Raw genomic sequence first — 72,089 nt, forward strand, 5'->3', positions numbered from 1 at the left:
TTGCCTTTTTAGAGTTAAAAAAATAAAAATAGAGTTTAAATTATTGCCTTCATAACTTTTTAGAAAAAGTTGATTAAATACCATTGAGAAAAGGAATGATTTTTTTTTTTAAAATGACTTTTCCATTTACCTTTTGGGAGAAATTAGAAAAGTAATTTTTAAATTGAAAATTGTGATTGGATGAGAAAACTTTTCAACCTAAAAGTTTAGGTTAGAAATATTTTTCTCCATATATGCCTAAGAGCTCACGGGAATGAAGAAGAGGAGAAATTTTGGAGGCGAGATTGAAAACCAGAACTGGAGCTTGGAGATTTGATTCAAGTTAAATTCAGAGTGTTCTTCTAGGATTGCTATCATAGGTTGGGTGTTTTCCTCTCTCTATTTGGATTTGAAAATTTTAAATTTAGCTTTGGAAATACCTCTCTTTGTGTTGATTTTTTTTGAAAGATCTATGTTTGGGGAGTTTTAAAATTAGTTTAAATTTGGGAAATTGATTAAATTTTGGTTGTTTAAACTCTTCCCTGAATTAGTTTGTCAAAATTTGAAGGAGATGGATTTTTAATTTAGAAATTTGATTCTTCCTGTGTTTAATTTCAAGTTTTAAAATTGGAGTTTAAATTCCTTGTTTCTTGGTTTGGGAAAGGAATTTGTTTGCTTATTGTGTGAATTTGCAATTTATGGTGAAAGGAAAGTTTTGCTGTTAAATTTTTTGGGAATTTCTTCTTCCTGAGTGTTTTTGTGTTCTTCTTGTGTGTGGAGAAAATTAGAAAATTTGGGTTTGAAATTCTCCCTTATGACTTGTTTATCCTCATAATTTTGCCTAAAATCTACTATTTGGGAGTCTTCCATTTATTTTGTATGCCCAGAAATTTTGTTTGAAAGAAATTAGTTTTAAAAAAATCATTTAATGAGATTTTATTATACTCTATTTTCTCAGAGTGCTAAGCAGAGGAAATGATGTTTTTTTTTAATCTAAAAAAAAAAAATTAATTAAAAAAAAGGAATTTGGGGGGGGGGGAGGACGGTAGCAGTGCTACCTTACGATAGAAAGCAAAGCTACCAAAGAAAACAAATCTGTCTTTTTCCTTGTTGCGTGCTCGTTGTTTTCACAACACTGCAGAGAGTTATGAAATTCGTAAATTTTATTTTATGTTTATAAAATACACACATATATATATGTATATATATATAGATATACATATATATATATATGTATATATATATATATATGTATATATATATATATATATGTATATATATATATGTATATATATATATATGTATATATATACATATATATATATGTATATGTATATATATAGATATATGTATATGTATGTATATGTATATGTATATGTATATGTATATGTAGATGTATATATATATATATGATATATATATATATGATATATATATATATATGATATATATATATATGATATATATATATATGATATATATATATATATATGATATATATATATATATGATATATATATATGATAACACAATGATGAACGAGTAGTACCCAATCGGTACTGAGAGGGGGGGGGGTAAATCAGTACAGACAAAAACACACTCTTGAACCGGTTTGTCTGCAGACACTGTGCATTGATAGACAAACAGTGACACCAGTCCTCAAAAAGAGTACAACTAGAAAAACCCAAAATAAATGAGACAAGCATAAACCGATTGACACTTATCTTCTCATACAATCTAACACTTCATTTCCTTTTCACCCTAATGCATGAACAGGTAATCTACCATCAAAGATATACATATGAGCAACTAGATCAACAAGATTCACCGCTTGACATAAAACAACAAAGCATCACATGAAGAAGACATCACACATAACACACATATTTTTCATGTGGAAACCCAACAAGGAAAAACCACGATAGGGATGAATACCCACAAACTTGTTTTTAAACTCTTTAGAAGTCCTCTCTGTTAGGAGCCTTGCCGATTAAAGACTGATACAATAGGTTCTGTTAGGAACCGATCCTGTTAGGGATCACCCGGTTAAGGGATGGATAGAATACCCGGTTAAGGGTTAAACCCTGTTAAAGGTTACCTTGTTAGAGGATTTCAAGAACTCAATGGTTTTGAGTCACCCTGTTAAAGGATTTACAACAAGCCTGTTAAAGCTACCCTATTAAGGGATTTCTCAACTGTTGAAGTGGTTAGAGATCAACAGGTATTACAATGATCTGGTAACAACACTCAATGCCAATATAGATCCGCTTAAGCTCCTCTTCACCTTCTGCACTTACACTCTACAGGTATCACTTCTCTCCTTTTGGTTTGGCAAGAATCACATATCCCTTCTCTTGGATACACACACACAACTTTTGCCAACAACCTCAAAAAAATCACAACATCGACCTTATAGGAAAACAGATAGGTCGGTAGAATAAACCCTAAACCCTAAGACCAGTTACGTTAAAGAAGTCAAACGGTTCAATCCTGACTGTTGAGCACACCGCATTAAATGCAACAGTTCTTGATCCAATCTCAAGATATTCTCCATCATCCATTTCCACCGATTTCATGGCGGCTGATAACCCATCACACATTATCACCATTTTACAGACTTCGCACATTCCTAAGGTAGATAGGAACAATCTCCTTCAGGCAAGATCCTTCACGCACACAAGGCTTACATGGCAACATAATCTGTTCTTTGTTACCATGCTAACTCATCACACAAAGTCACTGGTTGAGTCATCACACAAAGTCACCGGTTGAGCCACACAGGCTTGAAGCACTTCAACCGGAAACCCTGAAATTGAGACTACCAACTGGTAGTCATACAACACTTCCATGTGTTGGTTCCCATAACCATATGCCGGTTCACCTTGAACAAACACATCGCTTCACTTTGACACAAATGTCGGTTCACAGTGTTACACCGGTTCTCACATATGCCAGTTCTCACCTCTTCAACATATTGACATCAATGACAACATACAATGTCATTATGTTCTTATACCGGTTCACATAATGCTAACAATATATACATATATATGTATGTATGTATGTATGTATATGTATGTATGTATGTATATATAGTTTTCAAAAGTATTAATATAGTGGTTTTTTTTTCGCTCACTATGGGCGACAAGGGAGGTGTTGGTGCGTGGGCAGATGTGGGTTGGGAAGATCCACCACATGTTCCGCAATGGGTTTTCAAGAAGGGAAATTGGGTGGATATGGCAGTAAAGGTTGGATGGAGGGAGAATGTAAATTTTTTTAGGCCATCCTCTAGGTACTTTCGGGGTTTTTGGAAGAAACCAGAGGGTTTTGGCTTTGGTCAGTTGAGATTGTTAGATTCCACAAACCAGGGTGGTCATCATGGTTTTTGTAGTCATTTTCGGCAAGGGTTTCATGGTCATTTTCATAGATACGATGAAAAGGTTCTTAATCATAGATTTTTTCGGAACCATTTTTTGGGTCATCTAGGAACAAGGTCTGCTGAGATGGGTGGTAAAGATTCATTTGCTAAGATTGTCAAGTCCTCGAAGGTGGGCGAGAAGGTGGGGGTTGGGGTTTTAGCTCCTTCAAAAAATACAGAGGAAATATTGTCGAAACAAGCAGTTAAGGTTTTTATCAGCAGATTCTCCTCAGTTATGTCTGTAGGGGGATAAGGTAAGTGAAAATGTCACTGGCCCTAATCGGGCTGTTAGTTCATCACCTCGGGTTTGGGCTCCTATTCCTTGTTTGGATCTTGTTGGGTTGTACATTGCTAATAAAGCAAGTAGTTTGCATTCGATTGCTATCTCTGGGGTTATCTGGGGTTATCAAACATGTATGTCTAAATTGCATCAAAAATTGAAAAAACGTTGGTTGGGAATGTGTTATTTTCAATTATTGTCTGCCAATTCGCTCATCATTGTTTTTGATTCTCCTTCGGTTAGGGATGAGGTTCTTGAATATGAATATAATTGGTTTGGGAATAATGTGATCTCTGTTTTGGCTTGGAAGCCTTTTTTTGTGTCGGATCGGTCTAAACCTAAAATCTGTCTGGTATGGTTCGGTTTGCCTAATTTTCCATTTGAATTCATGGATCCGGAGGTTTTGAAAATGATTGGTGATAAGATTGGAACTTTTTTAACTTCTAAATCAGATATGGTGGATGGGGTGGTTCTGGTAAAATTTTGTGTTCTGGTTAGCCCTGATTGTGTTTACCCTAGGACTTGTAATCTCAAATCTAATGATGGAATTTGGTGGCAACTGATTGATAAGCTGACTAATGATCTCCCTTTGTGTCCTTTGATTGTGGATGCACCTCTGTTTATGGATATTAAAATAGGTAAGTCTAATAATCTAGAAATAGTTGCAAATCATTCTGCTATGGGCAAGGATGTTGATCTTCAAGCTTGTGAAAATATATTGAATTCTACAAATTTGTCTCGTGCTCTCCCAGAGCTTGATGTTAATATGTTAGAACATCCTAGGTCTTCTCTGAATTTTAATGGTGTGGAATCTTTTGTTAAGCATAGTAAGGTTAACTTGGCAAAGTTTCTGGATAACATCCCAAATATGAAAAATGATAATTTAACTTCGGGATTTAGGTCTGAAAATGAATCTTTTAACAAGGGAACTTCCTCGAACATTTTCATGGGCTCTCCAAATGAGGAACATCTATTCCAACAGATTCAAGATTTAGTGAAGGATAAAGATAGGAGGGGTAATATTTTGACTTCAGATGAATCGGTTATCCTCCCGGATGTTAATACAGTTCTTCACGTTAATGAGCTTTTGAATGCTCATGATCACCAATTGGATGAGTATGTAACTGAGTGGGTTGTTAACTCTATTGAGTGTGACTTGGAAAATATTAATAAGTCTCTTCCTTTATCTGCTTCTGAGAATCTATTTGAGGTGTTAGCTTCTAAATATTTTGAAGAGATTTTAGGAGAGACGGTGTCGCCTAATTTGAGTAAGAAATTACCAATTGTCCAATCAAGTATGATTTTATCATCTCCGGTGGTTTCTCCTAGTAGAGGGAGACCTTCGAAAAATTGCAAAACTCAAATAGAGATTGATGTGGGTATTCAAAAAACCCCGTCTGTATCTCCTGGTAATAGGGTAGGGAAACATTCATTTTCTTTGGGTATACCTAAAAAGTTAGGTCTTATTTCTGAAACATTGGCAATAAGGACTAAGAATTCAGCTTCTAGCCCCCCGGTTACTAGGTCGGTGGTTGTTAAGAGGAATTTGCATAATTCTTTTGGAGATGGTAAAATTTCTCCAACTTTTGGGAAGAGGGGAGCTTTTGCCTCCCCTTGAGGACAATGAGGATCATTTCATGGAATGTTAGGGGCTTAAATGCCCCTAACAAGAGACGCTTAATTAAGTCTCAGATCGACTTAATTAAGTGTGATGTTTTTTTGCTTTAGGAAACTAAGTTGACTTTTGAATCTGCTGATGTGATTTTTTCTTCTTGGAAAAGGTGGAAGTATGTTTATGTTTCTCCTTCAGGGGCCTCAGGTGGTTTGGCTCTTTTATGAAATAGTTATAATTTTGACCTACAAGTTATTGCTTTTGATACTAATTGGATGTTGACTTTTGTCAAGAGTAAGGTCTCTAGTGTTAAATTTTGGCTTTTTAATATATATGCTCCTTTTGGTATTCAAGACAAATGTAAGTTGTGGAGAGAGCTTGGAAGGATCTCCTCCCCTTTGAGACAAGGTTATTTTGTTGTTTTAGGGGGAGATTTTAATGCTATTGCTGATTTAGGGGAGAAGAGTGGTGGTATTCTTCCTAACAAAAGGATTATGGATGATTTTGAGACCTTCATGTCTGATTTGGGTCTTTTTATGTAAAACTTAGAATGGTGTTTTTACATGGACTAATATGAGAAGGGTTTTTTCTCAAATAGCTGGAAGATTAGATAGGTTCTTATTATCTGAAAATTGGATTGATTCGGATGTTGATTTCTCTTCTTCTATTCTTCCTAATCTGGGTTCAGATCACTTTCCAATCTCCTTCTCCATTCTAGAGGACAGACTTCTTCACAAGTCACCCTTTAAGTTTGAGCCTATGTGTATTAGAGATCCCTCTTTTCTTCCTTTACTTAAAAAATGGTGGGAGCCTGCTCCTTTTGTCTCGGGTTCTAGAATGTTTCAAATTGTCAGAAAGCTCAGTTTTTTAAAGTTGAATATTCGAGAGTGGAACTTAGTTCATTTTAAGAATATCTTTAAAGCAAAGTAGAGAATTTAGGATATGATAGAATGTTTCAATAATCATGTGATTTAGAATGGGATGCTTCCTAGGGTTTTTGATGAACTAAAGTCTCTCAAGTCTCAGCTTGATGAGATTTTGGCTAGGCAAGAAATTTATTGGAGACAAAAGTCTAGGGAATTATGGATTTTAGATGGGGATAGGAATACAAAAAAAATTCATTCCTCTACCAAGTTGAAGAGGAGTAGGAATAGGATTGCTTGTATTTAGGATCAGCAAGGTCAATTATTGACTGAGCAGGATGATATTGCAAAGGAGGTTGTTAGATTTTTTAAAACCCTTTTGTCATTAGAAGTAAGAGATGTCAGTAACTTCGATTCTCATGTCCCTTCTCTGGTAACCATGGAAGATAATAAGATGTTAATGGCACCTTTTTCTCTAGATGAAGTTAAACGAGCAGTTTTTGCTATGAATCCTAATAAAGCTCCTGGTCCTGATGGGTATACACCTTTGTTTTTTTAGAAATGTTGGGATTTTGTTGGAAATGATGTTTTATTGGCTCTTGAGGAGCATAGGCAGAATAGGTCTATTTTGAAAGAACTGAATACAACTTTGATTTCTATTATACCTAAGAAAGAGGATGTTGATGAACACTAAGAGGGGGGGGTGAATTAGTATGCCAAAAATCTTTGCACTAAAACACTTACACAGTCTAGAGATAAACCAATAAAGTAGTCTGACAATCAAACCGGTTATCACACATACAAACCAAAATGTGAATAAACCATTCACCCACAAAAGCAATACAACCATAACACAAGATATTTGACATGGAAACCCAATTGGGAAAAACCACAGTGAGATGGAACTCACAAGTCACTATCTGCAGAATAGAAACCAAACCGGTTAAGGTTTTACAATGTTCTTCACCAGAACAGATCCTGTTAAGAATCTCAATCTCTATTAGGAGATAAGTCTGATTAAAGACTACCTTGTTAGAGGATTTTAGATTCACATGTGTGAACCACCTTGTTAGAGGATTTTACAAAGGCTTTGAGGCCTACCCGGTTAAGGGCTACAAACTTGTCAAAGATGTGAGTAATCAACAAGTGTTTGATCTATCTACTAGCACAAACCGCTTGGTTAGATCCAGTATGCTCATAGCTAATGCATTCCAGCATTACTTCAGTCTTCTCTATCTCACTCTGAGTTACAACTCTATCTCCTCTCATAAGATCACTCTACTCTTTCACCTTAAACTCTAGCTCAACATAAACCCTATTCGCAGCTCTTTCAACAACTTTTAAAACCCTAGACATGATGTCCTTTTAAACGAATCTAATTTCATGTTGGTCCAATAGGATTACATTACAATTTCCTAGGTTCGGTGGATCTAGACATACTCAGTAACACGACACAAGAATCATCGTCAATGTGTTGGCATCGTCAAACAATCGGTGGATTGGTAACTCATCACAAAATGCCGGTTGGTAACTCATCACAAAATGTTACCGGTTCATACAAAATGCCGGTTGCTAGTTTGACAAAAATGCCGGTTGCCGGTTTGACAAAAATGAAGACTGGTAAGAATGTGTTGTGCCGCTTTGCTTCCTTGTACCGCTTGGGTTCGACATGTTGCTTCAAACCGAGAAAACACATTCTACAAAATCACTACTAATCTAAAGACTAGAGTACAACATACCGGTTGGAACAAATACCGGTTGAGCATGAGCTCATACATATAAAGGGGATCTCAATACAAGTGTGTGTCCATCAATGACAATCACAACATAAACATAAAAAATGCCAATAGATGTAAAGTCTTTATTGACTTCCGACCTATTGCTCTATGTAATACCTTATATAAAATATTCACTAAGACAATTTCTATAAGTTTAGCAAAGATTTTACCTAAGATTATTTCCTTGGAACAAGGGGGTTTTGTTCCAGGGAGGGAAACTACAGAAGGAGCAATTGTGGCACATGAGGTGTTTCATTCTATCTCCTCCTAGAAGTCTGTGGCCATGATTCTTAAGCTTGATATGATGAAGGCCTATGACAGCGTAGAATGGAAACCTTTGTGTAAGATTCTCTTGAGGTTGGGTTTCTCCTATGCTTGGGTAAAATGGATTCGCTCATGTATATCGTTTGCAAAATTTTCAGTAATTCTCAATGGTTCTCCTTGTGGTTTCTTCTCTTCTTCCAGAGGTTTGAGAAAAGGAGATCCCCTTTCTCCTTTTTTGTTTATTCTTCTTGTAGAATCCTTTAGCTGGGCCATCAGGGCTGCTAGATCGAGGGTGTTACTACTTACTAAGATTGCCATTAGTCTTATGTTCAAATTTATTCTATATATTCTAGTCGGTTACTTCTACCGAATCATTCAGTCAGTAAGCATAGTGCAGTCAGTTATAGAAGCAAGTAGTCTCAGAGCATAGTATACACCAAACACTCTACCGAGTAACACTCTATGTCTACCGAGCAGCAAGAATGATATACCAAGTGAACACACACCGAGTGAAACGTGTTACCAGATTCACTGAACCTGGACATATATGGGAAACGTGTTACAAAGATCGAGGAACAAGTAACCGTTATCACATTGGAAATTGCACTTAAAGATTGTGTGTGATTTTGAGGTCATCTAACCAATGAAATATTTTGCATGGTTATTCATTCGATAAATCATGTTTGTAAGATTGAAGCAATGAATCAGATAACTGACATAAGAGATCTATTTATACAGCATGGATTGAGATCAGATATATACATGTAGAGATAGAGTGAGAGACACAGAGGTTTATGAAGTAAGACATGTGTGATACATAAGAAAGCACGAAGTGTTATGACTGTTACAGAGACACAAAGGTCGCTGAGAAGGATTTCAGAGAACAGTCAAGAAACAGAGTAAATAGAAGGGTTTACTGAGTTAATATATGGATTACTGAGGTATGCTATAAGCAAGGTAATATTATTTTGAGCACATAGAATCTGATATAACATTCCAGATGTAAAGTTGTAGATATTCGTAATGATTTATTGTAATATTTTGAAGTTGTAAGAGAAACCTTTAACAGGGTAAAAGACTCTAACAAAGTCTATAAATTGTAAAGCCTCTAACCAGGTACAACATTTAGAATAAGTGTTGCAAAATCCTTTAGCAAGGTAGATCTAACAGATCTTGATACTCCTAACAGGGTAAGCTATCAGAATTAGCTAAACATGTAGCTCTAACCGAGCAACCTTTATTATTGCAGTAGTGAAGTTGTGGGTGCCATCCCCACCGCGTTTTTTCTCTCTAACCAAGAGTTTTTGTGTAACCAAAATATATGTGTTATGGAGTGAATCATGTATGATTGTTGTTTATTTGTTTTAGCATTATATTATGTTACTTCACTATTCAGTTTATGCTTAACAACAAATTTATTGTTGAAGAAAAGTTTTGAAGTACTGATTCACCCCTCCCCTCTCAATACATTAGCTTTCCATATTGGGCCTAACAATTGGTATCAAAGCTTCAATCTTGGAAAAGGGTATAACTGCCTAAAGAGAAAGATCTTATCAATGGAAGGCTATAAACAATCTCAAAGAATTGTATATCTGCAAGAAGAGTTGGATCATGCAAATCAAGTGATTGTAGACATGCAAAGACAAATGCAAAAGTCTCTGAAAGTTAGAAGAAGGTTATCTGATGATTTTTAGGACTCTCAAGAGTTAGTAGAACAAATTGAGACATCATCTGAGAACAGTATGTCTGAAGAGACTGAAGAAATGATTGAAGTGTTGAAAGAAAAGAACAAAGCACTAACTGATCAGCTAAAAGCAATGAAAAGAGAAAATGAGCATTTCAACACATAGATGACTGAAAATCTTGATGCATTAAGGGCAACCGAGGATAAAGTAAGAGATCTAGAAAGAGAGAAACAACAACTTGAAGCATTGGTATCTGAAAAGAATGATGAAATCATAAGATTGACTGGGATTCAACAAAATCTGTCAGATTAGCTAGGTTATGCACATCATGAAGCAAATCTGAAAGATGATGAGAATCAAGCATTGAAACTTGAAGTATCAAGGTTGACCGATAAACTTGAAATAGAAAAGAAATCCAAAGTGTAGCGTAAGAATTAGGAATCATCACAAGATAAGTATATCAATCAAAACGTTAAACATGATAGCTCAATCAAAGAAATACTCATTGCAATGAACCTAATCCTCAAGCTCATTCAATAGAGGTATGAAAATGAAGCATTCAAAAGAAAACATTATGCAAAACCAGATTCAAGATTGAATACTCCTTCCATGCGGCTCCATTGTTGTTCTTTCCTCTTCAATAGTTTTGTGGATCTCACCTACAAGTGCTCACACAATTGAAAGCAAAAAGGCTCAAGAGTACTAGAAACGAAAGTTCGGTAAAAATTCGAGATTCATGAAGTGATTGATTGAAGAAAATCATCCAATTTATAGAGAAATTGGATAAATGACAAGATTGGCATGATGCAATTCAAATGGAAATTGCAAATCAATATGACAAATTATGACAAATTATGCACTTTCCATGCACAATTTGATTGATTGACAATTTGATGACAAATTATGACACATTCTATGTCAAAATTGATTGATTATCAATTATGACAATTTATGACAAATTGAAATGTCATTCCCATAGAATTAGGAGATGAAATAGGAGGAATTTGAAATTAGGAAATTAAGAAAATTAGAAAATTGAAATTGATGACAATTAGGAATTAGAAATTGATGGAAATTAGAAAATTGGAATTAGTGAATTAATTAATAATTTTTCATTTATTAATCAATTCACAAAGAGGAATAATTAGCCAATTTAATAAAGATTTAATTGTAATGAGAAGACTTAGGATAAATAAGTAATTTATTTAATCCTAAAGGAAGAAATGACAAATTAGGTTAAATGACTAAATCATAAAACCCTAGAAGATGAATTAGAAATGCAAAAATGACAGTTAGGTCTTGATTGAAGATAATTAATGTCATGATTTTGAATTGATAAATGACCAATGCGATAAATGATTTGATTGATTAAATGCGCCAATTGACGAGGAACAATGACAAATTGATCCAAATTGACATAATTGAGACAGACAATGATCGATAGCGAAATAATCGCAAAATGACAAAATTGACAAGAGGACAAGGATCGATGATAAAATAGGTTGCAAGACGACAAGATTGAAAATGACCACGATTAATGACAAATAGATCGCAAGATTGACAGGATTGATAAAGAGGACAAAACCCTAATTAGGATTGATAATGTCCAAAATGATAATATTGATGATAAAATTGATAAGATTGTCAGAAGGACAAAACCCTAATTAGGATTGACGATGTCCAAAATGATGAAAAATTAGCACGCACATTGATGCAACAAGATAAGATTGATCAAAATCATGACTGGATAATGTTGTCGACAAGACCAAATTCGAGGACGAGATGATTGAAGAATGTAGAAGAATGACTCGATGTTCGCAAAATGATAAAAACCAAGTGCGTGACATAGGAGAAATGTTAATGCGATGCAAAAACCTAAAATGAGGCAATGCGCAACTGTTAAAGTATGACCTCGCAAGCGTTGACCATTTTTGGGTGTCTACATTTTGCCCCTCTTTGAGACAATGCGATTCTGAGCGTTGTTTCAAAGAACAATAACGAAATGCCCCAGACAATAACAATGACATATGCATGCCCCCTCGAGGAATTGGCCGGAAACCGTTTGATGCGTTGGAAAGGTATTCAAATAATCTAGAACCAAATTTCGGAAACATCAATGATGTCTCATCATGTTTACGGGCACCATATTTGTCCAAAAATGCACCGAAAACCCTCAAAATTGCAATTTACTAAAACATATAAAATTTTTCAAGTAAAAACTGCATTTTTCACCTCTGATCTGGACTTTACACAGGCACAGAAGATAGGACACAAGCGCAGGTTGTTAAACACAAGCGCAGAATGTATTGACACAAGCGCAAGACTCTTCAACACAAGTGCAAGATTCTTCACACAGGCGCAAGATGTGTCCAGAATGCACTGCACGACCCTGTTTTTGAGTTTTGACCTGCAAATCAGCTTAGAAGGACTCCAAAACATAGTAAGATGGTTAGAAGGTTAGTATTCACGTCGGGTTCACCATTTAATGTAGCGTAGAAATTAGGAATCATTACAAGAATAAGTATATCAATCAAAACGTTAAACATGATAGCTCAATCAAAGAAATACTCATTGCAATGAACCTAATCCTCAAGCTCATTCAATAGAGGTATGAAAATGAAGCATTCAAAAGAAAACATTATGCAAAACCAGATTCAAGATTGAATACTCCTTCCATGCGGCTCCATTGTTGTTCTTTCCTCTTCAATAGTTTTGTGGATCTCACCTACAAGTGCTCACACAATTGAAAGCAAAAAGGCTCAAGAGTACTAGAAACGAAAGTTCGGTAAAAATTCGAGATTCATGAAGTGATTGATTGAAGAAAATCATCCAATTTATAGAGAAATTGGATAAATGACAAGATTGGCATGATGCAATTCAAATGGAAATTGCAAATCAATATGACAAATTATGACAAATTATGCACTTTCCATGCACAATTTGATTGATTGACAATTTGATGACAAATTATGACACATTCTATGTCAAAATTGATTGATTATCAATTATGACAATTTATGACAAATTGAAATGTCATTCCCATAGAATTAGGAGATGAAATAGGAGGAATTTGAAATTAGGAAATTAAGAAAATTAGAAAATTGAAATTGATGACAATTAGGAATTAGAAATTGATGGAAATTAGAAAATTGGAATTAGTGAATTAATTAATAATTTTTCATTTATTAATCAATTCACAAAGAGGAATAATTAGCCAATTTAATAAAGATTTAATTGTAATGAGAAGACTTAGGATAAATAAGTAATTTATTTAATCCTAAAGGAAGAAATGACAAATTAGGTTAAATGACTAAATCATAAAACCCTAGAAGACGAATTAGAAATGCAAAAATGACAGTTGGGTCTTGATTGAAGATAATTAATGTCATGATTTTGAATTGATAAATGACCAATGCGATAAATGATTTGATTGATTAAATGCGCCAATTGACGAGGAACAATGACAAATTGATCCAAATTGACATAATTGAGACAGACAATGATCGATAGCGAAATAATCGCAAAATGACAAAATTGACAAGAGGACGAGGATCGATGATAAAATAGGTTGCAAGACGACAAGATTGAAAATGACCACGATTAATGACAAATAGATCGCAAGATTGACAGGATTGATAAAGAGGACAAAACCCTAATTAGGATTGATAATGTCCAAAATGATAAGATTGATGATAAAATTGATAAGATTGTCAGAAGGACAAAACCCTAATTAGGATTGACGATGTCCAAAATGATGACAAATTAGCACGCACATTGATGCAACAAGATAAGATCGATCAAAATCATGACTGGATAATGTTGTCGACAAGACCAAATTCGAGGACGAGATGATTGAAGAATGTAGAAGAATGACTCGATGTTCGCAAAATGATAAAAACCAAGTGCGTGACATAGGAGAAATGTTAATGCGACGCAAAAACCTAAAATGAGGCAATGCGCAAATGTTAAAGTATGACCTCGCAAGCGTTGACCATTTTTGGGTGTCTACACAAAGAAACACTGAAGAAGAGTTATGAAGCATCAAAGATGTTGGATGAGCAATTGAATACAAGAAGACCCAACATAGATGCAAGACTCAGTTACAAAGGAAAAGACTCTACCGAAAAGGGAATTCATACTACCAAGAGAGGAGAATCATCAAAGCAAGCTGGAAATAAGAAGAACATCAAAAGAAAGAAGCCTATTTGCAACTACTGTGGAAATCAAGGTCATACTGTCAACATGTGCCAAATCAGAAAAGTTAAGCAACTGAATGTCACTAAGTCTAACAATTATTGTTACAATTGCAATAAATATGGTCATACATTTAACCAATGTAGGACAAAGTCTGCTAGCAATTATAAGAAGGCAAAATTCAAAGGGTTTTGTAAAAACTGCAATAGATATGGACATAGTACCGAGAAGTGTTAGTTTAAGAAAAAGAACTATATGTGGTCTGCACACTGAGAAAACACTGGAAGCTACTGAACTCACAGAGAACTTAACCGACCATATGTTGCAGTACCATGGGATTACAATACAAGGATATGGTGTGAATGTTGTGGAAGATATGGACATATAAGTGCCAACTGCTTTATAAGGTTTGGAATGAACAACCAAAGATCATGGAGAAATCCTGGTATGGCATGTTTTAATTGTCACAAAGTTGGACACTTGGCTGGAGATTGCAGAGATCAACCTAGAGGAGACACTGAAGAAATAAAAGGCAAATTACAGATGATTTGGAAAAAGAAGGAAATTGTGTCAAATGAAGAAAGCACCTTACCTACCGAGTTAGCTGCACCTATTCCAAATTAATCGGTAAAGGTACGAAGGGACTGCATTCTCTCAAAAGATTAAATCTTAACAGTTCCTACTTTATTATGTACTTAAGTCAAAATCTGCATAGCTAAGATGTATTAGTAAGTTTGAAGTTCTATCGAAGTCTTTTGAAGCACTATACAGGAAACCTGTCAAGTCGGTAACTACAGGAAGCCTGTCTAGTCGGTAAATGAAGGAAATCTGGCTACTTGGTTAAAGCGAAAAAAGGAGAGCAAATTGGTTTAGTGAAATTGAGTGCATTTAATGTTTTAACCTAACCTGCACGGAGCCTGATAAGGTATATTGTGTACTTAAAGCATTTACGCAGTCATTTTCACTCACCAATTTTTTAAGAGAGCAGAGCAAAGCGAATCAAAGGTGATCACACCTCCTCCCGAGTGAATTCAAGGTATTTACATCAATCTCAATGCATTGTTAAGCTGGTTTACCAATCATATCTGTTGAAGATTTATGTTTCATATTTGTTAAGAGGAAAAGCATCTGTCGTTTGAAAGTTTTCAAACCCTAAGGATCTTTTGATAATTTCTATGTGAAATATACAATGGCACCGAAGATCCAAGAACCTGTTGTTGTTAAGAATGTTGAAAAGCCCTCACTAAAATACTCTCTAACTCCCAAAGTAGCATCAGAACCGGATGACAAAACTGCATTTTCACTCATCCCGGATAGAGTTTTACTAGTTGAGAATGTCAGATTCTTCACCAATTGTCGAGTTGAAGAACTAGGTCATGTTGAAATCAAAGACACCTATGATGAATTGTGTATCGATGGGAAATTGGATAGCAAGTATGAGCACATTAAGATCAAGGGATTGACTGAAGCCCTAACCTATCCCCATGTCTTCAAACCCCAGTGGGTCAAGTTTGTTCTGAGTAGAGTTCACGATGATTTCATGTGGTTAGAGGAGCAACCATTAAAAATCACCAAGGAAATCATTCATATGATCACCAGTTACCCTATTTATGATCATGCCTGAGATCAAAAGATGACATCACAAAAGGAATTGATCACCTTAACCGGAGTGGAATCAGATTGCAGAGGACTGAAATTGAACAATGTCACTTATGCAGAACTAAAGTTTTCTATTAGAGTGATAGGTTATTGTTTCTTCCAATCAGCAAGGGAAAATAGTGTACCCTGTGCAACAGTCGACTTAGCATACAAAATTATGAAAAAGGGAATGAAAATTGATCTTTGTGAAGTATTGCTGAAAAACCTTTTTGAGAATCTGAACACCATCAGGAAGCCGAAGAAAAACAACTCGGCTAATACACTAAAGTTGGATCACTGTTATAATGCATGTTTTTCTATTTTGAAAAATTCTTTCCATCAGTCGGTAAAGTAGTTTGGGAGATACACAGACTAGTCACCCATCAAATCAATGACTTTATCAAACGTCTAGGTGACAACTTCAATGATATTATGGATGATTATTTTAGCAAGTTTCAAGGGAAGATGCATAATAGGTATAGAATTCCACCCCAGCTAGTGGAAAAATACAAAGATGACATATGTTTTGAAGTAGACACTTATTACTGTTATGTGAATGCTGTGGAACCAAGAACTCAATCTTTGCCACCTATGGGTTATGAGGTTGACTTTGTCATCACACAATAGCAAATAGATGTCTTTCTTACACTACCAAGGCATGCTACTGAGCTGAGGTATGGAACATATGAACAAGTGAAAGAGAAAGTAAAGATGAGCATTGTAGTACCAAAAGCTACAAGAAAAGAAACAAAGATGATCAAGGCACTATCAGAGAAATTTGGAGAAGGTTCTTCCTCCACACCTATCAAGGGCACACTATTGATCACCGAGGAGGAATCAGAAGCCCAAGAGGCTGCTATTACACTAAGCACCGAGTTGCCTAAAGGGAAAGTTTTGAAGAGGAAGAAACAGGACACATCAAAGGCATCACCGACTCCCTCAGTAAAGCACCCAAACACAAGAGCATCTGCAGTGTCCCCGAGTAAGAAACCTAAGACTATTGTTTTTCCTAAAGTAACAAAGACCTATAAGAAATATACTCGAAGACTCATTTTGGCAAAAGAGTCTAGTGACACCAAATCTGAAGATGCAAGTAAATTTCAGATTGTCAAGAGCAAGAAGGTAAATGTACATAGCGTTGAAAATTTATGTGCTAATCTGAAAGAATATGGTGGATTTGGATCATTCAAATATGTAAAATATGAATCCAAATCTGATGATGAAAAGAAACAAATAGAAGAAGCTGTCATCTGCGCACTATTGAAATTCTGATTGGCTCCATTGGAATTATCTAAGTCACTTCCAAATGAATTATATTTACATATTGATAATAGGTGGAAATATGCAATGGACTCGGAAAAATAGATTAGAGAAAGAAGTCTGGTACATCTCTTTCCAGACATGTCGGTAGTTGAAATAAAAGAACATCTGACAACCTACAACACAAAGTTCCTCGTCAAACAAAGAGCCTTAAAACTGATGAATGGTCTATATATTGAAGTGGAAAATGGGACAAAAGAAAAGTGGCAGGAAATCTTTAGAATCAAGGATGCTGGTGAGCAAGCTACAGTTGAAATTGTTGATGTCACCGAGCAAGATCCTGATGTCACTGAGCAAGACCCTGCTGACACCATACAAATTGATGAAGACATCATGGACACCGAGGCACCTGAACAGGAAATGATAGAAGGCAATGCCTATGCAAAACTGGTATCCAGTGAGTCAGTTTTGGAACAAGTTCAGCCTTATCCTCCGATCACTCATTTTGCTACAACCGAGGCCCCTAAGGATACTGAACAAGGTGCAGAGGTTCACAAGTCTGCAGAAGGAGAAGCTACTCCTCAGGCCACCGGGGAACAAACCTCTCAGGATCCTCCTAACGCTGAAAATGTTGCAACTGAGACCCCGAGCACTGAACCACCGAAGGACTCAGCAAAGGCTAAAGAAATTGACAAAAGTGTTGCCTCCATCGAGCAACCTACCGAGGATCCACAAGCCTCCCAAGCTATTGTATTGGTTCAACCGGCCAAATCTAAAGAAAAGAAGATGAAAAAGCATAGTTTCAAGGTGGATATATCGAAACCAATAGTGTTGCCCAATGTAGACATATCAAAATTAAAAGGGCAAACACTCATTGAATTCGGTGAACTATGCAAAGCAAAGGCCGAACAGGAAAAACAAATGACCATACAAAAGGAAAATAAAGTACTTCAAAAGGTAAAGACACTATTATCAGATATGCTACCCGCAGCTACAGTGTCAACAGATGCAGCCATCCATATTCAATTGGATGAACTCCTCAATCAGATAGAGACATCTTGAGTAGATGCATCTGAATATTTGAGCAAGTTAAAGGATAAAGAGCTCACTACAAAAGTGATTGAAGAGGTACAGAAAGCTATTGCTCTTGGCAAAGTTAAACCTGTCAAATTTATTGCTGAGTTGTCCCCTCAACTCAAGCACATTCTTTATTTATTTCAGAAACTCTATACATTCTCTTTATTCATTAAAGATATCAAAAATAAAATAGAAGTAATTGAGAAAGAGATCACTGATCTCTCAAATAAGTTGACCACCGAGCCCAATTCTGTTCATAATTTTTATACAAAGTTACAACAGCTCATGGCTCAACAATTGGAACTCAGGAATGAAGAGCACAAAATAAGGATGGACATTATGACTCTTCAAACCTTATTCATTCCACACTTGTCCTCCATTCAAGAACAGATCAACCGAGCCACTTACCTATCTACTACACAAGAGGGAAGCACATTAGATGGCTTAATCTCTCTATTGGCTGACATTCAAGCACATAATTCTTTAATGGACAATGTCAAGGATGCACTCTTTGTTGCCCTCATCGAAGCAAGGACAAAGTATAAATCCATTTTTGACCAGTTGCCCCCACCAAATGGTAACTAAGTCTTGATGTTTGTCAAAAAGGAGGAGTGAGTATCATATCAAAGTATACAGGGGAATGTAGTATACAGGGGGAGTATACCAAGTAGTGAACAAAGTAGTAAGAAAAGAACAAGAGCAGCACACGGAACATTGATCACCGAGCATGCAAAATCAAGTTATGAACAATATATTGATAAGGGGAGTATATCTGAATATACTATTTCATTGACAAATGTATATATTGACAGTTTAGTCAAATTTTGCAAGTATATAGATTTTTGAGTTATAACTTTGAAAGTAGTTTTTGTCAAACATCTCAACTAATTTCAAAAGGGGAGATTGTTACTACTTACTAAGATTGCCATTAGTCTTATATTCAAAGTTATTCTATATATTCTAGTCAGTTACTTCTACCTCATCATTCAGTCGGTAAGCATAGTTCAGTCGGTTATAGAAGCAAGTAGTCTCAGAGCGTAGTATACACCAAACACTCTACCGAGTAACACTCTATATCTAATGAGCAACAAGAATAATATACTGAGTGGACACACACCGAGTGAAACGTGTTACCAAATTCACTGAACCTAGACATATATGGGAAACATGTTACAAAGATCGAGGAACAAGTAACCGTTATCACATTGGAAATTGCACTTAAAGATTGTGTATGATTTTGAGGTCATCTAACCAATGAAATATTTTGCATGGTTATTCATTCAATAAATCTTGTTTGTAAGATCGAAGCAATGAATCAGATCACCGACATAAGAGATCTATTTATACAGCATGGATTGAGATTAGAAATATACATGTAGAGACAGAGTGAGAGACACAGAGGTTTATGAAGTAAGACATGTGTGATACATAAGAAAGCACGAAGTGTTATGACTGTTACAAAGACACAAAGGTCACCGAGAAGGATTTCAGAGAACAGTCAAGGAACAGAGTAAATAGAAGGGTTTACCGAGTTAATATATGGATTACCGAGGTATGCTATAAGCAAGGTAATATTATTTTGAGTACATAGGATCTGCTATAACATTCCAGATGTAAATTTGTAGATATTTGTAATGATTTATTGTAATATTTTGAAGTTGTAAGAGAAACCTTTAACAGGGTAAAAGACTCTAACAAAGTCTATAAATTGTAAAGCCTCTAACCAGGTACATCATTTAGAATAAGTGTTGTAAAATCCTTTAGCAAGGTAGATCTAACAGATCTTGATACTCCTAATAGGGTAAGCTATCAGAAATAGCTAAACATGTAGCTCTAACCGAGCAACCTTTATTATTGCAGTAGTGAAGTTGTGGGTGCCATCCCCACCGCAATTTTTCTCTCTAACCAAGAGTTTCTGCATAACCAAAATATATGTGTTATGGAGTGAATCATGTATGATTGTTGTTTATTTGTTTTAGCATTATATTATGTTACTGCACTATTCATTTTATGCTTAACTTAAAAAGTTATTGTTGAAGAAAATTTTTGAAGTACTGATTCACCCCTCCCCTCTCAGTACATTAGCTTTCCATATTGGGCCTAATAGAGGGGTCTTTGACGAGGTATTAGGATTCATAATTATCCTCAAATTATTTCCCATTGTCTCTTTGTTGATGATACTTTGTTGTTTGGTCACACCTCTTTAGCTGAGGCTAAGATAATTTCAGAAATAATTCAGGAGTATGCTTCGTTTTCCGGTCAGAAAGTAAATATTGATAAGTCAATTTTTTTTCCTTAATACTTCACTGTTGGTGCAGAAGAGATTGCATTCCTTCTAGGGTTTTTCAGATTGGTAACCTGCCATGTATATATCTTGGGATTCCTTTTTTGTTAAGCAAGATAAGTTTGGTTTTTGGGATAAGGTTATTTCGGTCATTTCAAAAAGAATCCTTTCTTGGAACCATAAATGGTTGTCTTTGGCTGGTAAACTGATGTTAATTAAATATGTTCTGAATTTTGTCCCTATTTATCTAATGTCTCTATTAAAATCACCTAAATCTGTTATTGTAAACTTGCAAGATACCCTAAGGTTGTTTCTTTGGAATAACAATAAGGATGGCAAAAAGAGGCTTCCTTTGGTTGTCTGGGATAAAATCTATCTTCCTCAGGATTCAGGTGGTACTGGTGTTTGTAATTTGGAGAATCAAAATTTAGCTTTGGGGGCTAAATTGGTTTGGAAATTGTATGAGAGGCCAAACTCTCTATGGGCTCAGGTTATGTTTGCTAAATATTTGAATAATGGTCCCAGAGAGATTATTTTTAAATTTTCTAATTTGCCTTCTTGTTCTATCATTTAGAATTTCTTATGTAAATGTAGAGCAGTCATTATTCCCCGTCTCTCATGGGTTGTTCATAATGGAAGGAAAGATAGGTTTTGGGATGAATCATGGAATGGACATTGCTCCTTGATTAGCATTAGAGATTGGTCTCCCTTGATTGATCTCTTCACCTCTCTTTGGGGTGTGTTTGTGGCAGACTATTTTGATATTGTGCAAGATGGTCCTCTAAAATTGGCCAAATGGAAGTCGATTGATTTCCTTGATGTGGATTTGCACTTGAAAGCAGAGTTTGATAAGATTATGAGTGAAAGGTATGTGACTCTCTCAGATTCTAAGGATGAACTTGTTTGGACTGGAAATGCCTCTAGTAAGTATTCTATTAAGGATGGTTATATCTCCCTTTTACTTGCTAAATCTGGTTCTTATTGACCTTTTAAGTTGTTCTGGCACTCGACTTGTTTACCTAAAGCTGAAACCTTTGCTTGGTTGGCCATCAAGGATAGAATTCTAACAGGAATGAGGTTGGACAAACTAGGTATTACTATTGTTTTTCCATGTGTTCTATGTAATAAGAACCTCAAGTCTTCTTCACATCTGTTGCTTCATTGTGATTTTGCTTATGAGTGTTGGAATTGGTTGCTGAGTAAATTGGGCTTATCTTTTTTTATTGGTAAGGATCTTGCTTCTCACTTTTTCTCTTGGCCTCTCATCTTTGCTTGATCTTTCTATGCATGCCTTTGGGTTATTTCTCCCTCTGTTGTCCTCTGGAATATTTGGCTTGAACGAAATAATAGGATTTTCAAAAAGGTGAGTTGTTCTGTATCAGATGTTTTGGAAAAAATGGAAGCCTCTATTTCAGAGGTTGCTTTGTCTTATATTTATAAGAACTTGGATAACCAGTCTTCCTTTTCCCATTGGTATAATAGTGTTACCAGGTGATGCAAGTGCTAGGCTAGGTGAGTGTAATTCAAGACAAAATTGTCACAATAGGCCACCAAGGAAACCCAAAACACTCTACCAACCAGACTTACACCTTCAAATCACTCTTCAATAAATCATAAACAACATTCTGGACCCCAAGGATAACATTGACAAGATCTTGGGATCAAAAGTTGAAAATTTCTCAAGCCTACTCAAACCGGCTAAGCACCAAACTTGGCTTCAAGTTGGAATTTTGATAAAACAGTGAGTAGGGATCAAACCAAATGGTCAAGGTGGGTTCAAATTCCCATACAAACATGCTCCAGGTGTGGTGACACAACAAAGTGATCAATTCAACAAGGTTCCTTTGTAAAACCCCAAAATCCTTGTAGCCTTACTCAAGAGGACTTAACAAAGCAACTTTGCAAACTTGCAAATGAACAACAAAAAAAAATGGATATCCAAATACCCTTTATTGAGAAAGGTCTAAATCCAAAAGGAGGAAGTCTGGAAAGCAAAGGAGACCTGCTGCCCTTCCCAATCAAGTAGGCCTAATTAAGGCTTAGATAGGTGGGTTTGTGAAGGAAGTGCATGAAAATTGATGGATCAGAATGTGTCACCAATTGGGAAAGTGCTGTCCACACCCCAATTGACCAAATCCATGAGTTTTTGCATTGGTTCAACCCCTATTTTGTTTTATCACCAATTTTGCATTTGAAAACTAGGTTGTCACATGAGGATGCCAACCTAAAAATCAAAGGAAAAAGCCAAAAACATCTTCCAACCTGCAAATTTCTTCCAGAATCATTGAATATATATACAAACCTCTCATTCCACCAATTTTTATAAGTTTTATACAGTGGACATGAGAGGCAATGCAAAAAGTGGTCAAACCCCTAGGGTTATGAGAGTTTCAAAACTGTTTTTAGAAAAAATGCAATAACTTTCGAACCAGAGCACTTAGAGACCTCAAATCAAAAGAAAAAGAAAGGTAAGAGGCCCCTCAATCTGAATCCATAAGTTAGAACTTCCCAGTAGTCTGAAAAAAATCCGTACAAGAGCAAAAACGTGACTGTTTGCAGGAAAACAAGGTTTTTTATTGATTTCAAAAATGAAAATTTACATCCAATCCTTCATCACCCACCTGAAAGGGCTTATGAAGGCCTCCCCCATCAGTTACAACCAATTTTTGAACTAATTATCCAATGGGGAAGGTTATTTACTTACAAACAAAAAGTTGTCAAATGTTGTTATGACAACAATGACATTTTTTTTTGACAATTTTTGCTCAAAAGCACTTAAAAGTGAAAAATAACTTTCTAAATCCTACCAATGGTCATGAAGGACCAATTTATTGCCAAAAACAAGAAAATAACTCAAAAATCAAGTTTTATGACCCTTTGACCATAGTTGACCAAGTGGCTCATAAATTGCCAAACTTGGGACTAGGCCTCACAAATGGATCAAAAACAAGAATAATAATTCCTAGCATGAAATAAACATTCCAAGACACCTTAGGAGTCATAAAAAAAAAGTAGGATAATCAAGTTTTTAAAGTTGGTGCTCTTGCACCACCAGGGTTTGGGAAGCCTTCTCGATCTTACCCTCTGATGGTTCAGTCTCCAAGAGTAACAATTCATTTGCGATGTGGTTTTTGGCCAAGTGGAAAGCTCCTCCTTGGGGACACTTCAAACTTAATTTTGATGGTGCCTTCCAGGGAAATCCTGGGAAGGCAGGGGTTGGGAAGACTATTTTTTATCATAATGCGCAACTCATCCTTGCTAAATGTCATAATATTGGTTTTAGTACAAATAATTTTGCTATCAAGCTTTATCCTTTGGTTTGGATATGGAAATCTCTTTAAAGATAAAAAATATAGTGATTGAGGATGATTCTATGGTTATTATTCAGAGCGTCATGAATAAGAAATTGAGTTGCTAGAAGTTGCAATATTTGCTCGATCATATTTTACAAAAGTTAGGTTCTTTTGATTCCTTCTTAATATGTCATTGTTATAGGGAAACTAACGCAGTGGCGGATTTTTTGGCTAATCTAGCCATTGATAGCAATGCTCATTTCCGGTTAGTTGATTCTAAAGAAATTCCTTCTAAATTTTGGGAAGGAGTTCAAAATGTTTAATGCTTTGCATGTTTTCTGGGTGTTTTTTAAATTCCTTCCTTGCCCTCTTTGATTTGTCAGGCTTATGTTCATGCTCACTATATGGATGACTATCGGTACATGTCTAGTATTTGAAGTAGAAATTATATTTCTATTTTATGTATTCGTCATATACGATGTCATTCATAGGGTGAGGGTGTGGGTAATAATGATACATTTAAGGGTGGTGGAATGTGCGATATAAATGGTTTTTTCAAACTTTCAAGGAATATTGGCATTAGTAAGATTTTATTATGTTGTACGTACTTGGGTTATTATTGTTTGATGATGTCTTTGTACTACCTTGAAGTTTATTTTATGTGAGTTTCAGTTGTAGCAGGATTGGCATTGTTCTATGATGTTTGTAATCATTTGTTGGTATTTGTGTTTTCTCCCACTTAAATTCATTGATGGTTGTCAGGTTTTAAATGTTGTTATCCAGTGTGAAATATCACATCGATGCAGTTTATAATTTTGATATGATATTTTATCAAAAAAAATTGTTGTCGTCATGGTGGTAAGTTGATGGCAGCCATTTATCACTTTTTTCCGTGCATTTTCACTTCGTTTATTTAGATTATGGAAGGTTGCTTTTTGCTTCACATGTTTTGTGGGTTTTTGGTGTGTTTGCTTCTGCAAATGTCAAGTATCTTGTCTGCTGGAATATATAGAGTGGTGCTTGAATCTGGGGTTTCGGAGGATGAAAATATGGATAATTATGAAAAGCTTGGTAAGGTTTTTAATCTATTTTCTCCTGAGGTGGCTTTTGAAATCCACAAGCTTTTGGGGACTCGTTGGTTGAAAATTTGTCATAATATTTCTTATTCTGAGTTTTTGTCTCGGTTTGTTACAATTTGCTTTGATTTTTTACTTGATGTTGGATTGGTATGGCTCCTAGTTTCCATGTTTATATTTCTATCATTGTGTAATAGGGATATGTTTTTTTCTACCTTGGATAATTATCATTTTGATGTGGGGTCTTTTTATTATGGTGGTTTTCTTCCTCGCCATGAGCTCTTGGGTAATGACTGGTATGGTCAATTATTGTTTGAATTAAGAATGGGGCCGATATGTGATACCATGGATGATACATGGGCTTCTATGGAATTTCTTCTAAATCGGGTTCCTGCTCAGTCTGTGGACAAAGCTTGGGTTGTTTTTGAGGCTTTGCATTCGTTACTTTCTTTGAGTTTTTTGTTCTCTGCTCCTGCACGGTTGGAATTCCCTTTAAGGGTTGTTCCTCCTTTGGATGCAACTTATGATCCTCATGTTGAAGGCACTAGCACTTGGTTCTTACATTTTTTATTACTACATCTTGGAGTTGTGGTATGTTTTTGATGCAGATTTGGATAATTTTGGTCTAATTCAGTTTTGATATACTGGATTGTCGATTCTTTGCTCCCCCTTTGGTATAAGTATATGGGCTCCTTGGTGTCTCTGCATGATCTTCTTGAGAAGATATTTTTTGATATCCAACTCTTCATTTTGTAACTAGTCGATGCTCCCCAATTGGTAAAAGCCTATGGGCTCTTTGGTGTCTCTGCATGATCTTCTTGAGGAGATATTTTTTGATATCCAACTCTTCATTTTGTAACTAGCTGAGAGATATAATCAGTTGATGAACTTTGTATCTAGATATGTTCTATGGGACCTCTTTGTATAGTTCAATTGTATGGGTTTGGGTGTGTTTACGGATCATCTGGATATGTAACAGCTATTTTGTAAGGGTAGTTTAGTTTTTGGTTTATATTTTTGGCGATAATTGGAGGTTTTCTTGCAAGTTCTTTCCTGTCGGTATGTCTTTTGAACCCATTGTAAAATTATTAAATATAATAAAAAATTTTAGTGGCTTGCCCACCTTTATTGAAAAAAAAAATAGTGTTGATTTGGGATACGTGGAAATAGAGCATATTTGTGGAATTTGGTTTTTACGTTTTAATATATATATATATATATATATATATATATATATATATATATATATATATATATATATATATATATATATATATTTATATGGTATATATTTGATGAATATATATTCATATACATATATTATATTATTATATATATTTAATTCAGAATTTATCTTATTTTATTGAAAACATATTGTGTCTACTTGAATTTCATCCTCAGAATGTTACCTGCAATAAGTTAGTTTCATAAAATACAAATAGAAATGGTACAGGAAATCCAAATTCAACCAATGAAACTACATGAAGTACATATGAAATAAAATACTAATATTACCTTCATGGCTTATGTCCCATTGTGTCCTAACTCCACTGTTCCTAGTTGTAGATGGTGTGCTCTCAGACAATGCACCGATGGCTTCCAAGATGGCATATGAAGAATGGACTAATAACTTGTAGTTAACTGATACTATGATATGAAATACTACATGATTATGCTAAAATGCTATTACTATTTGCTTCAAAATTAAAACTCATGGATGCATATGATTAGCTTGCAAAATGCACTTCAAGTCTCTTGAAGTCTAAATCTCTCTCAACTGAAGCTCTTCATTTTATAGACCTTGAGAGGATTAGATGATGTGGCTCAGATCAATGGTCCTGATCAGATCTGCAGATTTGGATGGTTGTGAGAAAAGGTGAAGGTTGAGAGAAAGGGGGAAGGAGAGGACAAGTGTCACTCATCTCACCTTGACTGGGTTGCTGACTGAGAGAATCTAGGGATGGTTGGAGAAGATTTAGGCATGAGAGGACAAGTGGACTCAAGTCCTTCCTAAGATGTAGGGAGTGTTGGAGAGAATATAGGAGATGGTTATGAAATATGTGTACGTACACAATATTCATTAAGTTTGGAATTTGGAGATAAATGATGAATTAATATTTAAGAAATATTAATTTCCTTAGCCACATATTTGATGAGTTGGCAAAGGGAAGATGAAGTGGAGATGGAAGGATGAGTTGGAAAAGGGATTAAATAATTTAGGAATTATTGAATATTTGAGACTATAGGATAGGATAATAACCATTAAATATTAGATATTTAATTGTTTGGAGAAGATAATTAAATATTAGATATTTAATTAACTTTTGTATTAAGTATCATAGAACAATTACAAACTTATTACAAATACTAGCTCCTTTCAAACAATGTGACAAATACAACCAATGGAAGAGTCACAACTTAGAATTCCACAAAGATGTCCCTCTTGGGAGTTGAACTTGGGTCTCCATATTGAGAACTCAATGCTTTAACCAACTAAGCTCAACCCCCTGGATGATATTTAATTAACTTGGTTAAAAGGATAATTAAATATTAGATATTTAATTAATTAGAGGAATAGGATAGATGAAATAATTAATTAAATATTAATTAATAGACAGACACGAAAATGAATTAAATAAATTAATCTTTTCAAATTAACTATTTCATAGAAGAAAAATCATTAAATAAATATAAAATATTTATTTAATTGCTCATAGCCATTTTTATGTGTATACACATATATTTGGGTTTCTTTTATTAATTAATCATGAATATATGTTAGGGGGTTTATTTCTATTTCTTTAAATGTGGTTAATTTTAGCCTTACTGGACAAATGACGATGCTGAATTTCTTTTATCAATTGTAATTTTTTATATTTCTTGAATATTGATATTTGCAAGTATTTAATGCTTTTGACTTTTTTAAAAAGACTTTCTATATTAGGATCTTAAGTGTAAATGGTATCTTTGGCAAGAGCTTAATTACGTTGCAATTCTTTTTTTGAGTTGTCGTCATGTCGTAATGGTTTTTATATCCTCTCGATCAGGTGTGGTTTGTGTAACCCTGTTGATGTGAACCATTGTGTGTTTTGTTCTAAATGGTCAATCCTGGGTTATTGATTTGTGTTTCCTTCACCTATATTTTGTCAAGATTAGATATGGTTGTCAGTTTCACCATAGGGTCCTTGTAGAGAGACTGTATTTGTTAGTGTCCTATGAGAGAGTGTCTTTCAAACGAGGGCCACACCCAAATTGGTTGGCAGGATGACCCCTGGAAAGTCAGTTAATAAGTGATAACCTAATAATTGATTAGGGGGTGGGTAGTTGTAATGCTAATTAAGATATTGTACCTCGCATATGGTTGAGTTCTTGTATAGGCTCAAGATGTAGTGGGAAGGCCTGGAATGGCAAACCTACCACCTTGTCTCCAGGAAGGGTTCGTAGGGTCTGCATGATACTTAGATGGAGCTAGGGGTTTGGGAAAGGTTACTAGGATAACCCAGGATTGGGGCTGGGACCTATGGAGGCCTACCTAGGGTAACCATCTTAAGCCATTCGATGAAATTCTCTCCTTAGGGTCACTAGTGTATTGTGAGTCGATTCACTTGAGTATTATGGAGTCATGTTGTACTATCGTACTTGTCTTGTTTATGCTTGCTTGAGGGTCTTCTACTATCTTCTAGCATGGTGGGGTGATTCCATTTTGGGATCACATGGTTGGGTGGTAGTTCCACTTCCCATCGGATATCCTTGTTCGTACCTTCATGTGAGGATTGGCTTCACTAGTGTACCTTTGGTTCGTGATTCATGTATTAGCTCATGTTCATGATTATTGTACATTTGGGACCCATGTGGTCATTGTATCAGTAAACTATGTAACCTTGGTATTGTAATTTATGTAATTCATTTGTACTATTGGAAGCCATGTAATTATTGAGTATTATAATCTTAATTTAGTTGAATGTGTGTTATTTCAATTATCTTTATTCTTATTTGTAAATGCTTCATTGAAAGTAAATATATTGTATCACTTTAAATCTTTCAATGTTGAATTTAGTTTTATGAATATGATTTAATTAAATGTAATTGAGCTCCCTAATTAGATGGATAATTGGATTAACCTTATGATGTTGTTTTAGTTACGAATTAATCTTCATTGGTAACCCTTTAGGAATTCATGTGTTAGACTTCTGCTTGTGTTATTAAACGTGCAATGTTTTGATTAAGTAAAAGCAGGTATTTGAAAGGTACCTGAACCTTGTACAAGCCAGGAGAATAGAAGAACAAGAAAGAAACGTGCTTGATCACTTCAAAAAATAGAAAGATCCCATCCGAACAAAAAGGGGATCAACTTACATAACATAAAAAACCAGAAACAGGCAGCAAAAGGACAACACAATGACAACAAAAAGACATAACCTAGAACCCCTGCAGAAACAAAGACAGAGACCTAAATACTTTTCACAATATCCTCGGCATGGACAACCATTTGTTTCATGTTGTTCGCCGAGGTCTTTAATTCCTCCATCTCACGACCTTTGATGTCGCCCTTGGTCCTTGTATTAGCTTTGGTCCTCTTTTCATGACCCTTCTTGTCCGTCTGATCTTTGTCACCATCCTTCTCTACATTGTTCTCAAATCTATTGATCAGGATGTTCATGTTATCCACCAAAGCTTTGAGAATCTGAAAATTTTGTTCTGTAATCTTCTTAACATTGAGTTTCAGTGTGTCGATTTTGCTACCCAGATTGTTCATTTTATTTTCCATTCCTTTAATCTCCTTGTTATCTTTCATCTCATTGACCTTTTTTTCCGTTGCTATGATATTAAACGTGCAATGTTATAATTAATGCACTTAATCTTTAAAAAAAAATTTATTTCACCCTTTAGTTGCCTAGTACTGTTGTATTCCTTTAGGGTTCCTGGCAGGGTATTACATATATACATGTATATACATATACATATGTATACACACACACACACACACACACATATATATACATATATATGTATATGTATATACATACATACATATATATATATATATATATATATATACATACATATATGTATATGTATGTATATATGTATATATATGTATGTATGTATATATGTATATATATACATATAGATATACATATATATGTATATACATGTATATATGTATATGTATATACACGTATATACATATACATATACATGTATATGTATGCATATGTATATATGTATGTATGTATGTATGTAACATTCCTTCACTAATTTTGATTTTATCTTTGACCTACTCATAGAGCCTACATACTACTCCAAACTCATTTGGAACCTAAAGTTCCTCCAGCCTATTCCACAACTTGCCTTGGGGTATCGTGTCAAGGGTTTTTTTAAGCTCCACAAAGCAAAAAAAAGTTTTATCACCCTAGATGTCCCATATTTTTTCAATCAAGAACCTAAGGGTAACACCAAGATAAATAGTGGAATGTTTTGGTCTAAAAATAAAGATTCCTTTAGCTTTTTTTCTTCTTTTTTTGCACAACGGCTAATTCAATGTTCCACCATGCTTCTACAAGGTTTTCCAACAAGGGGGTTAACTATAATAGTCTGGTAATTTGAATGATTATCAACATCACCACTTTTGTATAAGGGGTAACAACATTAGTCATCTATTTTTTTAGGAAGGCCAATTGAAGGTCTTGATTGGAATTAATAGGATTAGTTTGAGCCTTGGATGATTATTTGTTTGGATTTGTTGAACATTATAGGTGAGAATGACTTAATTTCTATAGCATTCTTTAAAGTTTCAATAATTATTGAAATTATTTGTTTTAAGAACTTTACCTAATAATTATTAATAATTATTACTTATTTATCATCAATAATTATCATTTTCCATTGGGGAAAAAATGACGGACCGATCCTGGCAGGGCTTCAGACGCCATGAGGGTTTCAGATACAGCAGAGGCTTCAATGGAAAATGGCCAAGGAATAGGAATGGAAACCATGGCCATTTCAGAGATACCCGCATAGTATTCTGAGACCAGTCTTGGTCATGGAAGGGTCTAGAGAATGTGCAACAAAGGAGGACGACAACGGGTGGTTTTAAGAGTAACGACAGGCGAATGATCATCGACAATTTCAAAGGATATGAGGCCCTAAGAAATCGTCAGAAGGTGGATTTCAAGAAGGTGTAGGAGAAATTTTGGAAGTAGAAGCCTTCGAGGGAAGTTGCGAAAGTGTTAGAGGTATACCCTAACACTATCTATAATAGAGTCCTGAACATTGAAATCTCGAATGGTGAATGGGGTGACAATATCAATTTTCTTAATGTACATGATCTTTTCTTGAAATGGGGGGGTTCGTGGCCATCTCTATCAAAAATCAGAGCATAGTGTGACGCTATTTGGGGGAGGGTGTAGAACTAAAATCAATAGAAAATGGCTTTTTCCTGGTTATATGCCCTACTAATATGGATAGGGATTGGATTCTTGACAATGGACCTTTCTTTATGGATGGAAAAGGCTTTAGCATTCTCAAATGGAAGCCAAATTTCAATCCAAACACAGAAACCATCAATAGGGTGCCAATATGGATTAAATTTCCAAGACTACCTCAGGAATACAAGAACACAAAAACCCTAAAAAAAAAGGAGAAAACCTAGGCTCTTTCAGAAAAGTTGAGGAATTTGTTGACCCTACGGATTTCAGTATGGTCTCACGGATATGCATTGATTGGGACCCAGTGCTTAACTTACCAGACACAATAGAAATCAAAACTGGTTTGGGGATCAGGGTGCAAAAGGTGGTCCTGGAAGAAAGGATGGCAACATGCTCGGATTGCAACTATTTTGCCCATGCTAAAGGGGACTGCAAAATCAGAGACAAAGGAAAGTCTAAAGTCCAAGATGAACTGGCAGAGGATATAATCAGACTTTTGGAACAAAAGGACTGGGAACACCATTGGGAAACTTTGGATTGGAATGTTTTGCAACATTCTAGGATGTGTTATGAGCTGGATATGAACACAATAACATCTCTTTGTTCTAGTAAAGGCCTGATTGATGATCTATTTGCATCAGAGGCATCTGCAAAAGACCGAGCAACACTAACAAACATTGTTAGATCAGATTTTGTAACAATCCAAAATCAATATAGTGATCCTCAATTGCAAAGTAAGGGGATGGATGTAGTGGGAAACATTTGGGCCCCAACCACTGGTTTAAGTGCTATGGATCTAATTTATTTAGAGAATCATAAGAAAAATGTTGATCACACTGAAGAGGAAAGCAATGTGTCCCCTCATATTTTTCAAGATGGTTACATGGCAGAAGAGGAAGAGATTGTAGACCTTGAGACTCAAATGGAGGATTTGCCTAAATAACACAATGAGGTGCCTCACAAAAGGACACACTTACAAGAGGACAAACTCCCATTTACACCTCTAAGAATTGAATAGATTGTGGAGTAAATGGTCTTTAAGGATATCCAAATTTCTCCCATTAGAAACCTAGATGCATCCTTTAAAGGGGTGAAAGACAGTGGAGGTGACTTGATTTTGTTAGAATCCAAGGGAGAACTATCTGATAATCTGGTGGGAGAGGATGACATGGGACTTCTTGCCATAGGAGGGGTTTCAGATAAGAGAACCTTGGAAATGACTTTGGCTCAAAATACTAAGGTAAAGACAGGCGAGAGTAAGAAAAGAGGACCTAAATCCAATAGAGTTAGATTGGAGATTGCAGGTAATGTTGCTGGCCAAAGTGAACTCAGACTTAGATCGGGAAGCGACGTGGTCTCTTCCCAGAAGCAATGAAGTTCCTTTCATGGAATGTCAGGGGCTACAATGCCCCTGACAAGGTTAGAGTGATGAAGAGATGCCTTGATCAGTTTCACCTAGATCTTGTTTGCCTATAGGAAACCAAAATTAAGTCTAAAGATTTTGAAACCTTTTATAGTAGATTTAAAAAATAGAAATGTGTCTTAGCTGAGGCTCAAGGAGCCTCGGGTGGCTTAGCCATCTTATGGAATAAGTCCCTTGTGGATGTCAGCATTATTAACCAGAGACACTAGTGGCAATGGGTGTGAATTCACTCAAAGCAACTTCAGCTACAATTGTTCTTAATTAATTGTCTATGGCCCAAACAACACCATTTTAAAAAAACAACTGTGGAATGATATCTCAGGATGTCTAAGATAGGACACTGTAACTCCTTTTCTAATAGGGGGAGACTTCAATTCTTTGATTTGACCATCAGACAAAATGGGCGGTAATGGTTGGATGAGGCAAAGTAACTTATATTTTGCCTCTTTCATCATAGAGTCAGGATTAATTGAAATCCCCTTCAAAACTAGGGAAATCACTTAGGCAAACAGAAGAAGTGGTTTTTTAAACATAGCAGAAAGACTGGACAGATTCTTTGTAGCTGGTGACTGTTCCTCTCATCTGTGAACGTGTAGTGTTGATATTTTACCATTCATGGGGTTAGACCATTACCCCATTGGTATCTGAATACAGGACGAAAGAGCCCCTGATAGATGCCCTTTCAAATTTGAAGCTATGTGGATAAGGGATAAAAATTTAAGATCTTTGGTGGAGACATGGTGGAATCTAGCCCCCGAAAAATGAGGTAATAAGGCTTTTATGTTCTTCAAAAAAATCCAATTTGTAAAATAACAACTCAAAAAGTGGAATAAAGAGTCTTTCAAAAACATCTTTAATGAGAAATTGAGTATAGAGGAAGAATTAAAAACTCTACATAGACAAATTATTCTTCAAGGCATGGATGAATCGGCATTCTTGAGAGAGAAACAACTTAATAAGGTGTATTCAGAAGTCCTGGAAAGAGAAGAGACCTTTTGGAGATAGAAATCTTGTGAGACATGGCTGAAGGAAGGTGACAAAAATAATAAATTCTTCCACACCTCTACAAAGGTCAGGAGGAACTATAACAAAATTTTATCTATACATAATATGGTGGGGGAGCTATTAACCGATCAAGATTCCATCAACAGTGAGGCGGTGAACTTCTTCTCAAGTGCTTTCAAAGGGGAGGAAAGGGCAGACAAGAAGTGTGATCTATTATGGATATCTTACCCTCCTGTGTGAAGGAGCAACACAACAAGATGTTACTTAAGGTTGTGTTGATGGAGGAAGTAAAGACTGCAGTTTTTGACATGGGAGATGACAAAGCTCCAGGACCGGATGGGTTCCCAACTCTTTTCTTTCAACATTTCTGGGACATTTTGGCAAATGATTTATGGGCAGTTGTGGAGGAGTCTAGAACAAGTGATTTCATTTTTAAGGACTTTAACAATACTTTCATAGAACTGATCCCAATAAAGGAAAACATATCTACCTTCCATGACTTCAGACCCATTTCTTTGTGCAACACGATCTACAAAGTGATCTTGAAAGTGATAGCCAACAGGCTAAAATGTATTCTGGAAGATGTTATTTCCCCAGAATAGAGTGGTTTTGCCCCCGGTAGATCGATTTATGAAGGTATTATCCTGGCACATGAGGCAATTCATTCTATCCATCTTTCTAAAAAGGAGAATATGATGATAAAAGTGGATATCAAGAAAGCCTATGATGAGGTTAATAGAGATTTTCTACTAAAAGTTCTTGCAAAATTTGGTTTTGACCCGGTCTGGATAGCCTGGATAGAAAGTTGTTTTAAATCTCCTAGGTTCTAAATCCTTATCAATGGGAGCCCTCAAGGTTTCTTCTCTTCCAACAAGGGTTTAAGACAGGGGGGCCCACTGCCCCCTTTTCTCTTCATTATTATGGTAGAAGTGTTGGGGCATTTGATTTTGAAAGAATGTAGAGCTGGCCGGTGGAAGGGTATAAGGATTTCTACAGGGGTGGATCCTCTAACTCATCTACAATTCGTTGATGATACTTTCCTTGCTAGAGAGGCCTCGGCAAGGGAAGCTCGGACTAGAAAACAGGTGATTGATAATTATGAACAAGTGTCAGGACAAAAAGTGAACTGGGTTAAATCTAAGATTTTTTCTTCTACACTCCACCTCCTAAACAAAGGGAAATTAGCAACATTCTTGGCATGAAGTTGGGAACTCTACCAAGTAAGTTTTTAGGTGTTCCCTTATTTGGAGGTGCTATTGAGTCAACAATTTGGAAAAATTTGGTTGAAAGTTGCTTCAACAGATTGGAGGGATGGAAAAGTAAATGGCTGACTTTGGTAGGCAAAATTCTGATGTTAAAAACAACTATCTCAAACATCCCCATCTTCTCAATGACATGCCTAAAAATTCCCAACAAAATCATCAATGTGATCAAACAGAAAATAAGAAAATTCTTTTGGAATGGAGCTAATGAACAAGATAAAATCCCTCTATTGGCTTGGGAAAAAGTTTGCAGTTCGAAAGTGAAGAGTGGTGTTGGACTTAGGAACTAGCAACTTATGAATGAAGCTCTAGGAGCCAAACTCTCTTGGAGCATTTATAATAAACCAAATCAATTATGGGTAAAGGTAATGAGGGCTATATACCTGGACACAATGGAGAATCACATAATCTTCACAATAAAAAACCCACCTAGGGGATCTGTAATTTGGAACTTCATAGTGAGCAATGGGAAAGTACTCAATGAACATCTTTCATGGCATATTGGTAACGGAAAGTTAGCTAAATTCTGGGATGATTCTTGGGCGGAGTACCTAGTCATAAAACACATGGCTGATTTTTTCGAAGCCAAATCTCTTTTATGCAGAACTTGGGGTGACAAGGTCATTGACTATTTAGTATGCAAACAAAGCCACCTGGGAGAGGTTTGGTGTTGGAAAGACCTATCAGACATAGGGTTATCGGATCAACAAAAAAGGTTGTTAAAACAAGTCTTGGATCAGTGAAAGATTTACCTCACAAAAGGCTAGGACAAAGTAATTTGGTGTGGGTCAAAAGATGGGAACTACTCTGTTAAATTAGGTTATAGGTTTCTGGAAGGCATGGTAGGGGAATGCAAGACAACTAATGACTTAATATGGCATAAGCATTGTCTACCCAAACTAGGGGCATTTGCATGCTTGGCCCTGAAAGGGAGAATTCTAACTGGCGAGAGGAGGAAAAGGATTGGATTGGCAGGACTGACCAAGTGCTTTATGTGTGGGGAAGCTGGAGAGGATATTGACCACCTCCTGCTACAATGCAAGATAGTGCAAAAATGTTGGGACTTGGTGAAAGGTAAATTGCAATGGCAAATCCCATTGCCAAATACACTCAAAGATGTGTTTGATAGTTGGCCAAGGCAAAATAAGAAATCAACTTTCTCAAGCATATGGAACATATGCCCATCACTTGTAATATGGGAAATATGGAAGGAAAGAAATCGTAGGATTTTCCAAGACAAGGTTGAGGATGGTAGAAGGCTTTGTAGCAGAATTGATCAGGCAGTGGAGGAAAATTTAGGGGTTGTAGCTTTCCAGATGGATTCAACGAAAAACCCTTTGACCATAGAGGACATGAAAATACAAAAAGCATGGCCCAACAACAAAATAAGGCATGGGGCCTGGCTTTCTAGGAAGATGACTAAAAAATGTAACTCACCCACAATATGGAATCCACCCCAGCTAGGGTGGATCAAATCCAATTTTGATGGGGCAGCTCAGCGAGGAGGGGGTCTTTCAGGGGTGGGAGTGGTTTTTCAAAATCACAGTGGCAGCATTATAAAATTGGGAGCACAACGCATCAAACATGGCACTAACAATGAGGTGGAAGTTTGTGCAGCGTGGCTGCCAATAAGATGTGCTAGGGCAATGGGGATTAAAAAACTACATCTGGAAGGGGACTCATTAATTATAATCCAAGCCATAAAAAATGGCCAAATCAAAGCATGGAACCTACAAAACTTCATCTTACTAATTCTAGAGAATTTGAAACTTTTTGAAGAAGTCATTATTACTCACATCAAACGGGAGGGAAATGCAGTTGCAGATAAATTGTCTAAATGGGCACTATCCTTTAATCAAATTGAGGATTTCATTTTTGAAGTCTTTGATGGCAAGTTGGACTCAGTATAAGATGGGCTAAAACTCGAACTGTAAATGATGACATGATAGGGTCATATCATGCACTCAAATAACATATGATGATTTTTATCTACCAAAGTACATATATGATGTGTGTGAATCACAACTCAGGTGGTCATTAACTCTTTCTTTGTAATGATTAGCAGCTCAAGCATGTTTCTCTTCGGCTCTTGTACTTTGTGCACATGAATGATAGCAATGAAGGCAGTGATGTGAATCATTACATGTGCTTCCTTACAACAAGCTTCAATCTATAATATTTACAGCTGTGTGGATGGGTGATTACGTGATACACACAATGTCAAGTAATAATGATCAAAGGTCATGGCAGCAATGTGATCAACTACTCGCACGAGCTAGCTTCCTTTTTAAAGAAGCCAAACGTAATGCATTTTATCTTTCTTCTGCTAGCTGGTGTATGTGTTTTTTCTTGTGCAGGTTTGTTTGGTGACGGGATGGAGGCTACATTCACCTTCCAAACAAAGAAATAGTAGAAAGCTCTTTATAGACCGGTGGAAGATCGAAGACTGAGAATGCTGCTCAAATGCCCTTCAAATGAATTTATAAGAGCAGTGTAGGGGACGCTGGGCTTTTTCTTCCAGTAAGCCACACACCAGTGGAAATGCAATGTGGATATAGCTGCCATAATTTTGGCATGGGGCCTGGAATTGGGGATTGCCAAGGAGAATCTCAACTAGGTCATGAACTCTCTTTTTGAAAAGGAACTAATAACTGGGATGGATTCTGTTTTTGAATGGGTGCACTCAGGATATGGCTTTAATTTCAGTGAGTGCCTCAAGAGTCAAATTGCAGTGGAAGCGTTGGGGTTCTTGCCGTTTGTTCGATGGCCGAATATGGTGAACCAGAGACTTTATCTAAGTCACATAAGGGCAGAGTGGAACTCTCTAATGGAAGTAATTAGAACTTATCAGAATGAGCAGGAGAGCCAGAGGCCATGGTTTTTAAGTGTCATCCCGAGGAAACGACGAAATGCAAGACGTCAACCACCCCAATGAACCAGTTTTATCCCACCTGCAAGTTTTTTGGGTCTACGAAGTGAACTAGTTTTATGCAGTTTCCAATTTTTGATGAAGGGAACTGATTTTAATCCACCTACACTTTTGTGTCTACGAAGTAAACCGATTATTGCAGTTTCCAGTTTTTTGATGAAGGGAACCGGTTATTTGCCCATCTGAACTTGATATGAAGGGAATCAGGTTTTTTGTTGTTTCTGGTTTTTTATGAAATGAACTGGTTTGGGCTAGATTTTGAATCGGTGGATGGGGATCCATGGTTTGTTTTGTATGACCCAAGCTTTCATAGGGGTTTATTTTTTAGCCCTGTTTGTAGTACTGTTGTAATGTTTAGGGATAGGCAGATAAATTTATAGGTTACATGGTATACTCTGGGCATATGATAGGCCCCTCTTGAATTGTAATCGAATACTTTCATATTTTAATCAATAAAAAATCAATATTACTGACCAAAAAAAAATTATCATTTTTAATTAAGTTTATTTTCTTTAATAATTTCACTCATAATTTTTGTTATTTTAATATTTATTACAATTATTATAATACTTATAAATTTATTTCATTAGCACTTGCATATCTAATAGAAGATATAAGCACATCCAATATAAATTTATTGCTTCCAGCACCTCCAACTACCATTTGGGGGCCTGATGTTGGATGGTGCCATAGATCTCACCCCATGCCCTGTAGGTTACTTTTTCTCATGGCCATGCTCATTTATGGCTTGCAAGGGTCCTTTTTACCTATCAATATGTTTTCAAATATTTTAAGTCCCAAATTTAATGGCCATCTCATCATACTATGCTAGGAGGAGATCTTGCAAGATAAAGATAAGATATTTTATCTGATATATTTGATGTCCTCTTGATTAACCCTAACAAAGTTACGGTTTAAACTTTAACTAAAGTATCTTAGTTATGCTTGATCTATAGAGGTAATTATGTAGTATTTTCTAAATGTTCCTCAGTTACTTCTTTCATTCAATTCTATGGAGAGACTCATGCATTTTTGCACCTCTATCACTATAACTCCACCTAACATTTGCATTAGTAAAAATGACTAGTTTTACCTCTTCTTTCCATTGGATGTGTAAAATTTTCTTACCTTTAAGTTTCAATGTGTTCCTTCTATTTTCTATGTTATATTCTATGTTAATTGTATTTGTAGGTGTTGGTTATGAATATCTTCTTTCAATCTAATATTCTACTAAATCCTAACCTTAATGTGTGGCTCTAGAAGATAGCAAGAAAGATAATTGTATAAGTTCTTGTGGCTGTTTTCATTGATGCATTATAATGTTCTGGGTAGGAAGAAATAACTTTAATCTAGGTACATCACCACCCCTTTTTCTTTCTTGCATTTTCTCTTTTTGTTTCCCCTGGAAAGTGGCTATTAAGATAGGTTTAAGGTAGGGTTTCAAGTGTTGTGTTGGACGAAAAATTTGTATCTAGATTAGAAAGGAAGCCGACCTTCTTCAAAGATTCACCTTTACTCCCAAATGTCTCACACTTTGAGGTTGCCTAAAAATTCATGACAAGGCTTGACACGCTCTTTCAACACACTCTCCCTCCCTTCATGGATTCAATTAATGATTTGAAGGATAAAGTTTACACATACTTTAGTGTATATAAGGACATGATCGAATCATGTTTAGGCTACCAAAATGGTGATATCATGATTAAAGATATTAGCTTTCTACAATCCATAGTAGTTCTTTTTGGTGTTTCTTGATTTGGTTGTGTGTGTATTTTTCCAGCAACATTTTAGATCACACTCTATAATCCAAAATATTATTGATGGCATGATTTCGATATGTGAGAACCTATTGGTGAGTGCTTGAGGTCATGTCTTTAGTTGGAGGAGTTGTGCAACTTTATTGGTACTCATAGCACATGACTATTGGGGCATTTGTGCATAAGTATTGGCCATTTCTAAGGTGGTTGTAATGCATGGTTATTGGAGCATCTTTAAGTAGGTATCAAGTGACACTTTGAAATGACCACTTTTGACCCTTGAACGCATACCAAATCCCATAATGCATGTCATTCCTAGAATCCAAAACAATAACTATAAGTAGTTAAGTCGCATATGGAGACAACCAAAAAATTCATCAAAATCCGATATACCATTTGCGTTGTGGGTGAGAAAATTTAGCTATAATGACTACTGGTACACTTCCCCTAGCTGGCATTTTGAAAATAATAAAGAAGTCATTGTCGAACACAAAGTGACTACAACATTTAAACTTTATTTCAAAGTTGTCACAGGGCTAAAGCAATTGGTAAGAATTTAAAGTTTAGGGCTTTATAAAGAGTGTAGGTACAACAACAGGATATAGATACCATGTGAGATTATTAAAACCAAAGAAAATAAAGTAGCTCCATCATTGTAGCCTCAGTGCTCAAGAATAGTCCCCAATACTTGCTACTTCAAGGCTTTTCTACGATTTTCCTTGAGCATAGACTCTATCTTTTTTCTTGTTTGGTGTGGAGAAAAGAATTTTACTCAGGTTTTTTGGATGAAATATTCAAATTCTAAAAATTGGTTTCTTCAAAATTATTTCCATACCATAGGTGTTACAGAGATGAGAGGGAGGGTTAAACTGATCTTTGACAACCATTCCAAATGGATACATTGGAAGAAACTAACAAAATTGGAAATCAACATTTGGAGGTTGGGACTTATTTGGAAATCAATTCAAATGGTGATAGAATTGGTTGGGTATAATTACCAGATACAAATAGTTGAATATGTTGTAGGAGGTACAACCATAATATCTTGTGGTTTTAATCTAGTAAAGTATTGGGATTTTTTTGGGGGGGCATGTTTTCATAAGTAGGACCATTAAAAGATGCGGTAGATGTAGTTGAACCATCTCCTCAAAAGTCAAGTTGTTGGTGAATGAGTAATTCATGAATTGGAATAAGACATCACACTCACCTCAATAAAATGGAACTTATTATTTCTTTCAAAAGTTATAAGTTTCATGTTGTCTTTTTGAAAAAGTAACTTGTGACTCTCATTATATAATTTGAAGTTACAAAATTAACTTTATTTTTAGAAAAGACATGTAAAACGTAACTAAATAAGATTTATAATTTATAGAACCATTATGTTTCAAAAAACAATTATAAACTAGTTGGAGGTAGCTATGGAGTAGTTATGAGTGGTTGTCAAGAGGAAGTCTATAAATACAAATCTATTTCGTAGAAGGGGGCCACTACTTGGAGAATTTTTTTTGGATAATTTTAGGTTCACACTTTGTACAAAGGGGTTTTAAAGTTTTATAATTTCATGAAGATGATAATAGAGCATTTGTGTAACAACTGCCGCTTGGTTGATACAATTTTTTTTCTTCTTTTCAAATACCAACTTAAATCAATCAAGCTTCTTGTTCTATCTTAGAAGTATTGACTTCATAATTTCTTCAATCAACATAGTAGTGATAACTCTACGCCACCACTTTTTCTTGCACTCAAAGTGGATAAGCTCCTGAGCTCAGGACCCCCTTTAGACCTAGACCGCCTCGAGGGTTAATTCTTGATGACCCAGCCTACAGATCCCTTCGAGAAAAGTTGGAGGCTTTGCAGTTCGACATTGAAGGTTAGAGGGAGTTCATTTTGTCCTCTCTTATGAGATCTTTGATCTCTCTTAAATCTTAACTATTAATTACATGCAATCAATGAACTTAGTAAATTTAAATAGAAGATAACCATTGGCCATTAGGTAGTGTACATGCATACAGAATTACATTGGGGTTGTATCCTTCCATTATTTCCAATTCCATAGAGAGTGACTTGACTGAAAATCACATAAACATATGGTGGTTGGCTCATATATATCATACACATAATGACTAGCTCTAGCATACGTTACTAGCTCCAATATAAGTCACATAGACACAGTGAGATACTGACACATCCATAATGGATAACCATCACTTTCCGACAGTGAATCCTATATAAAAGGAATGTTGATGTGTTGTGCACTGTGTTGGCAACAATAATGAGAGAAAACTTAGAGGGGGGGTGAATCAATTTTCACCAGATCTAATAATCTGATAAACTGCAACAATAACAAAGATAAGAAAGTTGATATCATAACACACAACACCAAGATTTTGACGCGGAAAACCCGATTAAGGGAAAAACCATGGTAGGAACCTACCCACAATAAGATGATACTCTGCAGTAGTATGTGAAAATAGTTACAATGGGGAATGCACCAGCATTAAGGCACATTGCCTAGAGATTATAGCTCAAGATACAATAACCTAGAAAGCTACAACCCTTAGGGAAGTCTCACTGACTTACAACAAGATTCAAACTACAATCTAGAAGGAATGAACTGCAATGATAGCATCTACAAATGCCTGATGACAGTTCTGGTTAAGCACATTTGTTTGCTCTACACCAATCTATGCTCAATGCTCCATACTGAAAGATGAATCCCTTGTTTGCACATACACCACTTTTTGATAATGCATACACAACCTCAATACCTAAATTACATGACTATATCACCTATTTATACAATTCATCAACCTTGACAACAAGGTTGGCTAAACCCTCAACACCAAGTTACAAAATTATATCATATGATACAAATATAGACCACTGGACCAATATAATGATATACATGAGTAAACCAAATCTCCAAATACGCAACACCACCGAAAATCACTCCAAGATCAACCGCAACACGCTACACCACTAGGAATATCATATAACATGGAGAACATCACTAGTTTAGCAAAATCACCAAGAACTCGCACAACGATCAATGTGGATCATTAAAAAAAAGAGGAGACAATTAGGAAACACCACCAAGCACGTTATAATCATCAGTAATAGCTGTACCAATGCCACTCATCAAATCTTCATCGATCAACATCTGAAACTCAAGAGTACTCAAATAACAACAATTGTCACGAAGAAAGATAACTTTCAAACCACCAAATCACGGACCATCTAAATAGAAGATACAAAATACCATCCCAAAAAATCTCCCAAAATCTTAGCTCAAGATCTAATCACAAAGGAATATACCAGAGGAAATACTGAACTCTACAAAGCACTGATCAGAAAAATAAACGGCAAACCAGATCATATGATATGATCAATTAAGCTTCCCAGATCACCAAAACCAATACAAAAATATATAGTGATACTAGAAATACTCCATACACCAAACCATGATCCCAATAAACCAATGTGCAATGGTGGTTGTAATAAATCATAGGAATATGTTGACATCAACGACAACAACATATCCTAGCAGTAACAATGTCCAACACACTACACCGTGGGTCACATTTTTTTCTCTAATCTTCTGCACCAATGAGCAAGTGGAAGAAAGATTTGATGTATCCCATACTACATTGAATTTTTGTCTTCATCCTAATAAAGTCAAGTATACCAATTTCATATCAAGATATGCCCAGAAAATACTATAAGGTTGGTCCAATTACCACCTACTTATTTTTCATTATAAATTCTCTAACCCTGTAGTCCATTGGATGACTAAGAAACAAGGACATGCATTGTCGACATGCAATTGGCCCCTAGGCCCACATGATCATGGTGGAGTCTATCCACTATCCTACATAACTGCAAAGCATCCCTTGCCTACATGCAACTGGCGGTATCCATCTACTAACTAGGTGATATGGCTAATAGTCTACTGACATAATACGCTCCTTGACTATAGTCAATCTTGAGTAAATTATCTTACCTTAAGTGGGTCATAAGATTTAACTTCATGGGGCCTTCACTCGCTAGGCAGTATTGTATCACATGCATTCATATTAGCGGATTTAATATCCCAAAAATAAAAAATATTATATTGCAAATACATTAAGGGCATAGGGGTTTTATAAACTTAACACCAAAATACAAATATTATAAAGTGTTTTTTATTTGATAAATATCAGTAGGGGCAAAAATCCTAGAGGATAGTTTGTTGACATGCATCCTAATTGGTTGAGATCAGGTCAAAGTATTCTTGACTTGTCGAGGTGGCCATATCCCTTGTTGTTATTGGCCCACATAGAGACCACAAGGCCCACCACCTTTTTCTTCATTTGATCCCATATGCCCACAAGATTTTCTACCAAATCTAGAGTTTTGTTTAAAACCCAGCCAAATTTTTATCATAACATAAGATAGAAATATAAAGGGGTATGAAAAATGTTAAAGAAAAAATTGAGACATACAATATCTGGTGAAAATAGGTGGGTTTTTAATTTGGGTTGCGTATTGGGAGGGGGTGATAAGAAAGGAGTTTAGGGCAATATTTTTTGAAAATAGGGGGATTCTTCAGTATGCCATGAACACACATGATATAACCTAGGCTCACTAAGTGAATCCCTTGTGGTTAACCTATAGTGATTACCTCCAATAGAGAGGACCAATCTATGTGTTTGATGAATACAATCCTCTATTTATTCACTCGTAGGGTCCTATCTCCATCTGTTGTCGTAAAAGTCAATGCCTGTACTTGGATTAGCATTATAACTCAAAGAGAGGTTCCTAATTCAGAATAAGTAGATCATAATCAAGATAGGTCTAGAAGTATATACACAAAGTCTTATAGCTCTAGGATTAAATTTCACTTGACTCCAAAACAAGATGGCCTATACTCAATAGATAAACAAACTGACTATAAGGTGGTCTACCCTTTCAATTTGTCAACTCATCATTCAAAAACACGATATATATTAAATGCAGGCTATAAGGATTTCTTAATCCTTTCATAATCTTCTAATTCATATTCCGCCTCATCTGAAGCCTACTAAAGAGGAAAGGTCAACAAGTGAGTTATTTCCCCTAGACCCTACCCCTACACACATGAGGTTAGAGAGGCATCCTTCACCCAAGGACCACCTATGTTCCTACTTTGAAACACGTCAAAGTCACATGTAGTTCTCCTACAAGGATCCTCAAAGGACACCTACACACATGTTCTTGTAGCCTAAGGTTTGTTGAGGATCCCCTTCAATTAATAACACTATCCTTTAAGGATATTGAGGTCTCAATTAAACTCCACCTATTAATTTCATGATTCAACATAAATATGCTAGAACCCTTTTAGGTTCATCTCATTAACTTAAAGACTAGGTTGGTCACCTATCCATAATAAATCCCCTTTGTTTGCACACATATTGCAACCATTACCATATGATCCACAATGTATAAATTTCAATATCCAACATCACGTGACTTGCATGAAACCAATAAAACAAAATTGATGCAAGGTCTTTAAACTCAATGGATCAGTTCAATAGGCTAATGTGGCACCTTATTGTGAACCCATTTCTGACACTACCTTTACATATAATGGTGTAACCCAATATTCTTATGTTTAATAATTTCACAACTTAAAAGTTTACCAATAACATAAATCACAATCATAGGAGTACGCCACTATTTAGAGTTTTCTCAAGAAGGATTAAATGCTACACTTTTTAATTGCAACATGTCCATGATAAGTATTGTATCATCTTATGTTAAGGCCAATAAGGTAGAGTCTTGCATATATATTAATACCACTTCATATCTAATATTAGAAAAAAAAAGTCAAGTGTCATTGTTATTATATAGGATTCCTAAATTTATAATTCTGAACCATTAACAATGCTTAACTATATGCAACGAAAGCAAATTCCCATTCCAACTTAATATAATCTATATGTTCTAGATAACCCTTTGTCACATACATGAGTGGGGTGTGTGTCTTGAGGTTTCCCAACCTTGGTAGATAGTTAACCTTGAGAAAACCAAAGGTGGTATTAATGAATAAAGACCATGTAAAGAAAATAATAAGAATATATATGACGAACACAATAAAGAATTAGTTTAATGTCCCAAAATGGGCATTACTAGGATCAAGGTCTTGTAACTTCTATAGTTTCAATGGTAATAGTCATCAAACATATTATAATTAGCTAAGTATTAAATCATCACCCATCTTTAATGATGCACCTTAGACAATGATAACAAGTATAAGGACAACTTGTCCAAATCAAATCCCTACACATGAATCTTTAGGAGGTTGATAGGTATTTTATATACACATAAGGCCTTTCACATGGTATCATATTATCAAGTACTAAGTTTCAACATTGAAGATATGTTTAGTAACATGTGGTTATAGTGCCACTAAAAAAAGTCACTCTCACAATATTATGCAACCAAGAACCAAGGTTTCATATTAATTATATCTTATGCTTGGTCCATGCTAAAAGGTTATCTCACAGCCAAAGATTTGATCTAGAACTATTTGCCATCTTATTTGTCTTAAAATTCAACATCAAGTTCAATAAATCATTATCCCTTCTTATAGTAAGTTATTAGTTAATAAATTCTCCTCAAATATCCTATAGGACCATCTCCATGTGACCAATGTTAGGTTGATTACTTGTAGTGCCCCTCTCTTTTGACTTGTCAGTTTTTATGTTTTTGAGCCTTCTGTGTGTGGTTTCGACCACTTTTGGTGTTGGTCGATTTTGGTTTTGGATGTGATGTTTGACTATGTTCCCTGGATTCATATGAGACATGATACTTTATGTTATATGGATTGTTAAAATAATGATGTTTTTCATATTGCAATTATGTGATGTTATTTGATGTATCTATGCTCTGAGAGTTAGATGATTATAGAGATGGATTATTTATGTAATGTTAGAATTTTATCTTGATGCTCACAAATGATTATATGTTTTGATCTTACACTATATATTATCTTTGATGTATTTGGGTGAAGGGGAAAAGCATCTCACTGCTATCTATGGGCAAGCTACATCACTTACATTCCCTTTTCACAATGTGTGGATTATATGGTTTATATGCACATGTTCGACGGTTTGCTTATGCTGCTGCAAGTACTAAGCATCGACTCCACTTGAATCTTCAGGTTTGACCATGCTCTTCAACCCAATGGTAAAGTGGAAATCAAAGATATCAGTAAGACCCTAGGCATTACCTTTTGTCAAGTATCCTTGTGGTCATAGTTAGTCTTGTTATTGTCGGTCTCATCCTAGTGTGTTCGTGTATGTTGTTGCAGACGTCTTCTAAAGTTTGGCATATGTGAATTAATTAGTTTTGCAAGAAAAAGATTTAATTTGATAATAAATAGTACTTAAATACTTTTGATCATTTATTTAATTAATAAAAATTTTAATAGTGCAAGATTGAAATTCAATTGATCAATTAATCATTTAATTTGGCATCGTGCTCAAGAAATTAATGTGTGTGTGTGCGTGTGCGCACGTGTGTATTAAATTGATATTTTGGCTTTCATAAAATAATCCATGTTATTGTTAAAAGTAATCAAATAATTTATCTCACCTTTTTATAGAAATAAATATTAATAATTAAAAAGATTTAATTTCCTTATGGGCATTTAATTGTTTTATGTGCATGACGGGGGTTACAAAAAACAAAATTAATGATTTTAATTAGGAGAGTATTCTCGCATGCATGCAGAGTTATGTGCATGACAGAGGACACCCACATTTGTGGGGAGCTTCCCCCCACAGCCCCTGCAGTCGTGGGAAGCCCCACAATTGTGGGAAGCTTCCCCCCACAGTTGTGGGTTAGCTTCCACGAACCCTTCTCATGCTTGCTGAAAAACATTGTTTAATGACCCAAAATTATTATGTGCACTCCTTGGTATTATTTGCATTTGATATATATATATATATATATATATATATATATATGAATATTTATATTTTGTAGTTATATGATTATAAGGATTGAGTAATCTTCATTATTTTAGATGCTAATCAAATTTTGTAATAGAATGATTAGAGGAAGCCTTGATTTCTTTAATATTGAAAATATTGGTTCTTTTGTTAAATTGAAATTATTAGAAATGAAATGAGATTAGATGCAATGAGTTGAGATGCAAAAAAAACAGAAAGATTAATTTGTACCATTGGTGTGATTTTGAGAATAGGATCCTTAATTTGAATGGCAAAGAGAGTCATGTGTTCTATTAACCTTGGTTAGCATATTAATAATGTTTTGTCTTTTAACTTGTTATTCTAAATGAATCTTTTATCATGGTATTATGAGACCTTGTTTCATGTCCTTGGTTCTTCTATCTTTATGGGAAATGTTCAGTTAAGTGGTTCTATGTTTTGGTTTCGGAGGCCTTGGGAGGGAATTGGTTCTTTATTGAATTTCCATGTTTTCTCTTATGGGTTAAGGTCCCAGTCTATATCTTTTTTTTTTATGAATGCTAGGTGGTGTTTGCTAGCCTATCTTGCACCCTCATTGTGTGATTTTTTATTTTAGCAAGAGAGTCATGCCTTTCTACGGTATTTTAGTGCTTTCCATCTTTTGATTTCTAGTTTTGGAATTTGGTTTTGTTTATATTCCTAGATGCATTCATGGGAGAGTGGCTTTCATTGGGGGTCGAGTTCCAAAGTGGTCACCAGGGTAACTCAATGGAAGTTTGTAATCAAGTGATAACATAACTTAATGAATTAGGGTTCAGTAGTTAGATCACAATAAATAAGATTAATTTTGGATGCCTCTTTTAATTCCAAACTAAAGCAATCATCGATTAGGAGGGACCTCAAAGAGATCAGTCCAAACTGGTCAACAAGAGTAAACACAACAAAAACACAAAGACATGATGGAGGTAATGCAAAATAGATTGAATTATAACATGAAAATTGATTACAACCAACCGCTAACAATCGGGTTATAGAAACCGGCTCACATGCTTGCTAAAACATGCTCAAAATATAGAACAAGTCACAACCAAGACCTCAAATCTTAAGATCTATCTTCTATGCTTAGTCTAACTTCTTAGTCAATGATTTATATGATCCAAGAGGATCCAGTCAGCCCAAAAAGGGATCAAAACCTGAAGAACAAGACCTAACATGCAAAACCAACAAGGTCGGCCTCCGCCAAGAGAAATTCCTCTAGAAAATCCAAAGGATGAAGAGTAGATAACAGTAAAAGGTCCACCACATGCCAAGGAACATCAGAATCAATGCTCAAGGCTCCACAATCTATGGAAGGGATCTAGTAGATCACCAATGCAAATAGGTCCAGGCAACCGGTAACTAGAAACTATCAATTGGTAACAGGAAATTGTCTCAAAAATTGGTAGCGATAACTTGCCGGAATATGATCCAAATGCTCCATGGTTTGGGAATGAGGAAGATGATCAAGTTTCAAGAAAAATCCAACTACACAGGTTCTGGTGAGCCAAATCTAGGACACCCAGAAAGAAATGTTGAAACTGCAAACAAAAAGAAAAATATAAAGGAAATATTTCTGGTTGATGCAAGATTGCTATGAACCGGGGATGCTCCCACATTAGACATCCGAGGTTGTTGAAAAAGTGAGTCTCTCACTTTGTCCGGGTCAGAGGAAAACCAAGGCGGTCTACCTCCGCCTGAGAAATCCAAGATGAATCTTCAATTGGTTTGTCCTTCCACTTCACAAGATACTCCTTATACTAAGTGCTCCGAGTACCATGCCCAATCCTACTGTCCAAAATGTCCTCAATCTGATCTGGTTCCTTCCGGGGCAATCCTTTCTCCAAGTCTGCAATACTGTCCTTACTGAATTCTGGTTCATGATACCCATGAAGATCTGCAATGTTAAACATAGGTGAAATACTCAGACTATCCAGTAACTCCACTTAATATGCATTCCCAGAACTAAACTTTCTCAAAATCCTGCAAGGTCCAAACTTTCTCATCTACGATTAGTTATAAGTTCCAACTGAGAATCTTTCTTTTCTCAGATACACCATCACTTCATCACCAACTTCAAATTCCTTATGTCTCCTCTTCTCATCTACCCTCTCCTTATACTTGTTGTTCATGTCCTCCAAATGTTTCTTAACTTGAATATGTAGGTCCTTAATATGATTTGCAAATTCTTCTACTTCTCAACTTCTCTGGTCTTCACTTCTAATATCTCTTAATTTTGATATATCTCTAGGATGTGCTCCAGTAATAATCTCAAAAGGTGTTCTTCTAGTACTCCTGTTTACTGAATTATTGTAGGAAAACTCTACTTGTGCAAGAATCAAATCCCAATTTACGGTTTAGTCTCCAACCAAACATCTCAACAAATTTCCCAAGCTCTGGTTAACTACTTATGTTTGTCCATCAGTCTGTTGATGAAAAGTAGAACTGAACTTCAAATCTATCTTCATCTTCTTCCAAAGTGTTCTCCAAAAATAGTCAACAAACTTAGTGTCTTTTTCTGAAACTATGCTCTTAGGTAATCCATGCAATCTCACTACTTCCTTGAAAAATAGGTTTGCTACATGTAATGCATTTGATGTCTTCTTACAAGGTATGAAATGAGCCATCTTCAAGAATCTATCCACTACCATAAATATAGAATCATTCCCTCTCATTTTTTAGGCAATCCAAGTATGAATTCCATGCTTATATCCTCCCAAGGTCTTACCGATACTGGGAAACGTTTATACAGTCCCACATTCTGACTACTATCCTTTGCAACTTGACAAACTCTACAACTTTGCATATATTTCCTAACATCCTTATGAATCTGGGGCCAAAAGTAATGCTCACTCACCAATGCTACTATTTTGTCAATACCAAAAAGTTCGGCTAATCCTCCACTATGTTTCTCCTTTATTAGATTCTCCCTCATAGAACTCTTAGGTATGCACAACTGAACTTCTTTGAATAACATCTCATCCTGAATGAAGAAATCCAACCACTTGCTTCTATCTACCGTAACCGCTTCTCTACATGCTCTCCAAGGTTCTACAAAATCTAGGTCATCATCATACAAGGTCTTCAATTCTTCAAATCCTAATACTATCAATCTCATCTTTGTCAGCAGATTCCTTCTCCTACTCAATGCATCAAAAAAATTGTTATATTTCCCACTTTTATGCTTCAACCTAAAGGTGTAACTACAAAAATTCTACCCATCTCATATGTCTCTGATTTAACTTACTCTGACTGTTCAAATACTGTAACGCTTGATGATCTGTATACAACACAAACTCCTTAGGCAATAGGTAATGTCTCCACTTCTTCAAGGCTTGAACTATGGCATAAAACTCCTGATCATACATTGAATATCTCCTCTGGGCATCATTCAAATTCTCACTAGAATAAGCTACTGCTCTCCCTTCCCGACTCAAGACTTCTCCTATTGTTGCTCCACTTGCATCACAATCCACTTGAAATACTTTATTGAAATTTGGTAAAGCTAGAACAGGCTACTCAGTCACTTTCCTTTTCAACAGCTCAAAACTTTTGTTTGCTCCGGCGGTCCTGTTGGATTCCTTCTGATCTCCCCTCATGGTCTCAGTCATAGGGTTACAAACTGAACTGAAATTTATGATGAACTTCCGATAGAAACTAGCCAATCCATGAAATGATTACCTCTCCAATGCTTTCTAGTGTAGGCCACTCAACAATTGCTTTTACTTTCTTAGGGTCCATCTTTAAACCATCCTCAGATATCACAAATCCCAAATAGACTAACTCATCTTTCATGAAAGTACACTTCTTAAGATTTATCAGCAACTTTTCTTTTCTCAACCTCTGCAAAACTTGTCTCAAATGCAACAAATTCTCCTCTTTTATCTTACTGAAAATATAAATGTCATCCAAATATACAATAACAAACTTACCCAATAATTTTTTCAACACCTCATTCATCAGTCTCACGAAAGTACTTGGTGCATTAGTTAACCCAAAAGGCATCACCAACCATTCATACAGTCCTTCGTTTGTCTTGAATATTGTCTTCCACTCATCTCCTTCTCTTATCACAATCTGATGATATCCACTCTTCAAATCTATCTTTATAAAGTATTTGGCTCCACTCAAACAATCCATTATGTCATCCATCCTATGCAAAGGAAACCGACATTTCATCATGATCTTGTTTATTGCTCTAGAATCAGTGCACATTATCCACTCTCCATTCTTCTTAGGTGCTAATATTGTTGGTACTTCACAAGGACTCTGACTTTCTCTGATCAAAATTTTCTTCAATAGCTCCTGCACTTGTCTATTCAATTCTTCATTCTCTATTGGTGTCAACTGGTGTGCAACTTTGTTAGGCAAACTAGCTCCAAGAACCAGGTCCATGCAATGACTGATACTTCTCACATGTGGCAATTCATCAGGCACATTATCTGAAATGATGTCTCCATATTCTGTCAGAAAATATTTTATCTCTTTCGGTTGTTCCTCTTCATGCTTCAGATTTTCGGTCTTTCTAGGAACTAAGGCAAAACACACATTCTCATGTCCCAATCCATCCAGGAATTTCCTTTCATCCACCAAACATTTTCTAGCATTCGTACAGACTTCACTCTTCCAAGGGTCCTCTAAGGGCAACAAGGTTTGCTTCATCTCACTAGCCACAATAGTGTATGTATTATTCCTCCCATCATGTATTGCATGTCTATCAAACTGCCAAGGTCTAACCAACAAAAGATGACAAATATCCATAGGCATAATATCACACAAGACTTCATCTTGATAATTCCCAATTTTCAATTTCACACAACATTGTTCACTTACTAACAACTTATGTTCATCCTAAATCCATGCTATCTGATAAGGCTTGGGGTGTTTCAATATTTCCAAATTCAACTTATTCGCCATCTCTTCTAAAACAAGATTATCTGAACTGCCACTATCAATAAAAACTTTACAACACTTACTGGATACCTTACATCTAGTCTTGAACAAATTCTTCCTCTGCAAGGGCTCTTAATCTCTCTCAGTATGACACAAAGCTTTCCTCATCATCAACAATTCTCCATCTTCTAGTTTATTATCTAATTCAATGGGGTTTCCTTCCACCACTGCGGCTCTTCCGGTATTCTTTGTCTTCTTACACTCGAAATAGCAATGTCCTTCTCCTCCACACTTAAAGAAAGTTCCTCTAAATGTTCTCTTGTCTTGTCTTCCAAAATTCTCATTCCGATTCTCTCCTCCGGTAGAAATTTCTATTATCTTTCCAGTATGAATTACCTTCTTTGCGTACTTCCTTGTCCTTGTTTTGATCTATACAGGTTCCTCTACCTCATGTATATCCTCTTCCTCCTTGAAATATTCCTCCAAAAATCCTTCCACCTTTGCCTCTCTGCCTCTGCTCATGTCTTTTGTTTATCTTTTCTTCTGCCTTCAGGGCCTACTAGTAAGCTTCTTCAAGACTCTATAATTTGATCAAACTGAATTCATCTTGTATAGACACCCGTAATCCATTCAAATATCTTGCAACTTGTTCAACTTCATCATCAACATGTCTGGATCTGATATTCAACTTGTAAAATGCTTCGGTGTATTCCTTCACACTAGATTCCTTTTGTCTCAAATTTTGAAACTTCTAGAACAGATTCACTTGATAATGAACTAGCGTAAATTTTTATTTTAACTTAGCAATCATCTAATCCCATGTCTTGATATACTCTTTACCTCTTCTTTGTCCATCAACCTGCAAATGCTCCCACCAAATAAATGCATGATCTTTCAACGAGGTACATGCATATTTCACCTTCCTTTCTTCTCAAATGTTTTCAAAATCAAAATATTTCTCCATCTCTGAGATCCAATCCATCAATTCATCCAAATCCAACTTTCCATCATATTCTGGTGGGGTAAAATGAGGTTTAGTATTCGCTCTACTCAAAACCCTCAAAAACCTTTCCTCATCAGGATCAACCGCCGGTGGGTTTACTTGTTCTATCGGGGCTTATTCTCCTTCATCTTCACTTACATCTTCGATGTGTCAGCCTCTTCTCTGGGCTATCTCCACAACTTCCAACCAGGCTTCTATTCCTCGCAACATTTCCATCACAGTAGGGTCTGCATTCCCACACACTCCACCATTCCTAGTTCCTCTTTGCGCCATCTTTACGCCAATCCTATGTAGCTACAGGTCGGATCCACAGTCTGCCAACCTACAACAAAATTCTCAAGACAACACAACCTCCAGAATGAAAAACTCGCTCTGATACCACTTGAAGCAGTCACCGATTAGGAGGGACCTCAAAGAGATTAGTCCAGATTGATTAGAAAGAGTAAACACAACAAAAACAATAAGACATGATAGAGGCAATGTGTAGCAGATTGAATTATAACATGAAAATTGATTACAACCAACCGCTAACAACTGGGTTACAGAAACCGGCTCACATGCCTGCTAAAACATGATCAAAATACAGAATAGGTCACAACCGGGACCTCAAATCTTAAGATCTATCTTCTATGCTCAGTCTAACTTCTTAGTTAGATTCTAACGCTCTATTACAGTTATTTATACAATCCAAAGGGATCTGGTTGGCCCAAAAAGGGATCAAAACCTGAAGAACAAGACCTAACGTGCAAACCAACAAGGTCGGCCTCCACCAAGATAAATTCCTCTGAAAAATCCAAAGGATGAAGAGTAGATGATGGGAAAAAGGTCGGCCACATGCCAAGGAACATCGGAATCAACGCTCAGTCTCTGCAAGCTACAGAAGGGATCTGGTAGATCACCAATGCAAATAGGTTTAGGCAACTGGTAAGAAGAAACTGTCTTAGAAACCGACAGCGATAAATTGTTGGAAAATGATCCAAATGCTCCATGGTTGGCGAATAAGGAAGATGATCAAGTATTCAAGCAAAATCCAACTCCATAGGTTTCGGTGAGCCAAATTTGAGACACACAAAAAGAAATGTTGAAATTGCAAACAAAAAGCAAAACAGAAAGGAAATATTTTTGGTTGATGCAAGATTGCTATGAACCGGGGATGCTCCTGCATCACAAACACTCGTTTAGGTTTGGGGTAAGTTGAGAAGGCTTGGAATGGAATCCACCAATCTTGTCTCCACGAAAGGTTGGAGTGGTCCACTAGAGTTGTATGGGGGTCGGGGGTCGGGAGAGGTTACCAAGGTAACCCAAGATGGGGGTCGGGATCTAGTGAAGACCTACCAGGGTAACTCATGACAACCTAGTGATGACACTCTTCCTAGTTGCATACCTAGTGGTTTACTTGGTTGATTCTCTGTGATTGTGTGGGCATCCAGAGATTGGTTGTTGTCCTTGTGAATTCTTGATCTCATCTTGTGATTTACTTGAGATTGGAGTCATGTGAGCCTCGAGTTTGTTCTTGTTTCATTTTGTACCTTTTTTTTTGTCTCTTGGGTCTGACTGATACCTCCTAGTACGGGGGATGGACCTAATGGTACCACGCAGTTGGGTGGAGTTCTATTCGCACCCATTGGGCTTTGGTACGAGTTGCATTCTGATTGAGATAGTTCGAGAGGAGAGTGGACATCTACCTTGTGTTTAAGATATTGAACTCTTGACATTATTTTACTTTGAAGATTATATCCTCATGGATACCTTGTAATGTAAATTATGATCATTTGTATATTCACTTGGCTATGTAAATTGATCCATGTACCTTGAGAAGGACAATGTTTTATTATTTGTTAGATTTTCTTATTTCTTTATTTATGTTGGATGAGTTAATTTATGCAATTTTGTTGAGGGGCCCTAAGGACACATGTGTGAATTTTATGTCCGTGATATCTTTATCTTATATCTTCATGATGCACATTGTATTAGTATGGTTTATTTCCTTTCTTAAAAAAAAAAATTATTCGCATTTTTATTGTTATTTTTATGTATTGGCCTCTGGGCCTCATAGCGGGACATTACACTACTTAACAATAATTCTCTTAGTTTGCACAAACCATACATAACAATTGGTGCATGAAACTATACCGATGAATAAATAAACATGAAGTTTCATTATTGTAGTTGTAATTACCACATCAAAAAGTTATATTGTAATGCAAAGCCATGTAAGGTTTTAGTTTACTAGCACACAAGAATAAACAACACCTCTTAAGAATGATATTATATGATTAAGGTCCTTTACTACTCTAATTAAACATATCAATAATACATTGGAAGGTATCATTTACAACATGGAACCCTTCCATCACAACCCATTCCCAAGGATGTATGATGAAGACAAAGTCATCAAGTTTATATCAATGTTGTGATCATGATATCATGTACAATTTATAATTTCTATTTGATAGTTTATCAATATTCACAAGTCTAAAATTTAAAATTTGATTTAAAGTTATATAATGATGCATAATCATTTTATCACTTCTATATTTATACATTACTAATAGGAAACTCAAAATAACATAACCAATAACCTTGAATTACAACAATAGTGTGCTATGTGTCTAATATTATAATTACATGTCTTATATATCTTAAATTGGCATTGGCATATTAGTGTTTGACTATTAATGATGATCACAACCTTACTTAGGAACCATCCTAAATAATCTCTACTTATGATCTCAATAAAGGTATTACAATTATTGTTCATATAATCAAGATCAATATATTTGTTAGCTTAAAAATGTCAATTCATAAATGATCATAAGAACATGCCTTTAATAAATTTATCACAATATAATCTTAAACGAAAGTGTAAATCTCTTACTCAACACCTATTGCATAGTTGACTATTTTTGACAGTGTATAAATGAATTGACAATCCATTATTATATCACATAGGAAATAACAGTAGTGTGGCTTAGCAATCTAACTTGGTGGCACCTAGCTCTCATTTGGGAGTATGCTGGCAGCTACTACGGAGCCTATCTTTTCACCTACCAATTACATCTGATTGAAAGTTTCCAAAGCCTTTTTAACAACTCCAAATTGTGCATAGCTTGCAATCATCAAATTCCATGAAACCTATTTCTTTTAGGCATTTTGTCAAACAATTCTTGTGCTTTGTCTATGCTTCCTTATTTTGAACATGCCTACAACAGAACAAAAGTTGCAGCTACACCATTTGGCCTAACTCCCATCTTTTATTCTTTTATGGATTCCCATGCCATCTTCCAGAGCTCCCAATGTAGCACTAGCTGAAAATATGCAAGCAAATATAAATTGAATGGTTTGGGCTTCTTACTTATTCGTTGTATATGGAGAAATAGTGAAATTGCCTCACAAGGATACCCATGTCTTCTATATACTACACAAATCCTATCCCATTAGATGTTGTCTTGGTCTTCGTGTGGTCAAAATAGTTTGTGCATCCAATAAAAAAATTTGGTTGCTTCAACTAAGCCCCTCGTTTTAACGCTGCCCTCAATTTTTTTATCATTCTCTGCATTTTCTCCTCCAAGTTGTTCCTCCCTCCAATCACTCTCTCTCCTCTTCATGTCACTCAATGACCCTTTTTCTTTTTTTCTTACTCACTTACACTACTCTTTGCCCTTTATATGTTGATCGATTTCTATACTTGGTTCCAAAGCTCCCCATTTTGGCTTGCGTAGGGAGGATAAGGGAATTGTCTATGTAATTCATCTTTCACTTGCCAATTTTGTTTGCCTAACAATGTAAAATCCTTCCCACGATCCATTTCATTCCTATCTTCTTTTTTTTGGTACATTCCATCAGACCATATTTTATGGTTTTTTCTTCAATTTGTAGACTTCATTGATGTTCATACTTTGGTCAGGATTTCCATATTAGCACCCTTTCACAAATGTACTCAGGAAGTGAAAGTTCAAAAGGGATACCACACCGCGTACCCAAGAACCCATGTGCAACCCACACCTCATTACTTCAGACGTGGCTAATTTGGCTCCAAAATGGCTGACTAACCTTCGTGTTATACACACAGCTGAAAAATAAAAGACGCAACTAGTTCTGTCAAGCACGATCCAGATCAGTAGTTTTCAATTTACCCTCGTGTTATGTAGAAATCGTGGCATTTTTGGAACCAGATTAGCTACAACCCATTACTTCAGATACTTCAACTATTTTATTTTATTTATTTCCATTTTTCTAGTCACCAACTCTCTAGGATGTGACAATTTGGATCATATTTTCTGAATATAATTCTAAGTTATTACTATTTTTTAAATAATATATAAATTATGCAATTAATGTAATGAAACACAATCATATCTTGGTATTTCAATTTGAATATGCTAAAGAAACCAGTGTCTTTATGTGTTGAGATTTATTATCCTTCTTTCGTTATCATTGTACTTAAAGCATATATTATGGTGAAATCCATCATACAAATCTATAGAATGTAGTTTTTGATTTTGTGATGAATCTTTGTTAATATTTAAATAAGTTTGTAAATTTGAAGTTGGTATTTGTGTGTCTATTACTAAGGTTTCAGTAAATCATTTTTCTAGAATTTTTCTCTTTTTCTTTTATGTACTTTCAAGTTAAAATACCCATATTTTTATTTTTTTTAAATCCATCACACAAGAGAGCTACCCCTCTCAAACATAGAAAAATGTTGTTAGTCCCTTATTCAATTATTGGAACATTTGTCATTATTTGTTGGATGAATCACCTTGAAATGTGCAATAACAAATGTGTTTACCAATGGAAACCATGAATATGAAATTGATATAGGATACATAAATGTTGAAGTATAACATCACCCAGTAATCTGATATGACTGAGTCATTTAACAAATTAATTTACTAATGAATATACATTGTATCTAAATCGACTATTACATGATTCAATTCTTTTAGATAATTAACATCTATTGATTAATATATTAATCGATTCTATGTAATGCATATTACATATGAATCGATTCATATATTAATCGATTCTATGTAATGCAGATTACATATGAATCAATTCATCTATTATTTGATTCTATGTAATGTCTAAGTGTGAATCAATTCCTTGTTAATTTGTGTTTAACTAATTAATCTTTGACGTGTTAACACATGAACCAATTTAATGACTAAAACGTTTTGTTTTTAACTTGTTAAATATGTTTTGTTTAATCGACTTTGAAAGAGTCATGATGATAAGGGAGAGTCATGTTGGCTATGAAAGTCGTGTTGGTTGGATTAGCTTCTATGCTACGTAAATATGTCCAACCTCTCCCTCAACCTTGTTATGAATACGACAGAAGATATAAGTATTACAATTCAGTCTTACATTCTATATATTCAAATTGTTCAAAATCAATAGTAGTATGTGATCCTGTCTTCACAATTATTAATCAAATTGGATTCTCTCTTTTGTGTCATGATTCATCTACCTACTGTAGATCATCATTGAGGAAAATTAAACTTATATAAATTTGAACTCTATAGGTTCTATCCTGAGAGTAAAACCTATTCATAGGCAATTAAAATCAAATTATAATCTAATCACCAAAACTTAACATGGTATCAGAGCCAACATAAGAAAAAGATTAGATCATATTTATATAGGCGAGACTACTCTCTATATATCATCAAATTCTTCAACTCTCTTCTATACATCAAAATGGTGAATGGTGTTAGATTTGAGGATCGATTTGAAGGAGCTTCCAATTTTGTATCTTGGAAGTTTAGGATCATGCTTTCTTTAAGAGAAAACAAATTAGATGAATTCGTAAAGAAAGCTATACTGGTACCTGACAAAGAAAGTGAAAAGCTCCAATGGATGAAAAAAAACAATAAAGATATGAAAATGTTGGTGGATGCAGTGAAAGATCATATTGCACCAATTATCTCAAAATTGGAAATGGCCTATGATATGTTCAAATCATTAGAAAATATGTATGAGATAAATAGCACTAGTAGAGCTCTTGCATTAAAACACTAATAGAGCTCTTGCATTAAAGCAATAGCTCCATCATGTAAATATGATAAAGGGAGAAACTATCACCTCATACTTCATGAGGATAACATAACTGAGAGACCAACTCTCTACCATTGGTCACACAATTGAAAGTAAAGAGCTAACCATGTTGGCCCTCAATGGTGTCCCTTCTTCTTGGGAATCATTTATTCAAGGGATAAGTGCACGATCTAAACTTCCTAAGTTTGATCATCTACAAACTGATTGCATTCAAGAAGAGTCAAGACTAATCACAAGAGGGATTGGAAAAATATCCACAAACGATGACATTCATGTTCTAACCACACACTCCACCAAGAAGAAGGGAAATAAAGGATACTTCAAAAGAAAGAAAGATAAAGAATCAAATGGTGTTTCTACGTCCAAGAGAAGGAAGGATTTGTCAAAAGTAAAATATTTTAGATGTGACAAATATGCTCACTATGCCATGAAATGTCCTACCAAGACCATGCCTCAAGCTTCCATTACACATGTTGACGAAACCCTTCCTCAAGGAGATTCAGATGGATTCATCTTCTATTTGTCTCTTTCAAGTCATGTGGCTACTGGTCACAACACTTGGATAATTGATTGTGGGGCATCATGCCACATCACGGGATTTAGAGAACATCTAGATAACTTGGTGGAGAAAATATCAAATGAGAAAGTTACCATTGGAGATGACTCTAGGTATTTAGTGAAAGGAGTTGGGACCTCTACACTACAACTAAATTCAGGCATCTCCATACAATTGACTAATGTATTATTCGTACCAAGGATTAAGAAAAACTTGGTCTCCATATCAACCTTGGAAGACAAAGGCTACCAAATTGCTTTCATGGATGGCAAGGTCCTAGCATGGCCCAAGAAGACAAACATCAAGAAGGCTCAAATTATAGGAGTTCGCTATGGATGTCTCTATCAACTTTGCACTACTTATTTTCAACCACTAATTCATGATTCTTCAAACACATGTGAGATTTGGCATAGAAGATTGGGGAAACTTCATTTTTGTGCTCTACCTTCGATGGAAAAGATGGTGACAAGACTTCCCAAGCTTAACCAAGAATGTGAAGGAACTTGCAAAGGATGTGCCTTGGGGAAGAACACTAAAGGTACTTTTCATAATTGTGAAAGTAGATCTAAATATATTTTAGAACCTATTCATTCAGACTTATGTGGCCCCATGATAGTAGCTTCCTTAGGTGGGTTCTTGTACTATGTTATTTTCATTTATGACTATTCTAGGAAAACTTGGATATATTTTTTTTAAAGTAAAGAATCAGATGAAGTACTAATGAGGTTTAAGGAATTCAAAGCCATAGCAGAAAAAATGTCAGGGAAAAGAATCAAAACCTTAAGATCAGATAATGGAGGAGAGTATACCTCCAATAACTTTATAAAATTTTGTAGCGATGCTGGGATTAAGAGGGAGTTTAGTGTTCCCTATAACCCTCATCAAAATGGTGTGGCAGAAAGGAAAAATAGGACCATTGTAGAATCAGCCAAAGCCATGATACATGACCAAAATCTTCACACCTCTTTTTGGGCTGAAGCTTCTAAGACTGTTGTTTATATTCAAAATAGATGCTCTCACAATATTTTGGGAAACAAATCACCCGAAGAAGCATTCACAAGAGTAAAACCTGATATAAGCCACTTGAGAATCTTTGGTTGCCCAGTATACATATACATACACAAAGATAAAAGATCAAAACTAGAACCTTCAGACAAGAAGGAATTTTTGTAGGCTACAGTGAAACATCTAAAGCCTATAGGATCTATATTTCAGGACAAAAATTGATTGAGTTAAGTATGGATGTAATCTTTGAAGAAGATGTTGAATTCAAAAAATCCAAGGATATCCTTGAGATAGACATTGAAGATCAAGAGCCTCCTAAAAGTATGAAAGAAGACCATACTCCTAAAATTTGGAGGGAGACTCGTGAACCTTTGGAAGATGTTAATCCAAATGAACCCTTGGATCCTACTGATGGGCCTAGAGACATTTTTGTAAACCGAAAAAGACCTCTTTGGGAAAGAAAAATAATGCAAGAGGCCGAAGGTTTTGCAATACCAAAAGGAACCTTCAGGGAAAGTAAAAGACCACACATATTCTGGAGCTATGTTGCATTAATGAGTGAAATCATTGAGTCAGAACCCACTAGTGTTGAGGAAGCTTCTAGTCTTCAAGTTTGGAAAGATGCTATGACATAAGAATACCAATCTATTCTAAAGAATGATGTTTGGGACATTGTACCTAGACCATAAGGTAAATCAATTGTTTCCTCTAAATGGCTCTTCAAAATTAAACATGTTGCTGATGGTAGTATTGAAAAATATAAAGCCAGATTTGTAGCTAGAGGATTTTCTCAAAAGGAGGGAATTGACTACGAAGAAACCTTTTCTCTTGTTGCCCAATATACTTCTATCATAACCATGATTTCTATTGCTATATCAAAAGGGTGGAAGATCCATCAAATGGATGTAAAGACTGCCTTTCTTAATGGTGTAATTGAGGAAGAAGTATACCTTGAGCAACCTAAAGGTTTTGTAATACGTGGAAAGTAATCTCATGTTTGTAAATTAAAGAAGGCATTGTATGGTGTTAAACAGGCTCCTCATGCTTGGTATGAGAGGATTGACCATTGCCTTTTGGGATTGGGTTTCTCCAAGAATGATGCATATTCTAACTTATATTTCAAGTTAATTAATGGAGAAATATTGATCCTAATTCTTTATGTTGATGACTTATTAATTATAGGAGAAGATCATCTTATTATCAAACGTAAGCAAGAGTTGGCATCTAAATTTGATATGAAAGATCTAGGTCTATTACACTATTTCCTTGGTTTAGAAGTATGGCAGAAATATGATAGAATCATTCTAAGTCAAGGAAAGTATATCATTGACATTCTGAAAAGGTTTGAAATGATGGATTGTAAATCCATGGTTACACCTATGGAAACAAACTTGCATAAGTTAAGAGAAGATGCAACTTATTTAGACTTAGTAGATCCCACTCTTTACAGGTAAATGATTGGGTCCTTGATGTACTTGGTCAACACTAGACCAGATATTTGTTATGCAGTGAGTGCACTTAGTCAGTTCATGAGTGAACCAAGACAAATACATCTAGTTGCGGCAAAGCATATTTTGAGATACCTGTGTGGCACAATTGGATATGATTTAAAATATGAATATGTGGACCTGAACCTTCATGGGTATACTAATTTTGATTGGAAAGCACATCAGGGTGTTGTTTTAGTTTGGGTTCGACTATGATTTCCTAGTTCAGTGGGAAGCAATCTTCAGTTGCACTCAACTACACAGAAGCAGAATATATTGCAGCATCCATGGGGGCTTGAGAAGATGTGTGGCTCAGAAAACTTCTTGTAGGATTTTTTGGACAATCCTTAGACCCTACAATCATCAATTTTGACAATCAGAGTTGTATAAAGATTTATGTCAATCGTGTGTTTCATGACAGAACAAAGCATATGGAGATTCCTTATCATTATGTTAGAGACATGGTGGAAAGGAATATTATTCAGTTGAGATATGTTAGTACAGACAAACAAATTGCAGATATCCTCACCAAGCCTCTTTCTAGAATAAAGTTTGCATACTTTCAAGGTAAGCTTGGTATGGTAGAAAATGTAGCTCTAGCTGAGATTGAGTCTCAACAACATTGATTTGTTTTAATAGTACTAATGTATTCTCTAAAGATGTTTAAAGTGCAAATTATTAATGCAATCTTATTAATCTGATAGGGTTCATGATTAGTGTCATGTGTGTGACTCCATGATTACTTTGGTTCAGTGCTTGATGAGCCCCTATGAACATTATTGTGAGGTGACAATCTCTCAATGATGAACACTTGTACTTCTGATCATTATCGTAAGGTGATGATTTTATGATAATGATTGATCATACCATTATGATGGATATCATGAGACATGATATCTATGGATATGTCATAATGGTTTATATCTCTAGTAGTTATATCTATGGATATGCCATAATGGTGGATATCATGAGACGTGATATCCATGGATAAGCCATAATGGTGGATATTACATAAAGAGATATTCATGATGGATTTCATGTGACGTAAAATCTATGGACATGTCATGCAGTATTATCTTTAGATATGCTATAATGGTGGATATCATGTGAAGTGATATCTATGGATAAGTCATAATGGTGGATATCATGTGAGGTGATATATATGTGTAGACACCTAAAATTGTCATGTCTAATTAAATAAATATTTTATTTATTTAATTATCTAAGCTTAATTCTTCTATTAATTAAATAAATCTTTATTTATTTAATTAATTCATTTATCCTCTTCTAGCCTTATTTCTCATTTAAATAAATACATTTATTTATTTAAATTATCCTTTTCCTAAATTAAATAAATATCTTATTTATTTAATTATCCCACTTCTTCTATTAATTAAATAAATCTTTATTTATTTAATTAATTCATTAACCTTTTCTACCCATGACACATGTCATTCATCTCTTAATTCATACACTACCTACCCCTTTCATTATTTTATTATTTCTTTTACCTACCCTCTAATCATAGCCGACCTCCTTTTACACCTCTCAATCTTATCCCTCCATTTCATATAGTGTCTTCTATATAAGGAGATGCTTCCTTCATTATCAAACCCTAATCGTTCTATGCATTCTAATCATCTTTTATGCACTTGACTACACTACGATCCTACTAGCAACCACATTCCGTTCTTTGTTGAGCTCTTGTGCACATAAAATCTGAGAGCAAATATATCAAGCAAGATCAATGGAGATAGGAAAAATGGAGATCCAAACCCTATTGGAATGTGATGGTATAATCTTTGTGATTTCATTTGATTTGCATTGTCTTAGGTAATCTTCATATGTTATGGTGGATCTTTGTTGTTGTTAGGCTAGGGTTTTGTGGTTGAATTCATTTAGCCTTTCAATATCATTATTATTTTTATCCATTTTCACCATATACATTTTGGCACGCCCGGTGGGACTCTTGTCCCTTTTGCATTTAACATCCTTGTTGCAGATTTTGTATTTTGAAGTTGCAGATCTAACGTTTTCGGCAGCATTTTGATATTTTCGCGTCTGCACACTTTCGGATCGTGTTTTTGATTTTTTGGCGCATCTGTGTTATTGGCAATATTTTATTTTGCAGGTTCCAAGAAAGCGCGTTTGTGTTATAAAGCCGCGTCTGCGTTGTTTTTAGCCGCGTCTGTGTCCAGAAGCTGCTTCTGCGTTCTGTAGTCGCGTCTGTGTCTCACAGAACCGCGTCTGTGTCACAAAGTCACGTCTGTGTTGAGGGTAACCGCGTCTGTGTTCAGCAGTTTCAAATTTTGGGTTTTTATTGATTCAGTTTTTGGATTTTGCATTTAGGGTTTTAGATCTGGTTTATTTTGAGCTAACATTTTCAGATCTAGGTAACGAAATTGGTGCAGCTTGTCTTGAAAGCAAAATTGTTTGGTTGAAGGCCCCTATTTTCACAAAGTCTTTCGGATCTAAAATTTACCTAACTTGTGTGCTTGCAGGAAGGGGTGATTATTTCAAACAAATCCAAACTACTAACAAATCTTTGTTGCAGGTCCTTGGCAAGGGTTTTTGGATTTTTTTTATTGTGTGCCTTGTTTTCATAGATTAGAAAACACTTCAATTGGTGCACTAAAATTGAATCATTGTCTTTTGTGTCTTGAGCAATAGGCTCTTTTTGTTTAATCTTTAGAGAGCGTGTCTTCCCGTGTGGTCATTAAGACTACTAGTGAGAAGAGAACGACCCAAGTGGTAGCGAGGAAAACCCACCTCTTCCGAACCACTATAAACAAATGTATTCATGGTGAAAACTATGGATAACGTGTGTTGATTAGTTCATACCGACACTATGTCTCCCCATAAACCCATTTGATCAAATTTATTTGATCAGTTGTAGGGCGTAACCCCTACCGGCTGAGAGCCTTCTATATTTACAGAGCTGAAAGTGTCGCATGTATGGCCACACGAGCGGATGCCCTTACTAGCACCTTTTTGTTTTAGAAGCCCAAATCCTTCTAGTTGTTGGGGCAGGAGGTCGGACCTCTGGTAGCGGCCCACACACATACGGTTCTTAGTAGAGATACAAAGTTCACCACGGGGAGTTTTCGTGGGGACTGATGCTTGGCTAACCCGAGAAATGAGTGTCAAGGGTGGAGCCAGTGAGGTCAAGCATCTAAGTATCCGCTCTGAATAGCATAGCCTCAAGGGTAAAACCTCATGTGGGATCAACAACTATTGTCTTGGCCAGCCATAAGAATTGTGCTTGACTTATGTTAAACATTCAAAACATTCAAGACCAAACAGCAAAACATTGTGTCTTTTGTGTCTTCAAGTGTATGCAAAACATTTTTTTCATCAAACAACACACTTTTATTGGAGTCATTTTGAGTCTAGACACTTGCAAACATTGAGTCCTCATCAACACTGTGTCCTCTTGTCATGAAAAACAGTCAAACAGTCAGATTTGGTCACAACAAAACAACTTCACAGATTGGAAAAATTGCACAAATTTTGCAGAAACGCGTTTGTGTCTAACATAATAGCATCTATTTTGTATAACCACGTCTGTGAAGGGCAGAATCATGTCTGTGTTCCCAGAATAAACATTACACTTTGCAAAAAATCTCAGAAACGCGTCTGTGTTTGACATAATAGCGTCTGTGTTGTATAACCGCGTCTGTGAAGGGCAGAATCGCGTCTATGTTCCCAGAATAAACATTACACTTTGCAAAAAATCTTAGAAACGCGTCTGTGTTGAACAGAGCCACGTCTGCATCGGAAAACCACGTCTGTGAAGTATACAGGCGCGTCTGTGTCCAGAATTGGAAAAAATTTTACAGTCCAACAAACAAGAGCAATCAGTTTCAGCATCCTTGAGCTTCCTAGGTCATTTCTCTGGGGTTTCATTTAGCAGTCAACCTGTCCTTGGGTCTCACAAAGTCCATCATTGCTTTACATCTCTCATTACATTCACAATTATCTAAACTTGAGTCAAAAGGTCACTTGCTTGTCCTCATCATACATTGTCAACACACTACATACAACAACACTTTGCTAAGTGGTCCCTCATCAAGGTTTCTTACCTTTGGGTCTCATTTGGTCTTACTTAGAGTCAAGGTCAACTTACCTCATCAAGAGAAACTATCCTCTCTTTGGAAGTCACACCTACTCTACTACATACATATTTGGTCTTACACTTTGGACATTGCAAGTACACCTCAGATTCATTTACATTCCATTCAACCCTTGGTCTTCCATACTTTTTCCATTTTCATCTAGTCTCACACATCTCGGTCAATACCTAGTTCATGGTTGAAACCCGTCTTCAAAAATCTAGGAGAGAAACTAAAGAGGCTCAAGAGTCCGCAAACATGAGTTCTTATGAGTATGACAATGATATCTTTTTCAATTCTGATCATACTACATTACCTGACATGGATGCCTATAGAAACATTCCAAATGTTGAGAACATGGACACTACAAACAACAATGCTACACACAATGATGATATGGACAACTTTTCAGTACATTCAGCAGATGTGGAAGAATCCATTATGAATCCCCATTTCAATCGATTGGTTGAGGAAATAATGAGGAGGGATAGACAATACTTTTTACAAATGATGGCACAAAGTGGAGCCAAGATACCTCATGATTTTGACATGTCTCAAATAATGGAAAATCGGCCTTTGCAACAAACTCACTCCAACATGGATCAAAGAAGGCCTAATAGTGGAGGAAATAGAGGACCACATATGGTACCGGAATCACCATCATCTTTGTTTCAAAAACCAGAGGTCCCACATACACATGGTCAAGCATATGATACTCACCTTCGCAGACCATTATGGAAGTCTTATGCAGACAAATATGCTCAATCACATATCAATGCTAAGGATCAACCACCAAAGCAATTGGATATTCAAAGGCATGCTCAAAATTTGGACACAAGGAAACCCCACGTCAAATTTGGGGGCAACACATTAGAACATGACATGCCTGTAGAGTATGGTATACATGGACAAAATAGATATGGTGTTCCTCAACATGAATCTATACCAAGTGGTCCATATATGCAGCATCACTATAGACCTCCTCCATATGAACATGTGTATGATCAATATCATCCATATATGCAACATGCTCCTCCTCCAATTGGTGCCTCAAGCATAGGGTATGGTCCAAGAAGTCGATCTCCACCTAAGAGCAATTTGGAACAACAAATCAGGGACTTACAAAAGAAAATGGAGGACATAAATACACCAAAGCCAACATACACAATGAGAGACATATGTCCTTATCCATTTGACAAGAGCATTCCAATGCCTCCTTTTCCTACACACTTTGTGACGCCTAAATTTGATAAGTATAGAGGAAAAGGGGATCCTAGGGCACACATAAGATAGTTTTTCATAGCTTGCATTGAGGTAGCAGCAGAAGAGACATATTTGATGAGATTATTCCCACAAAGCCTAGGTGATCAAGCTATGGAATGGTTCTCCCAGCTCCCACCTGGTATTAAGTCATGGGGTGATCTAGCAGAAGCATTTATTCAACATTTCTCCTACAACATAGAGATAGACATATCAGTCACTACTTTGTGCAACACCAAGAAAAAAGAGGGAGAGTCTTTTGCATCATTTTTACAAAGATGGAGAAATCTAGCCAGCAGATGCTCTTGTGAAATTCCACAAAAACAAATGGTAGAGATGTTCACCCAAAATGTTAACAAAGAGATTGGTTATGACTTAAGGAAAGCTTGTTTGTCCACCTTCAAGGACGCCATTGAAAAAGGCTTAGCAACAGAGAAGGTCCTAATTGAACAAGGAGTCATTAAGATATTCAAGGAAAACAAAGATGTCTTTAAAGGAAAAGACAAGCCACGATTTTGGAATAAAAACAAGAACACAGTCAATGATGGTGTTGTGGATGCCAATACAGTGCGACCCAAATTCATTTTTTTCGGATCAAATCAAGTGAATACTCAAACAACTTCTAAATCACGAAGGAAGTATACTCCATTGGGAGAACCACTTGAGTCGGTTTTCAAGAAGCTAGTGGCAAACAAAGTAATCACAATTCCAGATTTTCCTCCATATGAACCAAAGGTTAAACCAAATTGGTGGAATGATGATGGATATTGTGAATTTCATAAGAGCAAGGGTCATAAGACAGGAAATTGTCATCGATTGAAGAACATCATACAAGATCTCATTGATAGAGGTGACATTGAGATTGAGGGACATTCCTCTAATCAAGAACATGAGATGTTTAAGGAACCATTCCCAAAACATGACAAGGGAAAAGCTAAAGCCACAAAGGATCAAACCAACTATACCAGAGCATCCTACAACTATGATTCAACTATCAATCACATCTCGATGGACAATTACGTCTCTACCATTATCATCAAGGACAAAAACCCTGAGAATTCTACCCAGAGACCCAAGATTGTCTTAAAAGGCATTGGATCTTCCTCCGAACCTACCTCTGAATGTCATGTCACAACTCGTCGAGGTAAAATCACTTTGCAAAGTGCTCCAGCCAAGAACACTGCCTCCTCATCAACCAAACCTGAGTATGACCTTGTAGAACAGTTAGGGAAGACACCCGCGCTCATCTCCATCCTTGAGCTCTTACGCATATCCCCCGCTCATAAAGCCATTCTTGACAAAACCTTGAGAGACACCGTCGTTCCTACTGATCTGAATGTGGACCAGTTTCAAGCCATGGTGGGATACCTTTCCATTCCACACTCCCTTACATTCACAGAAGCCGATGACGCCTCCATAAGCCAACCACATAATGCACCACTACACATTGAAGCCTTCATACACAAACATCGAATAAAACGAGTCCTGATAGATGGAGGAGCAGGTCTAAACATTTGTACATTGAGCACAATTAAACAATTGGGATATTCTGATAAAGCTGTGAATTCTACAAACAAAATTACTATCAAAGGATATGATGATGAAGAGCGTTCATCCAAGGGCACAGTCACCTTACCTCTCAGAGTCGGGCCGATTACAAAGGATGTGGTTTGTCAAGTCCTAGACCTGGATCTCACATACAATATATTACTAGGACGTCCTTGGATTCATGAGATGAGTGCAGTCCCATCTACATATCATCGATGTATCAAGTTTCCACACAATGGAGTTGAAGTGACCGTCAAAGCGGATCCAAATCCATTCATATATTGCAACAATCTGCAACCTCGGTCAGAAATAACAATCCCAGTCAATCGAGAAGCTATTCCTTCATCAACATATGTGGATCTAGAATCCTTGAAAGCTTTTACATCAAAACAAGTAGAGATCAAAGAAAATTTCAAGTTTAAAGACATGGGATGTGGTGAGTATATATTTCATGTTGAGCAACTCCCACTATCTCCTAACACATTCAATCAACATGAACAATCTACAAACAAGTTGCAATGCCAAGGAATTGGGTATGAACCACCTAGTGTTGTAGCTACTAAGTCTAAATGCACATCTCCTCTAGTGGTGCAAGCAACTCTTGATATCAATAGTCCTAAGAGTGGTTCCAACAAAGAATCTATTGAGCATATCGCCAGTCTTTTTGAGAGCTCACATAGCCTTATCATTTCATCCACTCCTTCCATTTCCACTCCACTTCCAGACTTGGATCAACAAGAATTACAAAAGCCCTTACTCATTGGGGATCAAAAATCAAGCTTTCAAAAGAAAAATCTAAAAGTCAAAATTAAAGAAAAGTCCTTCAGTCCAAATCAAAATCAAAAGCTATTGGACTCTGCAAAATTCAAAGTCAAGGATAAAAATCCTATGAAAGAAAAAGAACAAGAGTTGATCTCCCCTAATATCAAAATAACTGGGGGCAAAAGTTCTACAATTTTAAGTCAAAAAGCATACTTGTTGATCCTAAGTCTCCTTCATGCTATCCTACTTTCACTTCTTTTCATAATCATAAGCCTTCATCCCTCATCCACTTGTTCCATACATCTATGCCCTTCTAGCGATACATCATGGACCTTTCATGGAGCTTCCTCGAGGGACTTTATTATCAAGGATGCCCAAACTTCTTTAGGTGACACGCATATGGGCCTGTGTAGTCCACACACTAGTAATTCTATCTCAGTTCCTTCATCAAGGAAGACAGTCACTCGAGCTACACATCATTCAGTCAAGGAACAATGCACCTACAATCATAAAGTCAAGCCTCGCACATTTGAGGTAGGCGACTTAGTTCTTAGAGAAAACCCCAAAAATCAGCAAGAGAGAGAGAAGAAGGGCAAGTTCGAACCAAATTGGCTTGGTCCTTACATGATTACAGTAGCATATGGATCTAGTGCATATCAGCTCTCAACTACAAAAGGCGAACCTTTGGAGGATCCTATCAATAGCATGCACCTTCGCAGGTTTTACACATAGCTCTTCAGAGTATCCTAATTCAAAAAATACAAAAAAATTCAAAAATTTCAAAAATACAAAAAAATCAAAAATTTCAAAAATACAAAAAAAATTATAAAACAAAAAAATGTTACTTGGTGAAAACCTGGCAAACAGACGCCTTGTGACACAAAAAACATTGAAAAATCGAAAAAAGTAAAGAGAAATAATTTTGTCCAACGGTGAAAACCACTTCGATGGCACCCTGGGCAAGTACCACGGTGAAAACTGGGTCACCAGCGCCATGTGTAGAGACATTGCTCCTCCCTCCTTCAGCACTCACTTTCATCCTTTCACTTTGCACACACTCACAACCTATTCGTTCATAATAAACTTACCCATTCCCATCATGGCTTGTCATTGATCTACCTAAGATTGGTTAGCCATTCATAATAAACCTCCCTTTCCATCCATAATAAATCAGATCCTATCTGTGACTAAGGCAAATCCTACGTCTAGTGATGGGTGTGGAACTGAGAGCATCACATGTTTCGAGGAGTACAGTTTCTTCCAGCTTCCTTCAATCTATCCGCGCACAATCCACAATAAAGCAGCATCTGCATCACAGATCCGCAATAAAGTTTCATCTTCTCCATAATAAAGTATCAGTTTCATGGATTCAGTTAGTTTCTGATGAGACACAGCAGCAACAATGGGCTTCAACAAATCAAATCTTTCAACAGACTCAGACAACATATGGTTCAGTGCTATCTATCCATTTTGTGAAAGTAAACATTGTGGCCACAATCAAATAAGACTTATACAGGTGACAAGAGACACTAAACTTGAGGACTACAGTGGATGTTGGTGTCGAGTCTTGGTTTTCTTTTGATTTTATCTTTTGGTGACATGTCTTTTAGCTTTTCCAGGATGTCTATGACTAGAGATTCTATCTCCAGGATGTCTTTGACTAGAAAGGCAAGGATGGGGTATCGTCACCTATTTTTCTTTGTTGTCTGTGGATTGTCTCTTAGTAATGCTATGACTTGTCCAAGGATATGAGGACACTGAGAGTTTAGTGTGAATTGGGGCATTCCTTGTTTGTGACTGTCTTATCTCCATGCAAATAGGTACAATGACTTTCTGGGTCGAACATGTGCCTCGATTGTCATAACCTACTTGCCATAATAAAGCTCAATGATGATAATGCACAAGAAGCT

This window comes from Cryptomeria japonica, chromosome 3 (genome assembly GCF_030272615.1).
Source record: "Cryptomeria japonica chromosome 3, Sugi_1.0, whole genome shotgun sequence".
Taxonomy (NCBI): domain Eukaryota; kingdom Viridiplantae; phylum Streptophyta; class Pinopsida; order Cupressales; family Cupressaceae; genus Cryptomeria; species Cryptomeria japonica.